Raw genomic sequence first — 72089 nt, forward strand, 5'->3', positions numbered from 1 at the left:
GAGTAGACAAAGGAGAGAGACTGAAGGATTTGGCCTGAGCCATGGACTGGAAAGGAGGACTCAAAGAGGAAAACCAACTAGGAAGTTATTATAATGGTGTACCGTATTTTCCCATGTATAAGATGCACTTCAATTTTGGGGCCCGAAATTTGAAAAAAAAACGTATTACGTAAAGTTATTGAATTCAAGTCTTATTCATCTGCTCATAGCTTTCAGGTATCTTTTGGGCAAGTCTGGTGTGTTTACGCATGCTGAGTCCATTCAGTTTCATGAACCTGAAGCACCAATTGTGTCCTCCTTGGAAATCAGTAACTTCTTTTTCATCAGCAAGTCTTCTTGCCTCATGCTGAACCATCTTTGTGGACACAGCAATTCCAATTGCCCTTTGCTCTTCAATCCATATCTTCCATTCCCTCTCTAAATCAGGCCATTTTGCTGACTTGCCTCTCATGGCCTTCTTCTGCTGTGGCATTTTCAGTAGGGTTTCTTCTTCCCATAGCCAGTCTCAGATTGTTTTCTCAGTTGGAGGAGGACCAAACTTGAGTTCAGCAGCATGATTTCCGTTCACTTTTGCAAACTGGATCACTTTTAACTTGAATTCAGCACTGTACAAAAATCTCTTCTGAGCCATTTCTGGGCAGAACATGGCAAAATGTAACCTAATATATCGATAGCAAATGTGAAACAATGAGTGCAAAGACAAGTGCCAAAAAGTGGGAAATGCAAGTAAAAACATCTACAACCACTGTATAAGACACACCCAGTTTTTAGACCCCAAATTTTTTGAAAAGGGTGCATCTTATACATGGGGAAAGTTTATAAGACTGGGACACTGAGAGAATGGTTGGTGCCAAAAAAACAAATTTAAAAGTTAGGAAGAAAATGGACCTTTAGGTTTGGGGGAGGGAGATGGGCTCAGTTTTGGATGAGTTTGAAATGCTAATGGGGAATCCTGGTGGGGACAGCCCACAGGAAGTTGGGAATACGAACTTGAAACCATGATGAGAGGTTGGGATGTGGATACATGAATTTAGGAGTCATCTGCACAGAAAAGGCATTTTGGGGTAGTGGAGAGAGCCAGACTCTGAGTCACGAAGACCTGGGTTTCAGTGTTCTCTCTGACTGGTATTGGCTGTGTAACCCTTCATGAGTCATTCAACTTCTCAGTACCCTAGGGAACAAGGCTTTAAATTGGGAGAAAGTGTCATTGGTATGAGGGAGGTTTCTGGGCAATAGTTCCCAATACCAACAAAATTACAGAATCAGACCCAATCCCTAACCTGGTAAAGGGTGATAACCAAAGTCGTAGGAGTAGATAAAGCCACTGATAAAGGAGAACTGAGAGCACAATCTTAAAGGTCATCCATGTTTGAGAAATGATAGGAGACAGGACAGTCTCCTCTCCTTCCCTTCCCTCGTTTTTCCTTTCCTCTTCTCTCCTTTCCTCCATTCTTTTCCCCTTCCTTCCTCTTCCTCCTCCTCCCCTCTCTTCTCCTTTTCTCTCATCTCCTGTCCCTTTCCATCTCTCCCTTCCCTTCCCCTTCCCTCCCCCCCCTCCATTTCCCTTTCTACCCCCTCTCATCTCCTCTCCTCTTCTCTCCTTTCCTCCATTCTTTTCCCCTTCCTTCCTCTTCCTCCTCCTCCCCTCTCTTCTCCTTTTCTTTCCTCTCCTCTTCTCCTGTCCCTTTCCATCTCCTCTCCTCCCCTTCCCTTCCCCCCCCTCCCCTTCCCCTTCTATTCCCTCTCATCTTCTCTCCTCTTATCTCCTTTCCTCTCCTCCTTTCTCTTCCCCTCTCCTCAGCAAAGACTTGAAGTTTGCATAGGGAAGTGGCTGTAACAAAGGTTGTAGCTTGTGAGGGATTGTGAAGTAATGTGTTTTTTCTGCGTTCTCATTGTTTACCAAGGAGGAAACCATGCCTAAGCAAACTTGAAATTCAAGCTATGCTCAAATTGTTTCCTAATCTATGGATCACATTGGATCAAGTTTGAGTTTTCAAAGCAGCACTGCTTGTATGAAATAAGATTGAAAGAGAGGTTGGAGCTAGATTGTCCAGGGCCTCAAATACCAGGCTAATGAGTGAATATCTTATCCCAGGAATCCAATGAAGGTTGTTGTGCAGGGAAGTGACAAGATCAGACATTTGCATTATGAAGATTTCTTTTGGCAAAAGTATGAAAGGTGGATTTTAGACGGAAGCAACTGGAGGCAGAGAGGCCGCTTGGAGGCTTATTACAAGGGGGGTGGAGGGGGGAAGTGGCAAGGCCTGGGGCTACTGCAAGAAAGTAGCAAGCATTCCCAATGAAATGGCAGGGTAAGCTCTTCTTTATCACCATCTTGTTTTAAATTCAATAACCTTTCAACATATAACATATTCCCTTCTGTACAATTTAGCAGATGGCCTATATTCCCAGTCTTGGATGGTTTTTCACTTATCTCCATCTGAGATTTCATGTTGTCATTTCAGTCGTGTCTGACTCTTCAATGACCCCATTTGGAGTTTTCTTGGCAAGAATACTGGCTGGCCATTTTCTTCTCCAGCTCATTTTACAGAGGAGGAAACTGAGGCAAACAGGGTGAAGTAACTTGTCCCCAGTCACATAACTAATAAGTGTCTGAAGCTAGGTTTGAACTCATGAAGATGAGTCTTCCTGGTTCCGAGCCTAGTGCTCTATCCACTTCACCACCTAGCTGCCCCAGATGTTACATAAGGAAGGTCAATTATACTGAGTAGCTGGCTACCCAGCAACACATTTTAAAAACTAGAAAGCTCTTCACTTACCTTGTTGTACAGTCTAGTCTCCGTAGAATATACCTTTGACGAAGGGAAACTGGTCCAGCTAGTTATACGGCAGCTCCTGAATCTGTTGATGTAATAGCTTTGCTACAAAAAAAAGTCAGAGCCCTTTGATTTTTTTTCTTCCCACAAGACACTTAAGATTAAATAGCTCAAAGAAAACTATTTCAACAAGCACTGTATTTAACAAGCCAACTACTTCCAAGAGGGAGGACATGTTATTTTTTAAGAGGAAAGGAATAACATCACTTCATACCACACCTTGACATTTACATCTCTCCTAGATTTAATTTCAGGGGCAGCTAGGTGGCACAGTGGATAAGGCACTAGGCCTGGAATCAGGAAGCCCTAAGTTCAAATCCAGCCTCAGGCACTTACTAGCTGTATGACCCTAGGCAAGTCACTTAACCCTGTTTGCTTCAGTTTTGTCATCTGTAAAATGAGCTGGAGAAGGATACAACGAATCCCTCCTTTATCTTCCCCAACAAAACCCCAAAAGGAGTCACAAAGAGTCAGAAGCAACTGAAAATGAGATTTAATTTCAGTGATAAAAATCTTATTTCTACCTCAGATAGCTTTCTTGGGCTTCCCCCCCCATTCACTTTTAAAACTAAAACTGCTTGAAGTACTCCCCTTTGCAGTCAGGGAATTCCTGATTGGTATATTAAGAAAAACAAAGAAGCCTGTGGGCAAGATATTAGTTCCCTGAACACTCTAGAAAGGGAAGGAAACAAGCATTTAGTAAGTGCCTTCTTTATCCCTGGCACTGTGCCGAGCTCTTCACAAATATTAGCTCATTTGTCCTCACAACGCTTCTGTAAGGTAGGTGGTATTATCAGCTCCATTTTTTACTTAAGGAAACTGAGGCTGACAGAAGTTAAGTGATTTGCCCAAGGTCACACAACTGAAAAGTGTCTTAGAACAGATTTGAACTCAGGTTTTCCCAACTCCAGGTCCAGTGCTCTATCCAATGCACCATTCAGCTGGAGTAAAAAAAGTGACTGATCTCAGGAATTGCACTGCCACATTATAATGATAGATAGGTGATTGATAAATAAATGAATAGACGATAGATAGATAGATAGATCTTACAGCATTTATTAAGCATTTACTATGTGCCTGCATCTGGGTTAAGCCTCAGTGATACGGAGCCAAGCAAATCACACAAGCTCTGCATTACAGGACCTTACATTCTAATGAGGAAAGACAACACATAAAAGGGTGCTAGGAAGCAAGTGGGGCCTCTCCACAGGAGGGGATGGTTAGGAGTTAGCCAAGAAGTGATGAGGAGGCTAAGGCTCTGACAAGATAAAGCAAAAGCTTTCAGAGCCAAGAGAAACAGGCGTGGAGTTCAAGATTCCTTTAGGGAGGAGGTATAAATGGTCCTTCCAGGACAGAAAGCATATGTAGTGAGAACTATCTGACCTCATTTTCTGAGATTTGGGCCAGATACATCTCCTTTTTGGGATTCTAGGGGTAATGGATCTTTTTTTCTTTTTCTTTAGTGGCAATGGGGGTTGAGCGACTTGCCCGGGTCACACAGCTATTAAGTGTCTGAGGCTGGATTTGAACTCAGGTCCTCCTGACTCCAGGACCAGTGTTCTATCCACCTAGCTGCCGCCCAGGAGTCTAAGGGTAACAGGTCTATTTTTCTAATGCCATTAACTCAAGCCCTCCCTCTGGGTATGTTTACTGAACTGTTAGCTACCAGTTACTAATGCCCCAGTTCCATTTAATTAATTAACATATTAAATTTTATGAAGGGATATTTACTATGAAGATATTATAAGAATAGAAGTACAAACATCTTCCCCACAATTCTTCGGGGCACACTCATATTTATACCACCTTAGTCTCTGGGTATAGTGGGCTCAGACTGAATGCCGTTTCTACGCAGCATGAGTCACACCAAATTCAATTCAAACACAATATTGCTAAATAAGCCTTTTCCCAGTTTCCTCTGGGCTGGGTCCGCAAAGCTAGATTGGCTTGTTTCAAGATCTGGTGTGGACTCAACTCCCAAACTTCAGGTAACTCACTCTCCTGATCCCTTACAGATCACAAGGTCATAATTATCCTTAGTCTAATAGTTGCTCTTGTTGAGTTATTTCAGTCTTGTCCAACCCTTTGTGACTAGGGTGGTTTGCCACTTCCTTCTCCAGATCATTTTACAGATGAGGAAACTGAGGCAGAGTTAAGCAACTTGCCCAGGGTCACAAAGCTAGTAAGTGGCTGAGGCCAGATATGACTCCCAGCAAAAGTCATATTCATGCACGCCCAGTTTGGCTGTATCGGGTAAGACTCAAGGCCTCTCCCCTTAAAGGACTGTCTCTTTCCTGGGCTCTACCAGGCTGAAAGAAGTCAAATCAAGAGAAGTCAATCTGCAACTAGTGCCTTTTCAATGCTCCTCCCGTCCTCCAGTTCTACCTACACAGTCATAACCAAAAGGGTGTATGGGGCATTCAAGGAGGACTAGCGCCTCTGGTATGGGGGCTTGCCAAGCCCTTTTCAGGGCTGCTCGACCACCTTTGGTATCTAGCTGTCACTCAACTCTCACCTGTGGCTCCAAGAAGCTGTAGAATGCACAGCAGTAACACTCTAGTAAACCGTCTTGGCAGACAAACTAAATCAGAGTTTGAAAGTAAGTTAGGGCTATGTCTACCCCAAGCACATGAAGACTTTCTGGTGAAATGGGTGGATGAGAGCAATTTCTTCCCAGGGCCATACAAGTGGCTGAAGCAGGTGCTTTTGAGGGCTTAGAGTTGGGTTAGACATCAAACAAGCCAAGGTCATCCACTGCATTCCAGGTCATTACCCATCATCTTGGCTTTTGTCTTGCCACTAGACTTCAATGACTGAAGAGAGAGTGAGGCTGACAGCTTTGTCCAACTCTGCCTTATTTAAATCCAGTTCATGCTGGAGTCAAGATGTCATTGGTCCTCTTTGAAAACAAAGGACAAATAACAATAATATAACCAGTCAAAGAGAGTGTGTGGCTAACAAATCAAAATAGGTTACTGAACAGCTACACATGCTCCAGATTGCTTCAAGATTCTCCCATGATGCTCCTGGAAGCAGGATCCCATCCTCTCCCACAAAATTAATTGTATCAGCCACACTCTGAACATATTTATAAGTACTGGACTCAGGGCAGGTCCTCCATTACACGATGTATAAATACAAAGAAGAGAGGGTAGGAGACACATCTGCCTTTTGAATGCAGGAAAACGGATGTTTCTTCTTTGCATCGATTATCCTTTTCCTTCCAGGTCTTTATTTTCTAGTTTCTACTCTCTGTTTCTTCCAGGGAAGGATTCATTTTCCTAAGTCCAAAGTATCCTGAACATAAATTAAGAAGCATGACTTCTATTTTCCCTCCATTCTTCTTTATCTACATAATCTTTGAAAACACTTGTAATGCTTAGATGAAACAGGAAAGCATGAATTCAATTATGCCGACATTTCCAGTGGGCAAAACATAAGCTTGGTATTTTTCTATCGTTTATTACTTATTGGTAGAAAAGCTCATCATCGAAAAGTGTTTCAACAGCCTCATTACAAAATGGTCACTAGATGTCAATGAGGAGGAAATGTAATTTGTCCTATTAGCTAATGGTCATATTTGGGATTAACTGGTGTTATTTTGGCAAGTTTAGAGCTGACATTTTGGAGGACTTTAGTTATCTAGTTTAAATTATTCATGCAAGGAACTGGAATTTCTACCTACATCAGATCCTTAGAAACAGTGTTATTTTGTTTTTTTGAGATGATTCATTTTAGAATTTTATGGACATATGATCTTGTGTTTTCAACCAAATTGTGTTTATCGCTTCAAACAAAAATCAAACCATTTGGTTTAAGTGGCTCTATACAGTATGCTGGGGGCATCTAGGGGATGTAGTGGATAGAGCACTGGGTCTGGAGACAGGAATACCTAAGTTCAAATGTGACCTCGGACACTAGCTGTGTAACCCTGAGCAAGTCACTTCTCCCTGTTTGCTTCAGTTTCTTCCTCTGTAAAATGAACTGAAGAGGGAAATAGCAAACCACTCCAGTATCTTTGCCAAGAAAACCCCAAATGGGGTCACAAAGAGACAGACAAAACTGAAATAATGTGCTATAACAGATCAGTGAGGAAACTTATGAGAAGAAAGTCTTAAAAGCCCAAATGACTTATTGATCCACAATAAACCTTCCTCTGGACGTGTAGGTGGAATCCACCTACCTGTCTGAAGGTGTTTCTGAGGGTTTTGTCAGCTTTGCTTTAGGGTCTACTGTTTTATCTGACCTGCCCGTCAGCGTCAGAGCCCTCGGTGTCAGACATGGCCATTGGGAGTTCCCATAATTAGGAAGCCGGAACAATTGACCAGTGGGGCTTAAAAGCTGAAGCCAGTGACCCAAGTGAGGGCACCAGTCTCTTTCCTATTCTAATACTACCTGTGTACAGCAGATAAAATCAGAAGAAATATGGGCTTGCATTTCACATGTTAATGTGGTGACAGGTTTTGGAAGAAGGGAGGGTAAGATAACTATGTGAGATGGCCTTATGGTACAGCAGTGTCACATTGGGAGCACATTTCTCTAGAGAGCTTCCCTCAACGTTTCTATGTTAATGTTACCTGGTGCCACGTGTGTCCTTGGAGAAAAGCTTGAATAAGCCATTTGAGGCCTTTTGTTATTGTTCAGTCTTTCAGTTGTGTCTGAGTCTTTGTGATCCTGTGGACCATACTGTCCATGGTGTTTTCTTGGCAAAGATCCTGGAGTGGTTTGCCATTTCCTTCTCTAGTGGATTAAGGCAAGCAGAGATGACTTACCTGGGCTTACACAGCTAATAAGTGTCTGAGGCTGAATTTGAATATAGATCTTCCTGACTCCAGGTCCAGCACTCTAACCACTGAACCACCTAGCTGCCTCCAGCTAGCTACTTGAGATATTTAGCACAGAGCAAACCAAACGGCAAGGCAATGATGACTTGGCATCAAGAGTTCATTGGTAGCCATCTCCTTACCACCTCCTCTGAGCCCTCCCCACTTCATTCCGGTGTGCCTGTGTCAGAGATCATGGATCCAGAGACTGTTAATTCTTCTCCCCAATAAGAGCCAATAATCCCTTTGTCTTCTTCTTGTTCTTGTTGCTATCGCTTTGTTTTTAATGTACCCAAAGCCTTTAACTTGACTCCACTCCACTTTCTTTCCCTCCCTTCTCCTTCTCTGATTTTTTTTTTGCTACTTCTAATGATTCCTAACCTGACTCTGGCTTGCATAGACACCCTGGATCTCAGACTTGGCTAGGGTCTTTACCAATGGAACTCATTTCTTATCTGCCCTTTTCTTCATGGATTGATCTCCCAATTTGGGATCTTCTTCAAAATCATTCCCCCAAATACCCATCCCTAGACTAACTCCCTCCAAACTTTGTTCCCATGTTCAGATACCCAGCCTTTAAATAACCCTCTGGGCCTGCCTGGACCCTTGATCCTCTATTCCTGGAATCTGGCTCCTTCTCTTGCCACCTGAGCCCAATTATGGCACTGTCCTCAAATATCTCAGGCCATGACTAGAAGCACCAACAAACTCAGGGCTTGTTCCTGGGGAACAAGGCCTACCCTGTCACCAGAATAAAGACAAACCTAGGAGTGGGGAAGGAAACCCAGGAGCCAACAGTTCCCTGTTCCCATTCCAGAAATGATTTCTGCACTGGCCGCTTCTCTACCTAAAGCTGTGGGACAAATTCTAGTTGTCATCCCCTTACATTTTAAAGCCTATATAAATGCCAGCTATCATTGGTATTATTAAACTTCATAAATAGGTCTGGCTATCCCAGTCCAGAAAATAATAGGTGACATTTATCAAAAGCTTCAAGGTTTTCAAAATGTTTCACATGCATTTTCTCATTGGAGGCTCACAACAACCCTGTGAAGTCAATAATTCAGGTATCCAATGAAATTATCTTCACTTTAGAGATGGGGAAATTGCAGATCATAGGAGTTGGGTGACTTGCCCATGGTCACACAGCTACATGTCAGAGGCAGGATTTGAACCAGTGTCTACAGATCCAGCATTCTACCCACCAGATAGGTCTTGAACCCCAGAAGCTTTCCCAGAGCAAAAGGAAAATGCCTATATTATTCTTATCAATAATAACAGTTAACATTTATACAGTACCTAGTATGTGGCAGACACTGTGCTTTACAAGTGTTATCTCGTCTGACCCTCACAACAACCCTAGGAAGTAGGTGCCGTTATCGTACCCATTTTACAGATGGGGAAACTGAGTCAAACAGAAATTCAGTAACTTGCCCAAGGTCACACAGCTAGTGAGTGTGTGAGTCTGGATTGTAACTCAGGTCTTCCTGACTCCAGGCCCACTGTTCTATCCACTAGACGACCTAGATGGTCCTTATAAAAACTGCTGGAGTAATGTGTGGAGACCACTCTAAAATCTTTATGAGAGCAGTATTTCCTTCAAATGGAAACTATGCGTTCTTAAATTCAATGCAACAGACTACTTTATGGAAGTGTTTTAACAATCCGGTTAGCAGCTTCTGTGGGGGTGTAAGATCCACCCACAGCCAGCACCCAGAAAGCTGCTGGCACACCGGGAAAGCACAGGTTCTTTTGATCTGCTTAACCAAGGAAAGCAAGGTGAAGGGGTTGACAAGCTTACTTTAATCCAGCATACAGACAGCATTCAGTTAGTTCAGGGGAAAAAACCAGCACCCTGAACTTCAGAACAAAATACAAACAAATTACAAACAGCAACAGACAGACCCAATACAATTCATAGTTACCAATGTCTAGGTTCAGCCCAAGAGCTCGGAACAAGGGCTGGCCCAGAGTCACACGCTCGCCGCTGCTTCCACTGCTCCTCCAACCGAAAAGAGGATCTTCAAGCTGTCTTCTCCCCTCTTATAGAGTTTTTGACATCATCAAGCACCGCCTGAATGACCAGGGCCGATTGGTTCTTGAGTTGGCCCCTCCCCCTAGGACCCTGGGAGGTTCACATCCACGTAGACTAGGTTAACACCTGATAGGGCATGGCTCTGGAGTTAACACCTCCCCTTAGCCAGCCCCAGGAATCATCACAAAGAGGCAGACCTAAACCCACGTGGTCCACAAGCCTCTGCTGTCCCAGACATGTAAACTAGGCCCTGCCCGGAGTTATCCCTACCTTGGGCCCCACCAAGGTTCCACACCTAACAGGGCTCTGGGCCTGGGGCCCAGCATCCAGCAAGGCTCAATGAGATAAACTGAGTCACTCAAAGAAAACAAAGGTTGTTCTGCTTACAGGAAGGTAGATGGCATGGTAGATAGAAAGAAGGCCTGAGTCCAAATCTTACTAGACATGTAGCCCTGGACCGTCACTTACCTTCTATGAACCTCAGTTTCCTCACTTCTAAAATGGAGGGACTAACAGCACTTACCTCTCAGGGCTGTTATGAGGCTAAAATAAGATACTACTTGTAAATCTCTTTGTCAACCTTAAAGTGATACAGAAATGCTAGCTATTATCATTATTATCTCTATGTGTCTTTTAAAAATATTCAATTACAGTTTTATTTAAAATTTCCTTTCCTTTACTTATAGTGTGGGGGGAAAAGGTGACTCTTTTTATAAAAGAGACATTTCAACAATGGTGAATGCTTATTATTTCCATAAAATGCAATGTAGGCCTGTCACCTGTCTCCTCGATGAAAGAAACACTTAAAAGACATGATATAGTGACAGTACGAAGAAATAAATACTTCCCTGCTCATGTCTGATATCTCCATGTTGGCTGATAGCAGTAATTAGAAATGTTACCTATGAAATGGAGAGTTTTAAAAACAAACAGTGCAACACAACACAAAGATTTCCTACCGGATGCAATTCATTCTTCATATTTCTGGGGATGACTACTTTGTAAAGCAAACTGTGACTTCATGAAATCCAAATTTGTCATCATTGTGAGGTCATATTAGAAATTCATACATTTAAAAAAAGAAATTCACACATAAACAAGAGGTTAAGATTCTTAGACATCATAAGATGTAAAGCTGAAACCTTAAAGAACATCTAATCCAACCGAGGCCCCCCAAAAGTTAAGTGACTTGGCAAGGGTCACACAGGTAGCAAAAGGTCAGACAGGTAGTAACACATCTAGAACTTCACCTGGGCTCCTCCTATGCTAAAGTGGAGGACTTTTTCCACTGCCTTTAACTCCTGGGTAGGAAGTAGAATTCAAGGAATGCTAGAGCTAAAAGGCTTCCTAAGAATCAGCTAATCCAATCACTTTAATTTACCCAGGAGGAGACTGAAATCCAGAGATGTAAGGTGAATTGCCCCCAGTTCACAGGCTAGTTAGTGGTTGAGTCTGGCCTGAAATCCAGATCTTTACTCTTGGCCCTTTTTTCCATTAGAGCACACTGCCCCTCTGTTATCTTTACTCCTAAAGACTGACCTTCAAGGCTTTGCCGCAGCCTATCCTTTGGCCCCCAAATGGCAAGAAAATATCTATATCTATACAAATATTTGTATATTTATATATCTATATCTATATTATTTATGTTATTACAGAAAAAATTTTTTTCAATTCTATTCATCTTTTTACTGCAAAACCAAAATCCCTTTGATCATTTAATGAAAGCATAAAATATAGGCTGCATTTGTACTTATAAAAAATAGAAACATATACCTCAGAAATACTTATTTGGCTTTTTTATAATCTTAGATTTTTTTTCTTTTTCTTTTTGCTTTAGGACTTATCTTCCTAGGGGCTTGGAAACTATGATCCAGTATCTAGGAAACATAGATTACTTATTTTTAAAATGGAGTTTCTTATTAGAACAATGCAAAATTTTAGGAAAACTAGATCATAGGCTATAAATTTGGAAGGAAACTTAGAGATCTCTGGTCCAATTCCCTCATTTTACAAACAAGGAAATTGAGGCCTGTAGCCATAATGGCTTTTGTTTTCTTTGAATGGCTCAGCTTGCCTCATTGAGCCTCTGGACACTGTGGCTTGCTCTTCCGGGGCAGGAGGCCCGGGGAGCATGCCGGGAAGCAGACAGCTTCCTGTGTGAGGAGTCATGGGGCTGGCTGAGGGGAGGTGTTAATGTCTATGCTAGGGGGAGGGGCCAACTCAGGAACCAATCGGCCCTGGTCATTCGGGCGGAGCTTGATGATGTCAGAGACCCTATAAGAGGGGAGAGGACAGCTCGAAGAGATTCTTCTCTTTCCTTTTCCGGTTGGAGCCAGCGACAGTTACAACGACCGTTACAGAGGCAGTTACGACAGTTACATCGTCAGTTTCAGTTGCAGCTTCAGTTGCAGACACAGACACAGCTGAGGCAGGAGCTGCCAGTAGCAGAGCTGATCTACGGGAGGAAGCTGAACAAAGACTTCAGTCCAGTGGGTAATCTTATTACCATAAAAGGGGGAAACATGATTTAGGCCCTAGAACAGAGAGACAACCTGGCCAAGATCACAGAGCCAGGATTAGAACTCAGGTCTTCTACTCTCAGTCCAGAGTGCTCTTTCTACTACATCATTGTTAAAACCGCTTTAGAATAACTGACTCTGTGTATGTGTTTGCGTTTGTGTATTCCTCTTATTAACCACAAGGTTCAACATCTTTAACTAAGAACTTGATTATCATTCCTTATTTTGGAAACTAAGTTTTGGCCTGTAGCATTTAGAGTTTTTCTTTATGCTCTCTCCCTCTTCCTTGAAATGTATCTGTACTTGTGCTCTCTAGTGCCCAACATTACTTTTTAAGCAACCTGCAATTACAAAGCCTTCTATTTAAAGCCATTATGCATATTGGAATTTCTTAATTCTACATTTTTGTGCATGCACCTAGGTGGCACAGTGGATAGAGCTCTGGGCCTGCAGTCAGGAAGACAAGTCTTCCTGAGTTCAAATCTGGCCTCAGACACTTACTAGCTGTGTGACCCTGGGCAAGTCACGTCACCCTGTTTGCCTCAGTTTTCACATCTGTAAAATGAACTGAGAGGGAAATGCCAAACACACACACACACACGCACACACACACACACAAATGGGATCACAAAGAGTTGATCACAATGGAAAAACAACTAAATTGTTCTTTCATACTAGTTATGTTTTCAACCTCCTAGAGAAACTTTTTAATGTTTCTAAACAATTTAAATTTAAATGTTTTAAAATAGTTTTTTAAAGTATTTGTTTCACACCCACGTAATAACCTTAAAGAGGCAAATTTTAATATGTGACAGGAAAGTGATGGTTTGGAGACTGTAATCTCCCTAGGCCTACCTTCTTCATTTAACTCCTAAGCCTAGACTTTTGCCTCCCACCCACCAAAAACTCCTATTTCTTAGATCCAGTTATTAGAAGAAAACTACATAGACTTTTTATAAATAAATGAGTGGATGAATGAATGAAAATGAATGAGTATAGCATTTATTAAGTGCTTACTTAAGGATATTGTGGATGAAAATAGAAGAATAACACTATCTCTGCCCTCAAGGAGCTCACATTCTAATGGGGAAAAGGTTTCAGTACAATTCAGAAGGAAAGGGCCCATGGTCCTTAGGGCTCAGCAGCAAAGCCTATCCTAATGCTTCTTCATTGACATCATTTCCACTCATAAAATGATAATCAGTTTCTGATTTTGAACCATTTAACAGTGGCTAGAAATTTGGTGATAAGAACTTTCTTTTAGGGGTCTTCAAAAAATTTAGCTGTGGTATCTGCAGGAGTACTTGGCAGACTCCATTTCCACCAAGTTTGCTTCCTAGGATGCTGGCTGCAGGGACTGGGCCAGATGCACTGCTATTCCAAAGACTCTTGTGTTCAGTCCTGGGATGCTTCTATCAGGGTCTGAGTGGAGGCTGAGATCAAGCTGGTGGTGGTGGTTTGACTTGACTAGCACCTTTGCTGCCTCCTGTCTCTCCTTCAGAATGTCCTGCTGGATTAGGAAAAGCATGATGACTATAAGTGGTAGTAGCAAGGAACTCCTAGCATAAACATTTCAAACACAGATAGCCAAAAAGAGCATCATGTTCCCAAAGTACCATCACCAATCCATGTTCCATATTCCTGATTCTTCTTTCTAGACAAGCTAATGAGGGCTTCCTGGATATCAGGGGACCCTGAGAGGCCATTCCACTCTAGATCTATGATGCTATGATCTTATTGGCAAAGGTATAAAACTTGCCACAGGGCAATACAAAAGAGGGTTGCGTCCTGATTTCTAAATTGCTATGACGTTCTCCTCCTGGATCACTGAGAAAGATCACAACCTTCTCTCCCTCCCTTCCAGCCCCAGTCATGTGATTCTCAAAACAGGTGGTGTTGTAAGGAGAGGGTAACAACACCCTCCTTCAGCTTGACAAGCCACTTCAGCGTGAGGAGCCAAGGCTATCAGGAATCTCCTAAACTAGAGGTAAGTGGGTGTCACAGTGGATAGAGCATAGAGTCAAGAAGTTGTTGTTGAGTCGTTTTTCAGTCACATCCAATTTTTCATGACCTTATTTGGAGTTTTCTTGGCAAAGATGGTGGAGTGGTTTGACATTTCCTTTTCCTGCCCATTTTTACAGATGAGGAAACTGAGGCAAACAGGTGAAGTGACTTGCCCAGGGTCACACAGCTAGTAAGTGTCTGAGGCCATTTGAACTCAGGAAGATGAGTCTTCCTGATTCGTGGCCTGGCATTCTATCCCTTGGCCACCTAATTCCCCTAAGGTCTTTATTTAGAGACAGAGATGAGGAATGGACTTGTGATCTTACTGATATAGTATAGATTTTATTGTATAATATAGATTTATTGGTCTATTGGTTATTGGTTTATTGGCGTTGTTGGTATAGCTAAACATTCCCTAGTGAGGAAACTCTATCAATGTATGTGGGCACTCTTTCTGCAATCTACAATCTTAAGAGTTGCCTAGAGCACTAAGAGGTTAAATGACTTACCCAGAGTCATACAGGCAGTATGTGTCAAAGCCTGGACATGAACTCAAATAAGAAAGGGTCAGATTCAGGGGTGTGCTAGTAACTGTTTCACAACCAGTTTTTAGAAAACCCCATACGCACTTTTAAGTTTAACGTGCATTATTAACATTTTCTCCAACACTTTCTTAATACCACCGATAGAGGTCAAATATTCATCAGATTTCATCACAAACAAACCTCTTTTAGAAAAGCATGATGGTGATATCTTCCTGAAACAGGGTATCTTTGGGAGAGGATTTCATTACAAATGAAAATGCTTTGTTTAGTTTGGTTTGCTGGCTAATAAGATCAAATCATATATCATTGCCTTATCAAAGAAAGAAGAAAGCACAAGGCTGCTACACATAATTCTTCAGTCTTTCTGAATAATTATCTTCTGAATTCACATTCTATTTTTCTCACTGATCAGAAAGGGGAATTTAATTTTTTTCCATTTCATATTGTTAACTTTTGGGGGAAAATTATGTAATATATACTATATATCTTTTTCAAAACTACCCTACTTTTCTGTTCTTCCTTCCAAGTTTTCTTTTTTTCTCTGCTATGTACTTTTTATTTCTCCCTCCCTCCCTACTCTGCACTAGAGAAGGCCACCATTAAACAGAGATATGTGTGTGTGTATATATATATGTATATATGTAAAACCATACTATACATTCTTCTATTTCTCAATTTTTTTTTCTGCAGGTGAATAGCATCTTCCTTCATGGGTCTTTTGTAGTTGATTTGAGTATTTATAATCCTCAAAATAACTCAGTGATTCACAATTCTTCAAAAAATATTGCTATTACTTACAACATTCTCTTAGTTGTGCTCATTTCACTCTTTGTTCCATGCAAGTCTTTCCATGTTCTTCTAAAATCAGCCAGCTTGGGCAGCTAGATGGCACAGTGAGTAGAGCACTGGCCCTGGAGTCAGGAGGACCTGAGTTCAAATTTGACCTCAGTCATTTGACACATGTACTAGCTGCATGACTTTGGGCAAGTCACTTAACCCCAATTGCCCTGCCAAAAAATTAAATTAAATTAAATTGGCCAGCTCATCACTTCTTATAGCACAGTAGTACTTTATCACATCGGTATTCTTTTTTTCTTAAAGTGTGAGAGCAAACACTAAGAATTCTCTTTTACTGTCCTGTCCTTGGAAGTGCATCTGCAGAAATCAGCATCCATGTGCCCTGTTTCCCTGTGATTTCAGAAAAGCATTCCATTTCCAAATTGCTCCCTAAGAAAGAGCAATCAGGAACTATAGCAGACAAAGGATAGCTTGGGTTGTTATCAGTGCCAGGAACGCTTTTTGATTTTTAACATTTTACATGTTAAAAGAAGGGGCTTCCTTTCTCTCCACTCTCATTTTCTTGTTGTCTGTTTTTAAAAATTAAAAAACAATTGAAAAGCAACCCATGTCCCAAGTGGATCTGGGAGCTGCTCATCTCTCTATCCAGCTAAGCCTTCAGAGAGGTAGAAGCCAACAAACAGCTGGTTTAAGACGAAATTTGTATTTTTTTTTAAAGTGGCAACTAGTAAGATTGGTCTGATGATGGAGTTGAGCAAACCTGGGGAACAAAACTCATGAGCGGTGTTACTGTTTCACTGGACAATCTATTGATAAACCCTGGAAGTGATTAAGGTGATGGGAAATTAACACGATTATCTTATATTCCCTTAATCCCACAAGCTTGAGCAGATTTCTTTACAGTCAATACTGGTAGCACCCCAGCCCCCTCCCATACAAAGAAAAGCACAATAAACACACAAATGCCAAAGCACAATCACTAAAAAGGAAAAAAAAGGAGGGGGGCGGGGAGTGGAATGAGACAGCCAGATTAATGGTTTTCCAAAATTGCAGATACTTTAGCTCCAGCAATAAGTGGAAAAATGAAGATTGTTGTTGGCAGAACATGGAGGACCTTGGTTATTATCTCAGGAAGAAAGGGTTAGATGTCAGATATTTGCCAGTCTTTAGCACAAGAGAATTGCATTTAGAAAAAACAAGATGCTAAAATCGTCCTGTGGTGAGTTATCTTTTAAGCTAAATTATGAGTATAACCCAACTGCTCTCTTACCTCCGGATGTTTTTCTGTAAGGACCTACCATCCTCCCATGATTCTCTTCTCTAAACCCCTGATTTTTTGAGTCTTTCCTCATTAGGCTTCCTCTAGTAGACATCTGAGAGATGAGAAAAATACTTACAAAGACAATTGGTTGTTCTTGTGAAGAACAGTCAATCCTTCTGCTTACAATATTTCTGATAATTTTCCATAGATGATGTATATTTTTGGTGAAAGATAATGTTAATTGGCTTTACAAGACTGGCTAACATTTAAATCATCTTGAGAGATTTGGCGCAAACCCCAAAGCCAGTGCTGCTTCTGGCTTTAAAGCATTGCCTCCCTTTGCCTTTTTCTGGGGCTTTAGTTTCAGAATGAAAAGTAAATCAGATTTGTGAGTTCTAGTTGTCTCTGATGTGGCTAGGGATGGATCTTTTCCCACGGTGAAGGAGTTTTCCCATCATAGGAGGTTTGACCCAGGTACTATTGAAACCCACCGAGAGGCTCACAGGATGGAAGCAAATGAGTTCTGAGGCTTCTCTTTCCACACACAGAAAAGAACATCCAACTAAAGAAAGGTAACAAAGGGTTTTAAGATGAAAGACTATATGGGGTATCTGAATTCCAGGGAGGGAAGAGCTTTTTATAATCTAGCAATATAGAATAAAATTCATCAAAATCTGAATTTCTCAGGAGTAATCATTAACAATGAAATAGCAGGTTACGAAAAAAACATTGACAAAGCTATTTCCTTTTTTTAAAAATTCAGCTAATTGTATTGATTTCTATAGTTTTTACGTCGTATTCATTTCTGAATATATCCCTCCCTCCCTCCCTGTCCCTTGCAACCAGAATTTCAAATGAAAAAAATTTTTGAAAGGGAGGTGGAGTGGTATAATTGAAAAGAGAATTAGTTCTACAAACAGAATCTTAGTTGTGTGACCCTGGACAAATCTCTCAGCTTCCCTGGGCCCCAAGTTCCCCAATGGTAAAAACAAAGGGGTTGGGCTGGATGGGCTCTAAGTTCACAGTCCTATGACGTACAATTCCAGAGCCAAAAGCATTTCATCAACATTTACCAACACATGCACTGCACCTGACAGTAAATGTCATATTCCACATCCATTGTCCACTCCTTTTGCAACAAGAGGAGAGAAGTTCATTTTCCCAACCCTTCTCCAGGGAGGCCAAGGTTGTCTATCAGTTACTCATTGCTCAAGCTTTGTTGTTTTTTCTGTTTACCATGTTGTCATGTTGTGCCTTGTTTTCCTGTTTCTGCTCTTTCCATAATCCTTCTCAAGCTCTCTGAACTTTTCATGTTCATGGTTTCTCATGTGATAGTAATATTCATTACTTCTACTCACCACAATTTTTTTTACCTAGGCAGAGCAGTGGATAAAGTGCTGGAGCTGGAGTCAGGAAGACCTGAGTTCAAATGTGACTTCAGATTTTTATCAGTCCTGTGAGCCTAGGCAAATCACTTAATCTGGCTACCTCAATTTCTTCATCTTTCAAAGTAAGATATGTTTATGATATGTTTCTTTTTCTTTTATTATTGTGTATCAAAGTTTTAGCATTTAAGTTGAAAATAAATTAATTAAAATTCCCCAAGTGCTGAAAGTCATCATTAAATTTATCTTTTTCTCAAGCAAAAAGAAATTAAGATAATAATAACACCTTAATATTGAGGATAAAATTAAGTAATGTTTATAAAGTTCTATATAAAAGCTAGCTATTGGCATTTATTATTGTTATGCAATTATTATGCAATTCCCCAGTCAGTGAATACTTACTCTGTTTCTAATTCTTTGCTACCAAAAAAGTGCTGCTATGACTCTTTTGGAATCCATGGGGCCTTTCATTCTGTCTTAGATTTCCTTGGGATACATGCCTAGCAGTGAGAAATAAAACTATTTTCAACCACACAAACTTTGGTGACATGAAAATGGTCCTTTTGCCCCATTCCCGTGCTGAGTCCAGGAACCAAAGGCTGAGGCCAGATTTTGGGTGTTGAGTCCCTGAAAGGATGAGCACTTCTACTCCACTCAGTTCTCCCAGATGGAAAGAAGAGTTCTGACTTCTGCCTGGATATTTATCCAGAACATATTAGGAAACTCTGCTACAACAGTCAGTGAGCATGCCCAACCATAGAACCTAACACACTGAGAAAACACAAGGTGGAAATACCTTCCTTTCATTAATACACAGCACATACTTGTGATCTGCCCAAACCTGCTGCCTGAAAGACTCATCATGTCTCTCGTTCCCACTTAGTGAGTAACCTCTGGAATGGTTTAATTTTATTCACTTAGCATTGGAAAGGAGCAGCCTAAAAGCTGAGATGTTAATAGGCCAGGCTTATAGTTCCCTACATACACCAGCTGAATAAGCTTAGATACTTTAATTGAAGGAGGACTTAGCTAGTGTCCAGAATGATTCAAAACAAAAAATATACAGACTGGCAAAGTCAACCAACAAGTCAACAAGCATTTATTAAAGGCCTACTATGTGCCAGGCACTGTGCTAAGACCTACAATTCCAGATGACTGAGTGGGTTTTTTTGGCCATGGTGTTCCAGTGACCTCGAATTTTAAGGACTGAGGAATTCATTTTGGGTAGACCATTGGACTTGAAGCCAGGAAGACCTGGATTTGAATTTTATCTCAGACACTTGCTGCTTGCTTGACTCTGGGCAAATCCCTTTACTTGCCTGTCATGGTGTGTTTCCTTAAAATAGAGATAATAAAAGCACCAACCTCACAGGCTTGTTGTAAGGACCAAAGGTACATAAAATGCATCGTAGCTATTAAGGTTCACAATAAATGTGAGCTATGGGTGTTATAATTTGTGTGGTGTCTTTAGGGAAAAGGACCTAGAAGGAGAGATAAGGATCAGCAATTTACCCACTATTTTCTGTTCTTTCCCTCCTTTTCCTCTAGGGCACTGATGCTACCCACCTTAACATCATCCTACCCTCCTTACCATGACCTTCTCCTCCACCGATAATCTGAAAAGAAAACAAAATTGCCTGCAGGCTTCAAAACAAATACATGAATACCTTCTGCCATTATCCCTCCTACAATAAATATTCTAATTCCTAAAAAGCTGGGTAGTCTTCCTTAAGATTTTATATCTCTTTTTCCAATTGGTTAACTTTCTTTTCATAATTTTCTTGGATTGCTTTTATTTTTTTCCTTATTTGTCCTCGATGTTTCTTATTTGATTTTTGAATTCTTTTTCAAGTTCTTCCAAGAAAACTGTTCCAAGAAAACAACATTATTTAAGAACAACTTTGAGGGATTGAGTCATTTTTACTATTATAAAGACATAAATGAAAAATAAAGGCCATATGAAGAAAGACACTATCTGCATCCAGAGAAAGAACTGATAAATAAAAGTGTATATGGAATAATTTTACATACATACATACATACATACACATATATATATATATATATATATATATATACCTATTTGTGTGTAATGGTAACCATCTCCAGAGTGGAGCAAGGGGGGAGGGAAGAAAAATGGGAAAAAAGAAATTTACATGAGAACTTTATTATATATTTTAAAAGAATAGCAACTTGTACATAATAGATTTGCAATGTCATGTGCAATCATCTTTTTCATTATACTATATTATGGAAATGCACATTTTATTCCCTAAGTTAAAAATAAAATAAATTTTTTAAAATGTTGAGTAGTCTTCCTTCAATTTTATTATGGAATAAATAGAATAGGAATGGTAAATAAGAAATATGCAAATACACAGACACAGAATCGATCAACCAACAAATATTTATGAGCCTACTATGCACCAAGCAGTACACAAGAGGTATATAAGGTCAAAAATGAGTCTCATGTTCTACCAGAAGAAACAACATGTAAACATATATTAAGTGTGTGTATGAGTGTGTGTGAGAATACAAAGCATTATTTACTAGGGATAGATCAGGAAAGGCCTTATGTGGGAGGAAGCACTTGGGTTGAACTTGGAAAGAATCTGGGCCTGTGGAGAGGCAGAGGAGGGAGTGAATTCTAGGCATAGGGGACAGACAACTTGCACAAAGTGACAGAAACAGGAGATGGTGTTTTGTGTGAGGAATAGCAAGAACTGTTTGGTTGAACTATATGGTATGGAAAGACGGGTAATATGTAATAAGTAGGCTGGAGCCAGGTTGTGAAGGACTTTAAAAGCCAAAGAGGAGTGGAGATTTGATCCTTACAGCACCACAGCTTCCATTAAACTTCTTAAGCAGGGATAGTTACACGGCTAGACCAGCACTTTAGACACATCACTTTGGCAGCTGTTTGGAGGATTGAATAAAGATCAAGAAGATGAAGAGAGAGCAATTAGGAGGCTAGAGCAATAATCCAGTCATGGTCTGCTGAGGACCTGCCCTAGGGTGGTGACTGTGAGGTCAGAGCAGTGGAAAGGAACAGAGGCAAGAGATGCTATTAAGAACACTTGGTAATTGATTGGATATGTGAAATGAAGGAAAGATAGGATAGAAAATGATTCCAAGGTTGAGAACCTGGCTGACTGGGAGGATGGTGGTACCCTTAACAGAAATCAGGAAGTTTGGGGAAAGGGTGAATGGGTGTGTGTGTGTGTGTGTGTGTGTGTGTGTGTGTGTATTCGTACGCGTATGCGCAGGCGCACTCAGACACTTACTAGCTGTGTGACTCTGAGCAAGTCATTTAACCCTGTTCGAAGAAAGAGAGATAGAAGGAAGGAAAGAAAGAAAGGGAAGGAAGGAAGAAGAAAGGAAGAAAGAAAAAGAAAGAAAGAAAAGGAAAGATAATGAGTTCTGTTTCAGACATGTTGAATTTGAGATGCCTACAAAACATGTAGATGGAAATGTTCAATTGGCAGTTGGTAATGCAGAATTGGAGCTTAGGAGAGAGATTTGGACAAAAGAAGAAAAGGTTTTGTTGATGATATTCATCAGCTGTTTTAAATAATTAGGAAAGATTTTAACAACAGCAAAAATGTCTTACATTGATATATTCCCTGTGGCACAGGGATCCTCAGAATAGGAGGAAAGGTACACCACCAACAGATGGGTTGTCCCATACAGTGGTGTCAAACTCAAACAGTAACTAATCTGTGCAAGCTGTATATTGACTTAGAAAATTGCAAATTAACATTATTTATGCTATATTGTATTTTTATTTATTTTTGTTAAACATTCCAATTACATTTTAATCTGGTTCCAAGGGAACTGGGGAGTTTTGTGGGCCTCTACTGTGTAAGATTCCTTGGATCTGTGTGTATCTTAAGTCTGTTCATGCGCCACACTAGAGAGACCTCTGCCTAATGGAGCAGCAGCAGAATAGGCAATTCTATGGCCAGGGTTGAGGTATGTCTAACTAGTCCCCCACTTTTGATGTAGTAGGCAGGGAGACACCAACCAGCAAGGTTGAGTGCAGGTGGGGTATGATCATTTCCTACTTGGAAAGTGCCGGATAAGAAGGCCAGAAAAGAGGCAGGTTAGGAGGAATACATCTAGACCTGAGGTAACCTATCATAATAAAGGCTTCACATAAAAAAAAAGAAATGAGAGATTTTTTGGACTACTGTAACAAGCAACTAAAAACCACCCAGAACCTCAATTTCCACATCCGTAAAATGAGTGAGTTAGACTAGCTAGCCTTTGACATCTCTTCTAGATCTAGGTCTGTGATGTGATGAGCTTTTGTTGCTGTTGCTTAGTCTGACTCTTTGTGACCCCATGTGGGGTGTTCTTGGCTAAGATACTTGAGTGATTTGCCATTTCCCTCTCCAGCTCATTTTACAGATGAGGAAACTGAGGCAAACAGGTTTAAGTGACTTGCCTAGAGTCACACAGCCAGTAAGTGTCTGAGACCAGAATTGAATTCAGGAAGATGAGTCTTCCTAATTGCAGGCCTGGTGCTGTATCCACTGCACCGCCTAGCTGCCCGCTCTGATGAGCCTTTAGTCTTGGGCTGATGTCTCAGAGTTCCAAGGGAATGACCTTGGGTTCTCAAAGGCTATGCGAGTGAAAAGAGAGCTCAGGTAGGTCCTACTCCCACCAATGAGACTAGGAATCCTTGAAATATTGAAGTGTTTACAACATTAGTCATCAAAACCAAAGAGGAGCTTAAGCAGACTAAGCAAGGCCCAAATGAGAGACCTCCTATAGTGTATAGGACCTATATATTTCAGGGAATGAGAGAGGAAAAACATAACTAAGGGGCCATAAAGGTGGATCTCATGGAAGGGAGGGCTATCCAGCTTCCTAGCCTTGAAACCCTTGAATGTGTGAGGCCTTAGGGGCCATTTAAGTCCTTCTCCTCGAAAGGAAAAGGCCTGCTGCCAGTGGCTAAGCAGGACAAGGCTATCAGAATGCTTACATAATAATGTGGAAGAGCCAGCACTAATCTGTGCTCCTGGGGACATCACCTAACTGGATTACTAAAATCAATCAGGGCAGTGAAAAGTAACACTAAGCCTTGTCTTGGCTGCCTCAAACAGTCTGTTGGATAATAACAATAACTGCTGTACATTTAGCATCATCTATCCATCCTTTTTCAAGAAGCCATGCCTGATTTTCCCCTTCCCCTTCCTAAGCACTTCCAGTAAAGAAAGGCCTTTTCCTTGAGTCTTTAAGGGCACTTTGTTTTGTTCACGTCTGATGAACTTAAAGGATAAAGATTGTATCTGTGATTTCACTGATACAGGGAACTATTAGATCCTCTACCAGTGCAGGTTAGTACCTTCTCTTTAATTTACAATCTTAGAGCATTGCCTGGAGCATTGATTGGTAAATGACTCACCCAGGGTCATATGGATAGTATATGTCAGAGGTAAGCCTTGCACCCAGCTCTTAGCTTGGGGGCTAGCTCTATTGTATTACAGAGGTCGCCATGCTGCGCCCCATGGTCTAAATCTGGCCCGCTGCCCATATTTAAAAATGGAAAAATCATTCTTAATTTGTGGCTATCTCTTGCACAACCCCATAATGTCTCCCGCATGCTTTTTGCCATGTATTATGGTCAATAATAATTATGTGAGCAAGTGCCTTCTCTCCCAATCCAATGTGTTTCCTGAAGGCAAGGGACTGTGTCTTATCTGTACTGTTTCTCCCTTCCACAACTCTGATTATAAAGAGGTGCTTAAAATGTTTGTCAGATTGGGTTGAACTATCTCAGATCTTCAAAAGGGCACTGGGAGATAGGTAATGCAAGGATTGCTCCTATTTTACAGATAAGGAAATTGAATCAAGGAAATTAAATGAATAATCCAAGATCACACAACGTAGGCAAATGGTGAAGTCAGGATGCAAACCTAAGTTTTATGATTTTAACTCAGGAACATCTGGGGGAATTTTTAGCTTGGATTCGAATTGGGATGGGTGACTTCAAAAGTAAAGTTTTTGAAGGGCTATTACATAAATGAGAGATTAGGCTCTCTCTTCTTGGCCCCAAAGGACAGAATTAAGAAGAATGAGTAGAAGCTAAAGTAAATTGAATTAACCTAAATTTAAGCCAAAACAGGTGGGTTTTTTTTTTGTTTTTTGTTTTGTTTTTTTACTATTTAAGCCATTATAGAAGAGGGTGTTTGGAGAGTTAATTGCTCCCCCCTCTCAGGAGGTCTCCGTGTAGAGTTTGGCTGATCCTTTACACTGTAGGACAGGGGTAAGGAAGTGATTCTTATGCAGATAAGAGTTTCAACCGCCCAGGTTTCTTCCAGCTCTAATGAGGTGATTCTGTGAATCTGTGACAAGACCATGGATGGATCTTGAAGGCAGAAGTTCTGAAAATAATAAACCAAAATGGCCATCAAATTTATCCGACCAGGAAAGTCAATGAAGGCTTTGTTGACTCAGCTCTGTTAACTGTACGCCTGTTGGCTGACTTCTTGACTGGTCATTTAGAAAAATCCTCAGGAACTAACTAGAGAATTGAATATGCCAAGATTGTGGAACACTACAGACTTGGACTTTTACCAAGTTAGTAATGTCAAAGTAAGATAAACAAGTTTTTGCTTTAGCCGAACTCCTGCTGGAGACTTAACATTGGTCATTCAAAAGAATGAAAAAATGTAACCTTTTGGGGTAGCTTTGCAAAAACATAATAAAAACTGGGCACGCAAATATTGGCTTATTTTCTTGGAGAATTAGATTGAGAATGCTTATGATTTTTAATGAGTAGAGCACCAAAGTCACACAGATATATCCCCTGATATGAACAAGCTTTCCAGAGCCAAGAGAAGCTATTGCATTTCTGCAAATATAAGGAAGTCATTGATTCACCCGTCCCTGGATAGCTGGCTATAAATCAGACAACCTCCTGTTCTTGAAAGGTGGCCATTCAGATACCATCAAGCTTATAAAGCAGAAACTTCTCTGAAACATTTGCTTTTTTTTCCCTTCAGACACTTGGCAGACCAACTTTCCTTTAATAGTTTTTCCATATGCCCAGATAATTTGACTTGGTGTTCCATTGCCCAGTTCAATGAAAAAGGAGTATGACAAATTTTAAAGATTTATCCAGATTGTGGAGAGCCCTTTGGAGAAGCAGTGATTGGAACCAAGTGGGCACAGCTGGTATTTCAGCATTAAGTGAATGTTCGCCTGAAGTATTGCAGGAAGCAGCGTGAAAAGCACTCTGGCCCAAAAGTCAGGAGATCTATGTTCTTGTCCCAGCTCTGCTGCCTGTGTTGTCTTGGCCATGAGATTCAACCTCTCTCAACCTTAGTTTTATCATGCGCAAAGTGAGGGGTTTGGACTCGTAGATTCCAAAAGTCCCTTCTTGCTTTCACTCCTACGGTCCTAGGCCTCTCATTGTTTATCCAAATGTCACTAATTAGCTGCCTGAGCTGCGGCAAGTCACATCAGTCCTCTGGACCTCTGTTTCCACATCTATAAAATTAGGGAATTGATAGGTAATTTCTAAGGTCTGTTTTAGCTCTAAATCTGCCAACCCTAAGATAGATATGTTGCTAATTATCTCAGCTCTAATGAGGGAGACATATATATACAAGATCCATAAAGAGTAGTCAGAAGGTAACCTTACAGATGACTTTTCTACCATATTTGTCCAGATGTTTGTTTCTGAAAGTACACAGCAGGTAGATAGGTGACCTTGAGTAGGTTCCTTGGCCACTCCGAGCCTGTTTCTTCATTGATAAAAATGAATATAATAATACATGCCCTGCCTATTTCACAGGGCTACTCTAAGACTCAAGCAGGAAAACACTTTTGAAACTAAGAAGTTCATATTATTATTATTAATATTATTTTATAATAATATATAATTTAATATAATAATATTAATTATTAAAATTAGCATTATCATTTCTGATATTAAGTAGTGATTCCATGCAGGAGGCTTTTGCTTAAGGAGGCTTTACCAATCAAGCAATCAACAAGCAATTATTTAGTGCCTTCTGTGTGCCAGGTACCGCATTAGACACTGAGAATTCAAAGACAATCGTTAAGCTGTCCCTGAGCTCAAAGACCTGTTCTATCCAGGAGAGATACAGGCAGCTACTCTAACTGCATAGGCCTTTCTAGGATGATACCCCGCCCCCTCCCCCAACCAAGAGGACAATTTCCTTACAAATTTATTGTACAATCTGACACTACTATTCATAATTAGCTTCTCTTTTGGTTTACTAATTGTTCTACCCTGGACAAGTCACTTAACCCCATTTGCCTCAGTTTCCTCAAGGAAACTGGAGAAGGAAATGGCAAACCACTCCAAGATCTTTGCCAAGAAAACCCCAAATGGGATCAAAAAGAGTTGGGCGGGCTTGAAATGACTGAAAACAACAAAAAGTACACAAAATGTGGGAGGATAAGGTTGCCCTGAGTTATACTTTGATATTTGGTTGCATCTGTTTTCTAACCAATGTGGGTACTCCCTCCAACAGTGCAGATTGCAACCCATCCATGCCTTTGCACCTTGTTCATACTCTACAGTAAATTCTCCACAAGGGGTTCGTGTTGGGATCCTCACTCTAGATCTCTTTGTAGCATCCCCTCTGGGATTACTTGCCCAATTCCCACTGACTTTGGGGAACTGGGTCTTTTGAAGGTAATTACTACTATTCTCTCATGTTCTTAAATAACCCTAAAAACTCTACTATTGCCACTCATGAGCCCCCAAAAGTGTATTTCCCATTGATCATCAGCTCAATTAACTTTTAGCAAAGACATTTTTTAATCCATAGCTCGTATTCTTTTCTGTTTAAGGAGTCAGGTACCCTGTAGCTGCTAACTCCCTCGGGTGATTATCTTGCTGCGTTCATATACATCAGCGCTTGTACTTGCTAAGTATCTCTCTTCTCTGGTGAATACATTTTTTCATACTAGTCTAGTCTCTTTGATGAAATGGTCAATTGGATAGGGAGTGTAAGCCCTCTGGGCTCACTCCCCTCCCTCTGCTACATTTTGTTAGGGATGCAAGAGTCGACCTCCTCAAGGTGTTCCTGAGCTTGGAAACTCCCAGAGCTTGACTACTTCTCTGATAGACTAAATACTAAAATTCTACTGCTATTTTCAGCCACCAGAGGCAGGGTCAGTTTGTTGGGTTAATTCATCACACTAGTCTCTTCTTGACCTAACCAAAATAATTCACAATTCCTCAGGGACCACAGGGTATAATGATGATAGTTAATATTTGTATGGTGCTTACTATGTGCCAAACACTGTGCTAAGTGCTTTACAATTATCTCATTTGATCCTCACAACAATTTGGAAGGTATTGGTCAGTTGTTTTCAGTCACATCCAACTCTTTGTAACCCCATTTGGGATTGTCTGGGCAAAGATCCTGGAGCAGTTTGACATTTCCTTCTCCAGATCATTCTTCAGATGGAAACCTAAGGCAAACAGAGTTAAGTGACTTGCCCAGGGTCACACAACCTGTCCACCTTGCTGTCCCAACTAAACTATTGTATTCATACATCTAAATCTTTGTCACCGGCCCGTGTACTCATTATAGCAAACCAAGTGGAAACCTAGAGTCACATCTAAATATTGAATTGACGCCAGTAGAGCACCATGGATGCCTTTGGGCTCTCCCTCACTCTTATTACATGACTGGCTACCTCTTTCTTGGTCTAAAGGGCTTCGATAATATCTTTCATGCAGACTCTCCCTCATATTTCTTCATTGATAATATGCTATACCTTATTCATGCTGACTGTGTACCTCTTCTTTGTCCTTCGGGTGATCTTCAACTTTAATTTTTCAAAGATTGTGGTCATCCATGCTTCACAATCATATAGTGTCACCAAAAGGATGTTGTTGCTAAAATGGAGTTTTGTTCAAGGGAAAAGCTTCTGGTCATTAAAAGAACTGTGCAGTTTTGCAAAGGTAATCCAACTCACTCTATGCCTCCTACTCATAGGATCATAGTTTGTGAGTTGAAAAGGACCTCAGAGGCTTTCTGGTCATAGGATCAGTCTTTCTACTATACCATGCTACATTTCAGAGATGAGGATACTGAGGACCACAGAGGTATTTCATTCTAGATCTATTTCATTGTCTATCTATGCTATCAATACAGAATATTTGTTATTGTTTAATCATTTCAGTTGTGCCCTACTTTGTGACCGCATTTTGGGGTTCTCTTGGCAAAGATACTGAAGTGGTTTGCCACGTCCTTCCCCAGTTCATTTTATAGATGAGGAAACTAAATCAAGCAGGGTGAAGTGATTCACTCAGGGTCACAAAGCAGGCCAAATTTGAACTTAGATCTTCCTCACTCTAGGCCTGGTACTCCATTCACTGCACCACCTAGCTGCCCCTATCCGGAATATATATTGTATAGTACAGAGTAGTTCTATGGGCTATCACTCTACTTGTATGTTATCATCTTTTTCCTCCACTTAGTTTTTCCTGTGTGGATAGTTAGGTCAAACTCTTTTTTAGTGATGATAGATTTCATTTAGGAGGCTTCACGATTTCCCCAAGATTGATCCACTGTCCTCTGTAAATAGGTGAATCTGAAAAACCACACTATCTGTGAGAAATCCTTCTTCTATTAAACTCTGCGGATATAAATGAAACATGGAAGCTGTCCATCGATGATCACTCACTCTCACTACAAAAAGAGGCCATCTCCTCATTCAGTCACACAACTCTCTGATAGCATCTTTTATGCTATTTCTGTGCGGTTCTTCATCAGTAATATGCTACAGCCTACTCCCAACCACCATGCGCCGCTCCTATGACCTTCTGATGACCTGACACTTAAATTCTTTGAAGATAATGGTACTCTATTAGTCACAGACATAAAGCATCACCAGATTACTGATGTTGAAAGATAGGTTTTTGTTTCAAAGAGAAGCTTGGTTAGAGTCATTAAGAGAGATGGAAAATTTCCCAAAGGCAACCCACTCAGCTCTTCTCCTCCTGGTCAGTTTTGGGATTGTATGTAATATCGAGAAGATTGGACTGGTGATCTCTAAGGCCCCTGTGAGTCTATAGTAAATGACTGCCAGGGTAGAGGTACTGGTGTTTGAAAACATTAATATAGCTTCCAAATGTGTACAACATTTCCAGATAATAGCTTACACACTCATCAAAGAATCTGCTTCATCAAAAACCATGTAATTCAGCCTTCCAGCCAAGTCACTTGGCATTATTTCACATCTACTTGATGTGAATCAGTGGACCATGGAAAGACTACCATGGGAAGAATACCAAAGAAAGAGAAAATTACTCCTGGTGGAATTAGCAACTCAGGTCAGATTTCATGTGCATAACTAAAATGATTGGAATCAACTTTGCATATTAACATGTCAAAAAAAAGGGATTTAAAAATTTATATATGCTGAATTCTCGATAGCTTATTTTTAGAGGCAGTTAGGTATGCAGTGGATGGAGTACAGGGCCTAGAGTTGGAAAGATTTAAGTTCAAACCTGGCCTCAGCTATTTACAGGGTATGTGACCCTGAGCAAGTCTCTTAACCTCTGTCTCTGTTTCTTCAACTGCGAAATGAGAATAGCGATAGTATCTATTGCCCAGAATTTCCCAGAGGATCATATGAGAAATTTGTGAAGTGCCTAGCGTGGAACCAGGCACATAGTAGGTGCTTAATAAATGCTTGTTCCCTTCCCCTCTGCTTTTCAAATGGATCTTCCTTTTATAATAATTACAGCTTATACTTGTTGATAGGCAGCGGCTAGGTGGCTCAGTGGATAAAGTGCTAGGTCTGGAGTCATGAAGACCTGAATTCAAATCTGACCACAGACACCTACTAACTGTATGGCCCTGGGCAACTCATTTAACCTTGGTTTACCTTATTCCACTGGCGAAGGAAATGGTAAATCTCTCCGGTATCTTTGCCAAGAAAACCCCATGGCTGGTATGGCCCACAGGGCCATGAAGAGTCAGACATGACTGAACCGCAACATAATTATTCATGCAGCACTTTGTGTTTATGGATTTGTTTTAAAACATTCTCACTGAATTTCCACAGCAAATCTGAGACAGGAATAAAGGTGTTATCCCCATTTTTCAGAGAAGAAAACCGAGGCTCAGAAAAGCTAAATGTCACAGCTAGTAAGCAGAAGGGTGCAGATTAGAACCCAGTTCTTCTGACTCCAACTCCCACACTCTTTTCTCTCCATCACGCCCTGCTGGCATGCTTTTGGAAATTGGAATCATGCTTTTTCTCTTGATCAACACACACACCACACACAAAAGAGTGATGGTAATTACCTCCTGTGTTTTACCTCCAATGCAATCATTTGGTTTAAAATCACTGAAAAGATCTTGAATAAGGTTTCTTGGAAAGAGCAGCTACCTTAGTGATGCCTCCAAAAATGTGTTGAGAGCCGATACAACCTCTTGAGCAGGAGGTTAAAAGATGAAAAGGACCTTGGAAGTCAACTAACCCAACTTCTCCATCTTACAAATTAGGAAACCAAAGAAAAGAGATGGGACTTTGTGACAACAATGTTGCTAGCAGCTGTTGTGCAGGTGAAGGACCAACCACAAGAGCACGCAGAAGGGCCGCTAGCACAGGTTCTTTGATCTGCTTTTCTAAGGAAAGCAATTTTAAGGGGTTAACAATCTCGTTTTAATCAAACATACATATATCATTCACTTAGTTCAGGGGGAAATGCCAGCACCCTGAACTTCAGAGCAAATACAAACAGAAATTACAAATAAAGACAATATAAACAGAGCAAACACACACAATCATCAACAGACAGGCCTCTAGCTGTCTGACCAAAGAATTACATAGTTACCAGAGATAGAGGCACCAACATTTGGGTTTTCAAAGCTGGAGGGCTCCAGCGGCTACCCCGAGTCTCCTCTGGTCAAATCACAGGACAGTCTTCCAGTGAGTGAGAGCCCCAAAGCAAAATGGTAACCTCCAAGTATATATGCCCTTCTTAGGGCCCAAAGGCTTCAAACCTAATCAGCAAAAGAATGTGGGCCTGGGGCTTCACACCTAGCAAGACTTAATCAAAGGTATTTGATTACTTTAGCATTCTAAAAGAGAAAATAGTAAAAAAAAAAAAAAAAAGGTCCCACCCTAATTACCATGGCAGACTTGCAAAAGTCATCAGGAAATTATAGTAATGACTTGTCTTCTATTCATTCCCCTCTGTGCCTTGGATCCAAGATGCTGCTAAGCATACCTTACAGATGGTATTTACCCTTACTTTTTTAGCCTTTTGTTGTTCAGTCATTTCAGTAGTGTTTAAGTCTTCATGACTCCATTTGGGATTTTCTTGGCAAGGCTACCCGGAATGGTTTGCCATTTCCTCATCCAGCTCATTTTACAGATGAGGAAACTGAGGCAAACAGGATGAAGTGCCTTGCCTGGGGTCACACAGCTAGAAAGTGTCTGAGACCAGATTTGAACTGAGGAATATGAGTCTTCCAGATTCTAAGCCCAGTGCTCTATCCACTGAGCCATATAACTACTCATTCATTCAACCCTCCTCCTCCCATCAAACACCCAATTACTTCAAAAGTTAAGAAGGCTCCTTATGCCTAAGAAGACAACCTGGAGATTTAGAAGAAAGGAAGGGGTTAAATAACTCTTAATGCCTTATTAGCCTCCTTGCAGTCCCTGGAAAGACATGGTGCTGCCATGCTGAGCTACTGCCATCTAGTGGCTGCTTTTTCAGTGGGGTTCACATATAAATAGTCAGATGGCCCAAACAGTTTTATTTCATAAGAGGGTAGTTTTATCTGACTGCTCTCAGACAAAGTCATCTTCTAGAAATGTCCCAGTCATAGATATAAAGGAAAATACTCCAGGCAGATGTTTCTATTCCCAATAACCTTTATTTGACCATTATTTCCGCAAGGAACTAGAAAGGTTTTGCTAAAGCTCTGGGTAACATTTTGCTTATAAGAAATGACCCAAATCCCAAGATTAAAATGTTATGTTGACTGCTTGGAATAATGTAAGCTCTCACAGAAGGATTTCGCTGCTTCCTACAGAGTTGCCAGGGCATTTAAAATGTTGCTGCTCTAAGCTCATATTTGCAAATAGGTTATTTGAATTGAATTTTGCAAGCCTTGAGTCTCCTAATGAAATTATTCTAATAATAGCTCACATTTTCCAGTACTCTACAGTTTGGGAAATGCTTGCTTCACGATAGCCCAGGAGGTAAAATGATCTATTCCAGGGTCACAGGCCCAGTAAGTGATGGAGCTGAGACTTAAAGCCAAGACTTTGGGATTAGAAGTCTGACTTTCTTTCTACTAGATTGCCTTGCATTTATGGCTTTATTCACTTTTCCCTACCTAGACTGATACCTATTATCCTCACTAACTGATACTTGGCACCTCTAGCGTCCTTTATGAAACTGCGATTGGCCGTATCACATTAAAAATCTTGGAGAGTTCCCAAATACAGCATCAAGTAGAAAAGTTCTCAGTTAAACTATACATGCTTAACCAGGCTTGGCCCTACAAACAGGACTGAGATTTGGAGGTATGGGATAGAGTGAAAAGAACATTGAACTTGGAATCAGTTCAATTCTGGCACTGCTATTTGCTAGCTATGTAACCCAAGAAAAATCATTTAACCTGCTCTTATGAAGAATGCTCCTTCTCTAGCTGTTGTTGGAAATTGTGTGATTTCCCTATGTAAATGTATTATTTTCCTCTGGTATAATTGGGACAACAGATTCCGAGAAACAATCCTCTAAAGGAACCTCAGAAGCAGGTGTTCTGAACCCGGGGTCCAGGGATACCCAAGGGATCTGTGGATAGATTTCAGGGGGTCCAGAGACTTGGATGGGAAAAAAAATTACATCCTTATTTTAAATACCTTTAGCTGAAATTTAGCATTTCCTTCCATTATTTAAAAACATTATATAAAAGAGGTCCATAAACTTTGCCAGACTGCTCAAAGGGTCCATGACCCAAAAAAATGTTAAGAACCTTTGTTCTAAAGAACATTGCTAAAGCAGATAGATACAGAGACAACAACCTGAGCTCAAGAAGAAATAATTATATAATTAGCTCAGCACCAGTCAGTCATCTCTGCTCTGAAAATTAACAAGAAACTAAAAGTGTTCTTCAAATTAAAAGCAAAATTCACAGGGATTTTGGAATTACAATCAACTAGGCCACATGGTTATTAAGACATAAGGTCATTAAAAGATAGATATTGTCTTCGTCTGAAAAGGGAGGTATCTTTCACTATCTCTCATGCCCTGCCTGGACAGACCAGTATGTAATAATTATTATTTTATTTATTTATATTTTGTTGCTATTCCAATACTTATGGAAACCTACTCCAAATGAAAGAGGAGGGAGAGAAAGGCAGAGAGAGAGAGAGAGTATATAGGCAGTAGAAAAGACCTCAATTTGGAAGTAGAAGAAATATCAAAAATTAAGAGCCATATGACAACGGACAAGTCATTTAACCTTTGTAAACATCAGGTTTCTGGTCTGTGAAATGGGGATAATAATACTTTGCTGTAGTATTGAAATAATGAGTAGGAAGTATTCAGCAAACCTTAAAGCATCCTGTAACTTTCAACTATTATTTTTAATTAAGGGTAATCCTCAGCTGAGGCAGGCAGAGGAAATGACTAAGTGTGGAGAACAGCAGCCAAAATTTGAAAAAGAAGAGAAAAAAACAGTCTAGGTTGGTTACCAGGGTATACCACCAACTGGTAAGTAAGTTGCCAATCAGAGAATTCAAAGTCAAGTGAATCCATAGGGGATTGTAAAACAAAAATGAAAAAAAAATATTTGTCACTTCTCCTAACTCAACTTGATTACCTGAAGCTCAGGCCTTTTTTTCCTTAAGTTGGGCCCATTCCAAAGTGGTGCTGACAAGCCCAGAGGAGGGGCCCATCATGCCTCCTAATCAAACCACCCTCACTAAGCCATTCACCCCATAGATTACCTCTTATCCAGGGTTTTTTGTTTTTGCCTTTGGTGTAAAGGTAGATAATATAAATTTAGAGACAGAAAGATCTGACTTTGAATCCTGCTTCAGTTTACCAGCTATGTAAGCCTGGGCAAGTCACTTAATCAGTTTCAGCCTCAACTACCTCAACTGTAAAATGAAAGGATGAATTCAGTGGCCTTTAAGATGCTTTCTAGCTCTCAGTCTTAGATTCTTTGAAAAGAGCTATAGGATGTAAATGAGGTAGGGTTTTTTTTTACCATTATTATTGTGTATCTCATTCTCATTTATTATGATGGAGTTCAGATAGAAATGGTCTTGGGACAAGCCTTTTACATTTAACTTATATTTGCAATTTATAATTTAATTTAATATTTAATGTTTTAAGGACTCTGGTACAGGTGAATAGAAAGCACTGCTGTCTGTAATTGAGAAAGAGTAAAATAGGTACCCATCAATTGGGCAGTGACTGAACAAATTGTGGTATGTTGTTCCATAAGAGGCAATTAATAGGAGGAATTCAGAGAAATAAGGAAAGACTTACAGTAATTGATGGAGAATGAAAGGGGCAGCACCAGGAGAATAGTTTATGTGACAACCATAATAAAAGGAAGCAACTTTGAAAGACCCCAGAACTGGATAAGCTAGATGCATCCCCAATAAGATCAGGGGTGAAACAAGGATGTCCATTATCACCCCTGCTATTCAATTTGGTACTAGAAACATTAGCTGTAGCAATAAGAGAAGAAAAAGAAATTGAAGGAATTAGAATATGCAAAGAAGAAACTAAATTGTCACCTTTTGCAGATGATATGATGATTTACTTAGAGAATCCTAGAGAATCAAGTAAAAAACTACTTGAAATAATAAATGACTTTAGCAAAGTTGCAGGATATAAAATAAACCCACGTAAATCCTCAGCATTCCTATACGTTGAGATAGAAAGAGATATTCCATTCAAAGTTACTGGAGACACTATAAAATATTTGGGAGTCTATCTGCCAAGACAAACCCAGGGACTATATGAACATAATTATGAAACACTTTTCACACAAATAAAGTCAGATCTAAATAAATGGAAAAATATCAGTTGCTCATGGTTAGGCCAAGCTAATATAATAAAAATGACAATTTTACCTAAATTAATTTATTTATTCAGCACCATACCAATTGAACTACCAAAAAATTATTTTACATTACTGGATAAAATAATAACAAAATTCATCTGGAAGAACAAGAGGTCTAGAATATCTAGGGTATTAATGAAAAGAAATGCTAGGGAAGGTGGCCTAGCCATACCAGATATTAAACTGTACTATAAAGCAGCAGTCATCAAAAATACCTGGTACTGCCTAAGAAACAGAGTTGTGGATCAGTGGAATAGGATAGGTACACAAGATGGAGAAGTCAACAACTATAGCAATCTACTCTTTGATAAACCCAAAGAGGCCAGCTTCTGGGCCAAGAATTCACTATTTCACACAAACTGTTGGGGAAATTGGAAAATGGTAGGGCAGAAACTGGGCATAGACCAATATCTTATGCCATATACCAAAATAAAGTCAAAATGGGTTCATGATTTAGGAATAAAGGCTGATACTATAAGTAATTTGGGAGAGCAAGGAATAATTTACCTATCAGATTTATGGAAAAGAAAAGAATTCCTGACACAACAAGAGATAGAGAGCATTACAAAATGCAAAATGGATAATTTTGATTATGTTAAATTGAAATGTTTTTGTATAAAAATGCCAATGCAACAAAGATTAGGAGGGAAGCAGAAAATTGGGAGAAAATCTTTACAACTAGTGTCTCTGATAAAGGCCTCATCTCTAAAATATACAGGAAACTGAGTCAAATTTATAGGAATACAAGTCATTCCCCAACTGAGAAATGATAAAAGGATATAAACAAGCAGTTTTCAGAGGAAGAAATTAAAGATATCTATAGGCATATGACAAAATGCTCAAAATCACTATTGATTAGAGAAATGCAAATCAAAACAACTTTTAGGTACCACATCTCTCCTGTCAGATTGGCTAAAATTACAAAACAGGAAAATGATAAATGCTGGAGAGGATGTGGGAAAATTAGAACATTGTTACATTGCTGGTGGAGTTGTGAACTGATCCAGCCATTCTGGAGAGCAATTTGGAACTATGCCCAAAGGGCTATAAAAATATGCATACCCTTTGACTCAGCAATACCACTTCTAGGGTTGTATCCCAAAGAGATCACACAAGTGGCAAAAGGACCCATATATACAAAAATATTTATAGTGGCTCTTTTTTGTAGTAGCTAAGAACTGGAAATCAAGGGGATGCCCATCTATTGGGGAATGGCTGAACAAGTTGTGGTATATGAAGGTAATGGAATACTATTGTGCTATAAGAAATGGGGAAGATATGGACTTCATAACAACCTGGAAAAACCTACATGATATAATGCTAAGTGAGTAGAGCAGAACCATTATACACAACCACAGATAAATGGATTCTGTGAGGACTAACCGTGATAGACTTTGCTCTTCTCAGCAATACAAGGTGCAAAGACAACTCCAAAGGACTCACGATGGAGAATGCTATCTACATCCAGACAAAGAACTATGCATTATGAATGCATATTGAGGCACACTTTATGCTCACCATTTTTTCCCTTTTTTTTCTCTTTTTGTTTTTGGGGTATTTTTTTGGTTCTGTTTCTTCTTTCTCATGATTCATTCCATTGGTCATAATTCTTCACAACTTGATTAGTATGTAAATAAGTTCAATGCAAAGTTATATATAGCAGATATATCAGATTCCATGCTGTCTTGGGGAGGGGGGGGGGGGAGAAAATCTGGAACTCAAAATTTTGTAGAACTGAGTGTTGTAAACTAAAAATTAAAAAAATTAAAAAAAGAAAGACCCCAGAACTATGACCAAAGCCACCACCAGTTATAACTTGAAAAGACTAATGATGAAATATACCTACCACTTCTTCGCAGACAAAAGGTATAGAATGAAACATATGCCTTCTCAGAAATAGACAATGTGATCATTTTACATTTACCCATACATATTTGTTACAAGGAAGGACTTCTATTAGGGGACAATGGGGAATGGAAGTGGGATAGTGGGTAGTGATAGAAGTGAAAAAAGAACATCAAGAAACCATTGTTTTAAATGTTGTTCTGTCATTTTTCAGTTGTGTTTAACTCTTTGTGACCATTTTCTTCTCCAGCTCATTTTACCGATGAGGAAAGTGAGGCAAACAGGGTTAAGTGACTTGCCCAGGGTCACACAGCTGTTAAATGTTTGAAGCCACATTTGAACTCAGGTCTTCCTGACTCTAGGCCTGGCACTATCCACTGTGCCACCTAGCTGGCTCACCTATTTAAAATACAACAAAGAAGACAAAAAATCACAGGTGAAGACACAAAGAGAACAATTTTATGAATTACATATATATATAGAGAGAGAGAGAGATGTCTATAGAAATACATATCTATATGTCTATGTGTGTGTACATATTTTAAATATCATAGGTAGTAGAAAACTGTCAATTAAAGGTATTGGGATATAAACTTAATTTCTGTAGGCTTACTGAAAGCATCCTCAAGACAATAGCAGCAGTGAATGCAGGTCTTAAATTTTTTTCCACTCAAGAACCCTTCAGTGCGTCTTAAACCATGAGTCATGATCTCCTATGGGGATGATATGTACTTCATTGCTTCAGAATGTCTGGAAGAAGTCCCTGTTCTCTGAGAAGATGACCAAGCACCACGATTTACTTTACCTTTGTGTAACACAGGTGAGGGAAGACTATTGTCAAAAACAATTGTGTCTCACTTTTGGCTATAGTGTAATGGATGTGTCTAGGAGGGAAGGGAATTGGTAGATAGACAAAATAAAGCAAACACATGAAACGATCATTTTTTAGAAACTCTTGTTCAAAACTATGAGTGGCATAGTGTACCCTATTAGTCACTATGGTTACAAGTATAGGGAGGTAGCGATTTGGCTCCTAGGGGGGAGTTGAGGCAATTTACATGAATACAGGGGAGGACAGGACTTGATATTGGTTGAAAGTAATCTCACTTCTCCACCTAGCTGCTTTATTTACAATTTCACTAAGTGGATTTCTAGAATGATTTGCAGGGACAAATGCTCGCAAACAGGAGCAGAACTAAAATAAAAAGAGATATTTTTACCACACCTTAAATAAAAGTTTAGACCCTTCCCTTTGTGTCTTGGACATCTTTTGGCAGACTGGTGAAATCCTTGGACCCCTTCCCAGAATAATTCTTTTTAAATCTCTAAAATAAAATATATAAAATTACAAAGAAAACCAACTATATCGAAATACAGTTATCAAAATATTTTTAAAAACAATTTCAAGGGCCTCAGGTTAAGAACCCCTGGTTTAAAGTGGAGAGATTATGTCAGAGACCACAGGAGATCAGTTCAAAAGCAGGCTTTAAGGTCTAAGAGCTTCCCTAGGTAGCTGTGTGTAATTGACTAGGGTCTCAAATCATTAAAGATCTGAAATACCCCTTGGGCTATGACTAAAAGAGATGAGATTCTTACAGCTCTAGCTTTAAATCAGAGGATATATCAGCAGGTATTAGAACAGAGATCAGTGAAGATTCCCACAGGCAAGAGAAGAGAAGATCAACAGAGACATACAGCCTCCACGTCCAATGACTCAAAGCTCAAAGTCCAGTGGTGCCATCAGAAGACATAGAGGAAGCATCAGAGGTGCTGGCAGCGGGTGTACTACCACCACCTAAGGCGAGTCAGTTGACCTAACTATAAATACTTCCTAAGCACACATTCCTTATGCTTTTCCATGTATGTTTTTGAACCACAGATAGGTCCATCCATGTGAATTCTCTGATTGCATATGCTTCCTAGCCATGCAAGTTCCCTGTGTGTGTGGTGTAACTGTACCCTTGCATGTGAAGGAAATCCTTCTGGTCACTTATTTTGCCGTGGTGTTTAAATAAGTGTCTTTTGCAATAATAGATACATCCTTTAGGGTATCTAAGTGGTGTAGTAGTTAGAGTGCTAGATTTGAAATCAAGAAGAGTCATTTTCCTAAGTTCAAATCTGACCTCAGATACTGTGTGACCCTGGGTAAGTCACTTAACCTTGTTTGCCTCATTTTTCTTATCTATAAAATGAGCTGGAGAAGGACATGGCAAACCAATATCTTTGCCAAGAAAATTCCAAATGAGGTCACAAAGAGTTAGACACAACGGATGCAACTAAACATCATCAATGCATCCTTTGGTTGGCTGGCAAATGAAGTGCATCCATGGGGGCTCCTGAGATATGGATTTTGGTAAATACTGCCTCCTGATATACTGCAAACCTTGGCTAGATTTCAGGAGACCCACATTAGGAAAGAGTAGGCAAAGCACTACAGAAGAATGCACCAAAAAGAAAAATCTAGCTAGGTGTGCCTAAGGCATGTTTTTGAAAATTCAAACAATTTGGTAATGCACCATTGAACATGCTTTGTTCTATGCCCCGTGTTGACCTTCCTCTGCTTTTCCTGGGGGATTTCTTTTCTCCTGTCCTGAATACCAGACTGTGACAGTGCCTAATACTACAGTATATATATATAAACAAACCACAAACAAAAATTAAACTTTTACTCAGTTCAGCCTTTTCCCAGATTCCATTTGATCAGATAGCTAGCAAGGATGCAGTCATGGGCTCTCCTCATTTTTGCCTGGGGATGTGTGATGGCTCCATTGGAGGAAAGGGACAAAGGACAGAACTCAGCACAAAGCAGAAAAATGGGATGTTTCGCAACAGGAGAAAAATGGAAGGCAGAGATTGCATTGGCAAGTGTATCATAGAGCCGAGGTAACACAATATGCTATTGAGAACCAAGGGAAAAGGTGATAATTCATAGCAGTCTGCACAGCATGGAGGGACTGTTAAATTATATACCACCGAGTTCCCACACCCTCCTCTTTTCAAATGAAGTTGAGTTAATCCTTTAACTTAGTCCTGAAAATGACAGCATGTGCAATCATCCAAATTTCCCATTAGGGAAGCAGGAACTCTTCATTAAAGAAGGTCAGGTAGGTAAGAGAAACAAGATATGAATTTGGCCTTATGTAAATTCATAAAATCAGAACAATAAAAAAGATCAAATTTTGGTCCTACCAAATGTTTAAGCTACACGCAAGTCTGGACTATACCTTTAAAATTGTTGATTTTTGTGAAGTCATACTCAGTATGACTTTTGTTCAATTATTTTATTACTTTTCTTTTTAATTCAGCATTCATGCACATTATCACAAAGGGGGAAAAAGCTATAAAAACAAACACCGAGGTCCCCTGTTGTGCACAGGAAATGGAGGGGCAAAAATGCAATAAGAAAACCAATTTCAGTTTTTGGAATCCAAGGGGTTTCATATACCCTATATATTTGGAAATGAGAAAACTATCTTTTAAAATGATGAAACCATCAATGTGTGAGAGAATGCTAACAGTCCACCAGCTTATTGGAAACCTGGAGAAATGTGCATAATAGTAATATAACGGCCACTGTGAGTGTGATTAATGAGCTAATATTTGTAAAATACTTGGAACTTGTAAGGTCACTGCATAACTAAATGCTATTGTCAAAGGTGTTGTATTTTTTTCCCTCCTTTTCTAGCCTCAGGCAACAAAAACATGTCCTTTGATGGCAGTGAGGGAAGAAGAGACTCCTTCCAGCTCTTTTCTTGACTCTCAGAGGCAACCACACTTTGATCAGTTGCTTAAAGTAGAGTGAGAAGTCAGACTCAATGTAGGCCATGTCCTCCTCACCCACACCATAGACAGGACTATGGTTCTTACTGAACCTATATTTCAATGATTTCATGTCAAGAAGGAGCATTTGATTGGGCGAGCAGAACACAGATGGAAATACTGAAGAAGTAATGGTGATAGTAACACAATTAAATTCTACAGATGTATTAAACATCTACTATGTACAAGGCACTATGTTAAGAAACTGCTTCAGTAAATAAATGATGACCAGACATTTGCCTTTGTAGCATACTACCCTCTCCCTACTCCACCCCTTTCCTTCCCAAGGCTATTTCCAAGGACAGGCAGGTTGGGTCCCTAGAGGACAACAGCTCTCATTTCCTTCAGCATTCTAGGTACAAGCCTGACAAGTTAGGGATTTTTCTAGAACTGCTTTTATGAGCCCCTATCTGATGTGTCACACTGTGTTGGTAAGCAAAATGGGCTCTTAACACTTAGTTCGACCAAGTGCCCTTGAAGAGTTTGGCTTTTGTTTCCTTTGAGTAATTCAGTGTATTTTATTGAGTCTTACTAGGTGCTAAGCCCCAGGCCCAAACCCCTATTAGGTGCTAAGCCTATGTGGGTGTGAAGCTCCCAGGGTACCAAGGGGTGGTGCTAACTCAAGAGCCAATCATAGCAGCCTAAGTTCTGGTCATTCAGATGACCTTTGATGACGTCTGAAACCCTACAGAGCTGTTTGCGCAGGGCTCTCACTCTTGGTGGTGTTTGGAGACTCCCAGGCAGCTGTAGCTAAGAAGCCCACCAGTTCGTAAACCCAGATGTTGTGATTTTGTTAAACTCTGGTAACTATGTATTGGGATTTGAATCAGACAAGGTCTGTCTGTTGATGTTTGTACTCTGTATTTTGCTCTGAAGTTCAGTGTGCTGGTCTTTTCCCCTGAACTAAGTGAATGATATTTGTATGCTGAATTAAAGTAAGCTTGTCAACCCCTTAACCTTGCTTTCCTTAGTTAAGCAGATCAAAAGAACCTGTGCTTTTGCAACGTGCTGGTAGCATTCTTGTTGTTGGGCTTGGGTTGGTCTTACACCCCCACAACAGCTGCTAGCTGGATTGTTGAAACACACACATGCAATTAAATTTGAAAAAGAGAATTTACTAATGTGCTAGAATAAAGTTAACAAGGATTCATTAAGTTCTTACTGCGTACCAGTCACTGTGCTAAGTGTTGGGGATACAAAGACAGGGGAAAAAATGTTCCTGTCTTCCAGGAGCTCACAATCTAATGGGGGAGACAACATACAAAAAAGTATGTGCAAACAAGATATATACATGATAAATTAGAGGTGAGCTCAGAAAAAAGACACAAGCGTTAAGAAGAACCAAGAAAGGCTCCTTGTAGAAGATGGGATTTTAGGGGCAGCTAGGTGGCACAGTGAGTAGAGCACCAGCCCTGGAGTCAGGAGGACCTGAGTTCAAATCCGGCCTCAGACACTTGACACATGCACTAGCTGTGTGACCTTGGGCAAATCACTTAGCCCCAATTGCCCTGGCAAAAAAAAAAAAAAGATGGGAGGGAAGCCAGGAAGCTGAATAAAGGAGGAAAAGAATTCCAAAAATAAGGGCAAGAACAAAACCTCCCCAAACAAGGGATATATTTTCCCCTTTTACATCCAAACTCCCTGGGGAAAGTAGGATCAAACTTAGAAAGTACATATGGCCAAAGGATAGACTCACAACTCAAGGTTCCTGAAAGTTCTTTTCTCCCTTTGGGGAGTCCTCATGAAGATCCTCTCAGAAGTAGTTTTCTTCTGGGCTCAAAGTCAATGCCTTTGTAGAGTCCTGAAGCTGTATTTCCTCACCTTGCCTAGCAGATCCTCAGTGTTTCTCAGCTCCTAATGTAGATGCTGTAGTTGGTCACCACTGTTAGGGGACATGACTATTGGCGTAGGACCTCTGTCTCTTCTGACCTTTCCAAGTTCCATGGCCAATGGTGGTAGGTGAGGGGAGAAAAAAAGGATCCTCCCCACCACCCAGCTACTTCCTGAGGTCCTTTTCTACTCAGGAGTCTTTTACCATTGGATTCAAAAACCGCTTAACTCATTGCTGCTGGAATTCCGGGTGCTGGATTGACTTGCTGTAATGTACACAGGCCCAGAAGTGTCAGCTACTTATGACATTTCCTGTGTGGTATCATTCAATTATCAAACTGATAGACTTCTTCCACCCTACTTTATAGCATTGATTAATTGATTGTTTCAGTTCAGCTGTCTGGACATTCTATGATTTATTGGAATGGAATGGACTCCCATCCTTACATTTTTATACAGACAGGATAGACAACTTTCTTTACTTCCAAATTTTTCCCTTTCAAATTTGGAGGGTTTTGAGGGGCTCCTTGGTTCTTGTATCCCTGGTGAAGCTTCTGGAACTTATCAGTTGACTCCACTCACCTTGGAAACCTACCACCTGGGGGACAGACCTTTGACTGCTTCAATGCAGGACTTTTCTTAAAACAGATACTCCTGCCAATCTAGTCAATATGTGTGCATTTCTGACCTCTTTGTGCCTCTCTTTATTCATCCTCTAATCTTCTCTCCCCATTTTCAGTTCTTACCCTCTTCCCTAGACTTACTACTCAAGTCAATTTTGGAGTTTCAGATTCATCCCCTCTGCCCCATCCTTAGACCATGACCAGTCAGTCAATGAACATTTATTAAGCACCTACTATGCGCCAGGTACCATGATAAGCACAATGGCCCAAACCAGATGATTAGTTTTCAGTTCTTCCTTTTCTTCTGCTTCTTATGTAGGAAATAATACTGCCAAATGGGTCCTGTCCTCGCAGAGCTGGAAGTCTGCCTTAATGACTTATTTCCTGCCCCTGTCTTGTCTTGGTATTGTTTTTCAACTGGGTACTGAAGTGATAGTATAAGAGAGGAAAGGGTCTTAGGATAAATACTATTTGCAGCATAATATGTGGGAAAGTTTAAATGCATCACAGTTAATAAAGTCTTACTAAATGAGATATACTCTGTGAACTTCTAGGTGACTAGCTCCTGCTGACTATATTTATGATTAGCATAGGAAAGAGGAAATAAAATCCCTTTAAACATCCATGATACCTGTTGGGTTAAATATCCTTTTGAAATCCATATTACTTGTGACTCCTCAAATAATCACTTAAGCTAGCTGTTCAGATTAGTGGAAATAATGACAAAGAATAAAAAAGGATGCCACCTCTGAGGTCTGATGACCTCCTGTGTAAATTTTGTGTGATGTATAAAAAGCAATTTTAACCCAATAGCCATGGAAGTCTTTTCTTCCTTTCTTCCTAGAGTTGGGAGAGTTCCAAGGTTACGTGAGTAGAATGTTTTCATTGTCCTTTAATACAGGAGAAAGGAAAGAGGACAAATTGTTGTTCAGTGCCATATTTCTATGGAAGGCAAACTCAGCCACAGCTGACATAGTGATTAAGTGAAGCTTTGCTAAAATCGAATCTAGCCCATGTGATAATGGGGTGTGGAGGTGCCATACACACCTCAGGACAGAGACTGTAGGTTTATATCTCAGTAATCAATTTAAATGTCTTTAGTGGATCAAGTAGAAATAGCAGAGTGATTCATGAAACACCGTGATCTCCAAAGAATTTAAATTGAGGATCATTGCAAGGGTGATGGAGAGAAGGAAGAAAGGAAGGAAGGAAGGAAACAAGCATTCATTAAGAGCCTACTACTTGTCAGGGGTTTTCTTGGCAAAAGTACTGGAGTGATTTGCCATTTCCTTCTCCAGCTCATTTTACAGATGAGGAAACTGAGGCAAGCAGGGTTAAGTGACTTGCCCAGGGTCACATGGCTAGGAAGTGTCTGAGGCCAGATTTGAAATCAGGAAGATGAGTCTTTCTGACTCCAGGCCTGGCTCTCTATCCACTGTGCCACCTAGCTGCCCCTCTGCACTAAGTGCTTTATGAATACTATTTCATTTGATGCTCACAACAGCCCCGGGAAGTCGATGTTACTATTATCCCCATTTTACAAATATTACCTTCTTCACAAATCTTGGTTCACAGTTATGATCTCATTTGGCCTTTATGATAATCCTGGGAAGTCAATGCTATTATTATTCTTATTTGACAGTTAAGAAAACTGAAGCAGGCAAAGGTTAAGTGACTTGCCTAGGGTCTCACAGCTAGTCTTTATGGCTGGATTTGAACTCAGGTCTCCTTATTCCAGGACCGGTGCTCTACCCACTATGCCATCCTACTAGCTCTGAAATTCCTTGAAAACAAGGAATTATGAAAGAGAAGTGATATGAACAATATCATCAAAAGAATGTGTGACTTTTTTTAAAAAAAAAGATGGGGTAGTCATGCGAGGAGAGTAAGGATTAAATGATGAATAGGATTTGTGCTCCACTGGTACGTCAAGAGAAAGGTCCCCAAAACACTGACCAGACAACCCTACAGCAAACTTAAAACAAGACTCAGCCATTGAACAGGATTAGAGGCATAGATGGGGGGTGGTCTGCTCAATCTTTTTTTCCTCAGAATAAAATATTAGAGGGTAAGTCAGGCCAGGAGGGATCAATCAAGTGATATTTAAGCACCAGCTATATGCCAAGTACTGTGCTTGGTGCTTTAGATATGCTCAAGAAGGAAAGTCTGAGAACATAAAGGGCAAAATATTCCAATGAGGAAGAAAAAATAGATTTGTCTGAATAGATCTGTGTGTATGTAGAGGGAAGTCAGCAACAGACTTAGATTTTTTTTTTTAATGTACAGAACATGAAAGCAGAACTAGGTAACAGAGAATGAATTTTAAAGTATGGCACTGTCTTGTAAAAAGTCATTTCAGGAACGCAAAAGGTCATGCTAAAGAATGTACCAATGGGTTCAAGAAAACAAAAAGGGTGGAAAGTGGCATTGACTATATTTAGAGAAAAAGGATGGAAAAAGAAAGGATCCTTTACTTTGTGGTACAGGTTGATAAGCAACAACAAATAGAGGGGACGATTGCCCATTTTTTATTTTCCTTCTCTATTCTCTGCCAAAGAGGATGATCCTGCAATAGAAACGACAGAATAAAAATGGGTAACAAAGAGGGGTCAGCCATGACAAATGTTGTTTAGTCGTGTTCTACTATTTGTGACCCCATTTGGGGTTTTCGTGTCAAAGATATTGGAGTGGTTTGCCATTTCTTTCTCCAACTCATTTTACAGATGAGAAAACTGAGCCAACCAGGGTTAAATGACTTGTCCAGGGTCACACAGCTAGTAAGCATCTGAGGCCAGATTTGAACTCAGGAAGATGAGTCTTCCTGACTCCTGGTCCAGCACTCTATACACTATGGCACCACCTAGCTGCCCATGACAAAGAAGGAGATAGTAAAAGCAGACCTAATTGCTCTGGAGGAATTCAAGTCACCTTGTACAGATGAACTACATTCTCAGGTACTAAAAGAACTCACTAGTGTTACTATTTAGCCACTGTCAGTGACATTTGGCAGATCAACTGTGTGAACTGATACAGTGTGAGCTGAGAATGGCCAGGAGACCATTGTGCACAGTGGAAGCAATGTTGTGATGATGAGCAATCACGAAAGACTTGGCTGCTCTGGTCAGTGCAGTGGATCAGGACAGTTCCAAAGGACTCATGATAAGAAGGTGCTATCCACCTCCAGAAAGAGAGTCAGTGTATGCTAAGTACATGTTGAAGTGTGGTTTTCTTGGCTTTTCTTTCTTTCTTTCTTTCTTTCTTTCTTTCTTTCTTTCTTTCTTTCTTTCTTTCTTTCTTTCTTTCTTTCTTCCTTCCTTCCTTCCTTCCTTCCTTCCTTCCTTCCTTCCTTCCTTTCTTTCTTTCTTTTTCTTTCTTTCTTTCTTCCTTTCTTTTTCTTTCTTTCTTTCTTTCTTTCTTTCTTTCTTTCTTTCTTTCTTTCTTTCTTTCTTTCTTTCTTTCTTTCTTTCTTCCTTCCTTCCTTCCTTCCATCCTTCCTTCCATCCTTCCTCTTTTTTTTGCTTTATGGCTGATATGGAAATGTATTTTGCAAAATTTCACATGCATAGTTGATATAATTTTCCTTGCCTTCTCAGTGGGTGATGGGAGGGGTGGGAGAGGAGAGGGAAAGTATTTGGAACTCAAAATTTGAAAAGAAAGGAATGTTGAAAATAATAAAATTTAAATAAATCATAAATAAATTATAAATAAAATTTGGCAGATCAGGGGAAAACAAGATCAGAGTATGGTGAGTAAGGTGAATGTCCCTGATTTTCAAGAGAATGCTTGCAGACTATCAGCCAATGACTTTGGTTTTGATTTCTGGGGATATTCATAAACAAATAAGTAAATAGGTGGTTGAAGAACATCCTGGAAGGGCACCAGCAATTATAAAGAGCCAACAGAGCTTCATGAAGAGCAAGTCTTGTTAGACTATCCTCATTTCCTCTTTTTGAGGTGATTACTACTTCAGTAGATGCAGGAAATGCTGTGGTTAGAGTAAAACTAGATTTTATCATGCTAGATGAGTGATAAAGATGGAGAGAAACGAATTAGTGAAGAACCTAATGAAAGAGATTCAGACCTGGTTGGATGGCCAGATTCAAAGAGTATTTGTCAATGCTTCAGTGTGAATGCGGCAGGAGGTCTCCACTGGAACACCAGCAAGGAGCTATGGTTGGCCCTTTACTATTTAATGCTATTTTCCAAGATAAATGCTTTGCTATTTAATGCTATTTTCCAAGACGAATGCTTAGACAGCATGCTTATTAAATCTTCAGATGATATGCGCATCTGGTGATAGCTACCACATTGTATGACAGAGTTTAAGATCCAAAGAGACCTTGACAGTCGAGATTGAACATTCATCTGGTTCTAACAGGATAATGGAAATTCAATAGAATAAATGTAAAGTCTTAACCAGGGTATAAGATCTCTACTTCACAAGAATTAGAAGGGGAAGACCAGGATAGAGAGCAATGATTCTGAAAAAGTTCTGGGTTTTAGTGTACTGCAAGCTCAGTATGAGTCAGCCATGTGGCAACCAAAAAAAAAAAGCTAATATAATTTCGGGCTGCATTAAGAAAAGCATGAATTCCAGGAGTAGGGAGGCTACTATCCCATGGGACTATGCCCTTATTATACCTCATCTGGAGAATTCTCTTAGGTTCTTTTGTTTTTGTTCAATTGTTTTTCAGTCAAGTCTGACTCTTTGTGATCCTATTTGGGATTTTCTTGGCAAAGATACTGCGGTAGTTTGCCATTTCCTTGTCCAGCTCATTTTACAGATGAGGAAACTGAGGCAAGCAAGGTTAAGTGACTTGCCCAAGATCACACAGCTAGTAAGTGTCTGAGGCCAGATTTGAATTCAGGAAGATGAGTCTTCCTTGACTCCAGGCCTTGCATTCTGTCCACTGCGCCACCTAGCTACCCTTCTTAGGTTCTAGGGGTCACTATTTAAGAAAGACATTGATAAACTAAATAGAATCCAGAGGAAGGTAACCAACAGGATGAAGAGCCAAGACTCTCCCATATTAAGTGAGGATCAATTGAAAGAACAGGGTATTGTTAACCTGGAAAAGAGAAGACTCGGGCACAGGGTAGTTGTCTTCAAGTATCTCAAAGGCTGGGGCAGCTAGATGGCACAGTGGATAGAGTGCCAGGCTTGGAGTCAGGAAGATTCATCTTTATGAGTTCAAACTTGTCTCGGACACTTCCTCGCTATGTGACCCTGGGCACGTCGCTTTACCCTGTTTGCCTCAGTTTCCTCATCTGTGAAATGATCTGGAGAAGGAAATGGCAAACCACTTCAGTGTCTTTGCCAAGAAAACCATCAGGAAGAGTTCAATACAACTCTCCTAAAAAGCTATTAAACCGACCCAGCAAAATCACTATTAGGTACATACTTCAAAGAGATCAAAGAAAGAGGAAATGAACCCATATCTTCAAAAATATATGTAGCAGCTCATTTTCATGGTGGCAAAGAATTGGAAACTGAGTGGGGGGGGGACCATCAATTAGGAAATAGCTGAGCAAGTGATGGTATATGGGTGTGATAGAATGTTATACAGAATGGTAATGTGCTATAAGAAATGATGAAAGGGATGGTTTCAGAGGAAGCTAGAAAGATTTGTATGAACTGATGCAAAGTGAAGTGAGCAGAACCAGGAGAACAATTTATACGATGACAACAATATTGTAAAGACAAGCAGTTATAAAAGACTCAATAACTCTATCAATGCAATATCCAACCACAATTCCAGAGGACTCGTGATGAAAGATGCTTGCCACCTTCAGACAGAGATGAGATGGACTCAGAGTGCAAATTGAGACATGTATATATTTGAACATGACCAATATGGGAATTTTTTTTCTCCTTGATTATATATGTTTAAGAGGGTTTGTTTTTCTCATTTTCTGGATAAGGAGGGGGAGGTAGGAAGGAGAGAATTCAGACCTGAAAATAAAATTGAATTTTTAAAAATAAATACTTCCATAAGAAAAAAAATACCTGGAAATAAATTAAATTAAAAAAAATACTTCTGAGAGAGAGGGAGAGAGAGAGAGAGAGAGAGAGAGAGAGAGAGAGAGAGAGTTTCCTTTCCTTGGAGGTTTTTAGGTAGAGGATTCCTTTAATGTAAAGGGTGGGCTAGGTGTCTGCAACTGTCCCTTTCACCTCTCAAATTCTGTGACTCTGTCTTCATTGGAGGAAATGCCCACATCAATGAAATCATAGGTCCATTGACCTATAGAGAAAACCTTGGAAAAAATAATCAATAATTCTGGCCCATGGAAACCTGGAATTTACAAGGATTTGTTCAGCATAAATACAAATCAATCCTAATCAGTTAATTCCCTAATCTGCTATTAACTTTGTGGACCCGGGCTTTCAAAACAAGAAGTTGTTTCCTGCAAGACATTCAACAGTCACTTACTAAGATATCTCTTTGCCCGCACAATTGCAAACAGCACTTGTGAGCCCATAGTGGGGTGCTCAGTGACTTGTTTGTGTTAACAGGGCCGGGTTTTCTGTCACCATGATGAGTTCACATCTCCAGGTCCACTTTTTAGTCCATAGCCTCACTTTTCAGTACATGACTTCAATTATACCTCTTCTGAAAATCAATAAGAAGGAGTTATCGGCCTCTCTTTTTGAAACAGTACACAAATTAGTAAGACAATTCTCTTTCCTAAATTCATATTTTGCTTTCCAGCATTATTGATTGTTCCATTTTCTCACTTCTCTCTGAAGCCCAGTCCATGTGGTTCACTTTTTGAGAGGGGGTGGGCTCTCCTGTATGTGAACGTGACTTCCTTTTCTTTCTAGAGGCCTTTTTTTCTGTCAGCAAGCCATTATTTAGTAGCAAAGAGATACAACCCCAGGTAATGTGCCTTAGAAAGAGATTTCCACAGACCAAGAATAACTGCAAACAATTACAGATGGCATGCAGCCTGGTCTGTGAAATGGTTTGTTCTCAAGGTTGCCTACTGTCCATAGACATAATCCTCAGAAGGAGATTTTAAAAAACTCTGTTAAACGAAAAGGCATTTATAATTTCTCTTTTTAGTAAAATCCTTTAATACTTACCCATCTCTAAGAAACCCTAATAGCCCTTAGACCTTTTCTTCCTGGACAATTTATTTGAATAATTGTATAATTGTCTGGCATGAAGATATAATCTTCCACAACACACAAAAGGAAGTATTCCAGACTTATGCATCTTTGTGAGTTGGAGGGAAAAAAGTGATTTTTTTTTAATGAAGTAGCTAGGTGGTATCATGAATAATGTTCTGGGCCTGGAGTCAGGAAGACCTGAGTTCAAGTCCTGCTTCTAACACTTACTAGCTGTCTGACCCTAGGCAAGTCATTTAACCTCTAATGCACTGTTGGTGGAGTTGTGACCTGGTCCAACCATCCTGAAGAACAATTTGGAACTATGCCTGAAGAGCTATTAAACTGTGCATATCCTTTGATGCAGCAATATGATTACTAGATCTATATCCTAAAGAGCTCTGCCTCAGTTTCCTCATCTATAAAACAGAGATAATAATAGTACTTACCTCCCACGTTTGTTGGGAATATAAAATAATATTTGTAAAATGCTTCGCAAACATTAAACTATTAATAATAATATATAAATGCTAGCTGTTATTATCATTATTATTAATGTTCTCAAAACAGTCATCTGCTCAGGAATACCTCCCTTTTCCCCTTTTCCCCTTTTCCCATAAAGACCCTTCTGCATGATGTGATTTTTACAGTATCTACTGGGGGAGGGGAGAAGAAGGGAAAGAGAAAAGGTAAAGGGGAGAGACTTACTATTGTAATGTCCTAAATCTTCTCCCCATTTTGACAGTACCCAAAGGACACGTACTGAAAAGAAGGCTGCATTGGAGATTGCAAGACAATAGAAATTGTCTGGCATGAAGGCGCAATCTTACCTGTCTTGGTAAGATTACATCCTCATGCCAGACAGTTTCTATAGCTACCAATGAACAGTGTGACATAAAATGAGTCATTTGAAAAGCACTTAGCACAGCACCTGACACATAGTGGGTGCTTAATAAATGCTGATTCTCTTTCCTTCCCCCTTTCCTGCGTAAGTTTCCATTTCCTCATCAGCAAAGTGAGAGGCATGGGCAAAATTAGCTCTGAGGTACCTTGCGCTTCCAGGGTCAAAAAGAGATCATTCCTAACAAGTATCTGAAAAAATGGCTCCCAAATCACTAATGATCAGATAAATTCAGATTAAAATTATTCTGAGATGACCTCATATATCAGATTAGCAGAGATAGCAGAAGATGAAAGAATTCAATCCTAGAGGGGCTCTGGGAATCCTAGAGGGGCCTGCAATTTGATAATAGTAGAGCTGTGAATTGGTTAAACCATTCAGGGGAATTTTTTAAAGTTATTATTCCAATCTACTACTGGGTTTGTACCCCAAGGAGGTCAATGACAGAAACAGTATTAGTGGTGGCATTATTTGTCATAGCAAAAAGCTAGAAGCCAGGTATGTGCCCAGCATTTGTGAAACAGATAAACAAATTGTGGTTTTGAATACACAAGAAGACTTATATGAAGTACTGCAGAGTAAAAAAAGCAAAACCAAAAAATCAAAATATATAATACCTAAAACAATATAGATGAAGAGGGTACTAAAAGGCCACAAAGGTCAGATCAAATACAATAAAGGGACCCTTAGAAATCACTCTGTCCAACCCCTCATTTGACAGTGGAAGAAAATAAAGTGAAGAGAATCTGAGATGTCACCTCACACCTGTCAGATTGGCTAACATGACAGCAGATGAAAATGACAAATATTGGAAAGGCTGTAAGAGAATAGGGACACTAATGCATTGTTGATGGAGTTGTGACCTGGTCCAGCCATCCTGGAGAACAATTTGGAATTACTCCTAAAGAACTATAAAATTGTACATATCCTTTGACCCAGCAATACAATTACTAGGTCTGTATCCCAAAGAGATCAAAGATAAAGGAAAAGGACCCACATATGCAAAAATATTTATAGCAGTTTTTGTGGTGACAAAGTACTGGACTAGGGGAGGACTATCAATTGGGGAATGGCTGAACAAGTTGTGATCTATTGCAATGGGGATACTATTATGCTATAAGAAATGAAGAGCAGGATGGTTTCAGAAAAACCTGGGAAGACTTATATGAACTGATGCAAAGTAAAGTGAGCAGAACCAGGAGAACATAGTACATAGTAACAGCAATATTGTAATGATAATAAATTGTGAGACTTAGCTACTCTATTCAATAAAATGATCAATGACAATTCCAAAGGACTCATGATGAAAAGTACTATCCACTACCAGACAGAGAACTAGTAGACTAGAAGTGCAGATGGAAGCATATTTTTCCCCCTTTTTTATTTTTCTTGCTTTTTTATTCTAATATGGCTAACATGGAAATGTTTTTGCATGAGTTCATATGTATAATTGATTTGTATTACTTGCCTTCTCAGTGGGTGGAGGAGTGGGGGTAGGGGAGGAGAGAGGGTGAGAATTTGGAACTGAAAATAAAAATTCAAAAATTCAAAAAAAGAAAGATATGGAGAAAATGTAATGCAGATTACACTTAAAAGGGGAAAACATTATTGATGGATTTCTTTGGCCAAAAAAAAAAGGCTTTTCCTGCTATATTTCTCTTTAGTAATATAATTCAATTCAATTCAACCAATATTTATTGAACCACATGCAAGGCAAATAATATAACTGATGCTTTTAGTCTTTAGAATACCCTAGGACTAAGGTCAAGAAGAAGAAGGAAGGAGGTCATTAAATGGTCCAGACTGAGTCTTTGCTATCGATCAAGTTATCATCTTAAAAAGAAATACTGACATATGAACTGGACCAGACAGAAGCATATCTAATATTGTTGGTACCAAACACCCAGTAGCATTAGGACACCATATCAATAGTCTTAGTTCTCTAGGACATGCCATTTGCATATGTTTGAGGTAAGAGGAAAGGTACCCTCTCCTCTACCCCTTTGCCTCGTCCCCAGTGCCATTGTCTAAAGCGACTAGTCCCCCTCCCACCTCTGACTCCTGCATCACTGGATAGCAGTGCACCAGTTTAGCCATATGAGTTCAATTGGTGATAGCACAGTGCTTATGAAGCTCTGGTTGTACGTGTTTCCCCTACTTGTGTCTCTTGTAGACCACCAAACATCTTGAAAATTCTTGCCATTTCATCACAAAAGTAATTGAGCAAAACATCATGGAAATGGCTTACCATATATTCATCACCATATTAGAAAGATAGCTCAATCATATGTGCTTTGCTAATATAGGGTCCGAATCATCAAATTTGCAAGCAAAACATGATGTCTAAATGGTATCAGTCCTTCTATATGTCCTAAACAATATCAACAAGCCTTAAACAACCCTAAAATGCTCCAAGTAAGTTCTCTCTGCAGCATCAAACTTTTGCCTCTTACCCATTCGCAACAACTGAGGCATTGGTTGGCCTATTTATGAACTCCTTTTGAAATAAGATCTCAGGAACAGAGATTTAGAGCTGGAAGGGCTGTTAGAACCCTTCTGGTCCAGCCTCTTTATTTTTCTCAGTAACTGAGGGACTGAAGGTTTAAATGACTTGCTTGCCCAAGGTTTCACAGCCAATAAACATCTGAGGAGGGTCTGAACCCATATGCCTGACTTCCAAGTCCACATCTTCACATATCAACATTAAGTGAAATGAAACCCAAGATAATTCCACCAATGTAAATGTGAATAATTTAGTTTACTAAAACTGTACTTTCATATACAATCACCTCATTAGAATTTGGGTGTCCCATGATATTTTTCAGGTATTTACTGCATATTGTCTATATCATTAAATAGCATTATTCTTCACAAACAAGTTGAGCTAGATGATTCCAATCTATACAGAAAAAAGTAGCAGAACAGTATAATCAGTTGAAAAAGCCATATTTTCCTTAAAAATTTGTGATCATTTTTACAAAGTAAATTCACATCATGACCACTGTTGATAATGGCAAAAATCCTTCTAAATATACTGAAAAAGAGTTAAAAACAATAACAGCAGCAAAAGGAAAGGAAAGGATTCTAAATTCAAGTTCATGTCATTGAAGGTTATAACATCTTAAACTTGAGAATGACTTTGCCTCTATTTATGTGTGCACTCTAAAGAAAAAAAGATGCCGTTAATTATTAACTTATTTGAAATGCCCTATGTGTCTGGGATTCTTGATCTTCTTGCCATTAGGAGGAATTTATCTTGAACACACATAACATTAAGAACTGAGCATTTTCTTCAAAAATGTGCAAAGAGGCTTCACTGAACTACAAATCTGAAAATGTCAATTTGGTGTCATAAAATGCCAAAGATTCATATCGGAGAGGGGAAAGCAAAGATCAGAGAAAAAGACATCATTTTCTCAGACAGATAAATATTTCATAAACTTGTATTTCTGTAACCTCACTTTCTCGGCTCTAATAGGTAAGTAGCAATGGGGGAAATGTGGCATTTGGAGACAGAGGATGCAGGATCTGATGTCATCTTGGTTATTTATTACCCTGGGTGACCATGGACAAGTCACAACCTCTCTGTGCCCCTGTTTCCTCATCCGTAAAATTAGGTGGCTCAATTAGATGATCTGTAAGGTTGCTTCCAGCCCCAAATATATGTGATCCTATGATCTGTGTGCATAAATTCTGGCTAAAGACTGTGACTAATTACATAACCAGGACAAAATGATTAGCACATTCGTTAATGGGGGTCATGCTTGGACTTTTGTCATCAAGTAAAATTATCTGTTGTCTTAAAATGAGGTCTAGGTCTGTTCTAATCAGTTCTGTCTTTAATCAGGTGAACAATGATTAGCTATGACCTTTGGTGAGTCAGTTAACAGTAACACATTGGCCTCAGTTTCCTCATGTGTAAAATGAAAGGGATGGATTAGCTAAAGTACAAATCCTTCCAATGTGAATCTTAGTCATCCTGCCAGCATTCTACCTCTCACTTGAATTTCACAAATGCGTGAAGTGCATGAGTCATATTTTCCTGACCCTCAGCCCATATTTTCAAGAAATCATAGTTCTCAATGAGACCCAGGGTCATGAGATTACTATACTTTACATAATAGATCTACAAACAGGAACTTTACATAAATGATTCGAGACATACCGTATTTCCCCATGTATAAGACGCACCCTTTTTTGAAAAATTTGGGGTCTAAAACTGGGTGAGTCTTATACAATGGTTGTATATTTTTTTTTACTTGCATTTCCTGCTTTTTCGCGCTTGTTGTCTTTGCGCTCATTGTTTCACATTTGTTACCAGTATATTAGGTTACATTTTGCCACATTCTGCCCAGAAATGTCTCAGAAAAGATTTTCGTACAGTGCTGAATTCAAGTTAAAAGTGATCCAGTTTGCAAAAGTGAATGGAAATCGTGGTGCTGAACTTAAGTTTGGTCCTCCTCCAACTGAGAAAACAATCCAAGACTGGCTACAGGAAGAAGAAACCCTACTGAAAATGCCATGGCAGAAGAAGGCCATGAGAGGCAAGTCGGCAAAATGGCCTGATTTAGAGAGGAAATTGAAGAGCAAAGGGCAGTTGGAATTTCTTTATCCACAAAGATGGTTCAGCATAAGGCAAGAAGAATTGCTGATGAAAAAGAAGTTACTGATTTCAAAGGAGGACACGATTGGTGCTTCAGGTTCATGAAACGGAATGGACTAAGCATGCATACATGCACCAGACTTGCCCAAAAGATGCCCTGAAAGCTAGGAGCAGACAAATAAAACTTGAGTTCAATAACTTTATGTAATACATTTGTTTTTCAAATTTTGGGCCCCAAAATTGAGGTGCATCTTATACATGGGGAATTAGCTATTCTCTGGGGTCTGAAAATTAACCCAAGTTCAGTCTTGACCTTGGTCTGCATGCCTCCTTGCTTATACTACTTCTACCACTCCTTTCAAAAGACCCTGACGTTGGGAAAGACTGAAGACAAAAGGAGAAAGGGATGGCAGCGGATGAGATGGATAGATAGTGTCGTGGAAGCAACAAACCTGAGCTTGGACAGATTTTGGGAGAGGCTAGAAGGCATGTCATGGTCCATGGGGTCCCAAAGAGTTGGACAGGAATGAACAAATGAACAACTACTACTAACAATAATAATAATTAACATTTTTATAGCACTTATCACGCACCAGGCACTGCGGTCAGCACTCTACAAATATTATCTTATTTGATCCTTACAACAACCCTGGGGGGTATGGGCTTCATTATCCCCACTTTACAGATGAGGAAACTGAGGCAGACAGAGATCAACAGACTTGCCCAGGGTCACATAGCTAGCAAGTGTCTGAGGCAGAATTTGAATTCAAGACTACCCAGAATCCAACTCTAGCACTCTATCCATTGCCCCACGTAGCTTTCATGGAACAAAAAATAATCCGTGTCCCATTTCTTAGGCATTATCACCTGTGAAGTGTGTCCCAGCCCTATAAAGTGAATGTAGGATATTGGTTTAGAGAAAAACACACTTGTATTGTAACAGGGACTCCTATGCGCTAAACTAAAAAAGTGGAGACTGGTGCACCCTGGCAAACAAGAAAGAAATAAAGGAAAGGGAAGGAAGGCTCCCTTTGGCTGACCTCAAATCACACCAGGCACATCGGTGCCAGACCTGGCTGAGAAGCTATACATGTACACATAAATATATTTGATTCCTGCAGAGGTTCTTAACTTGGAGTCCATGACCTTGGGTTGTTTTTTCCCTTAATATTTTGATAACTGTTTCAAAATAATTGGTTTCATAGTTCTATGTATTTTATTTTATGCATTTAAAAAACATTGCTCTGAAGTAGGATTCATAGACTTCACCAGACACACAAAAAAGGTGAAGAACTCATGTTACAAGGAAATTTTTCCTGTTAAAATACCAATAAGATGAGAAAATCTCCACAGAGAACGAGAGTTATACAGAAGCATATCCCTAAAGAAATAAATTAAGCTTATAGCTTAAAAAAATTTTTTTTAAGAACCTAATTAGAAAGTAAAGCTACAGATTTTCCTTGGACTTCTATTCTCACTAAGTCTTATTGATCAGTTATTGACTGGTCTTCTGCTGCCTTTTCTTGGCTCCTTTGGGGATCGCTGGAGCAGTCCAGTTTGTAGCCTACAGCAGTGTAGTGAAGTGGATGGGGCAACTTGAGGAGAAAATATTTAAAATGCAATTTTAATTCTAGGATATCTTGTTTGCATAATCAGAACAAAAGGCCCAGAAGCAACTGTTCCCCTTGGAAGCCTTAAGCAGAGCACCTGTGTCTGCCCAGTTCTAGCTAATCCAATTGTACATGAGCACAAGGGACCCAAAGCAGGGTAGAGGTCTGGAGGAGTGGAATTGGCAGCTTGGGAACCATAATCCTGTAGCTTATCAAAATGGTGGGTGAATGGACATTGGCCTGTGGCCTTCTGTTTTTTCCTCTGAAACAGCAATCTCTACAATTCCAATGGCTGCTCATTAGACTATCCACCAGAAGCTAACTCAAATTGTCTCCACTCTGCCAAATATGCAAACTATTTAGGCATCATTCAGCTGATCATCCTGTGGATAGCTTCCTCTGGTGGCTGGATTGTTGTACCTGGCATAATATACTGTTTAATTCAGTATCTTTGCTCAGGGGAATGTCAACTTTGTGAAGGAGGCTAAACACTGATGAGATTGAATTAGTTTCTACTGAAGAGAGTCAATTTCTGGGTAATTTGTTCAGGCATTTATATACCACTTGGATTAATTTCCCTAGTTATGTTAGGTAGATTCACTGGTGTTTAGGGGATTGTGTTTTGGATCCACCCTTTTCTAATGATGCCATCCCAGAGTTTATGTACCCTTACAAAGGAAATGCTGTTTCAGCAGGGTCTTGGCTGAACTGGTTCTAGTCACAAAGTTTCAAATCTTGGGTGGAAGTTTTTTAATATTCTATATAGCTTGCTAATTGGTCTCCCTGCTTTCAGTCCCACTTCTTTTTAAACCCTCTTCCATGTAGCTGCCAAAAACATCTTTCTAAGGCACAGGTCTGCCCAGGTCAGTCCTCTGCTTATTTAAAAAAAAAAAAGAGCCTTCAATGACTGCCCATTGTCTGCAGGATAAAATACAGCTTCTTAGTCTGGTATTTAAGGCCTTCCATAATGTGGCTCCTACCCATCTTTTCAGCCTTACTTTACATTAATCTTGTGGTGATTAAAAGATTTGATATGGTTTCTGCGTAATTTAATAATTTTATGAATAAGGCCAGCACATTATTAATAAAAGGACAGTCATTTGGCTGTCTCTTTCTTACACCAAAGACAATCATGCTGGCTGGGTTCAGGGCTCATATGTTCTTTTGGAAGAGGAGGAGCAATCATCTCTGATTGGTTAACACAGTGGGAAGTGGGCTATGTTAAAATGAGGGGCTGAGAGTGACATTATGTCACCCTTGGACAGAGAGTCTTATTTCTATACCCAGACCACCCTCAGCTTTGGGCAATCTAATCAAAGAATTTTTCCCCACCCAAATGGAAGTAGAACACAATGGGCTATCCCACCTTAGATTAAATTCCTTGTAAAGTTGGGTGCAGTCTGACCAAGACTGAGAAGAGTTAATTCAATCTTATTATCGATAATGTCCTTCAAGAGACTGAGCTTTTTACTTTTTGAAATCAGGACTTTAAAAGAAGAGGAGAACTCTCAATCTCCCCAAATTATTGATTATTAATAATCATTTTTCTCATTTCCTCAACACACAATATCCCAAGCAAACTAAACTAGTCATTTCCCAACCTCTATATGCTGTTTCCTGCTTCTGTTCATTCACACAGTGTTTCTGAACCTCTACCTACTTACCTCTACCTTTCAAAATCCTTCGAGGCTCAGCTCAAGTGCTACCTTTGTATATAAAGACTTCCCTGATCTCCTCGCTCTTAGAGGCTTCTTCCTCCTCTGCTTTCTTTGGACTATACCTACTTGTGTTGTATCCCTGTGGCAGAATGTAGTGAGGAAGCAGGACATTAGGCTTTTCTTAATTGCATTTCTAGGGAAAATGACATCACTGTTTAATTTTTTAATCATGTTGGAGTCTGTGACCCTATTGGGGGTTTTCTTGGCAAAGAGACTGAAAAAGTTTGCCATTTCCTTCTTCAGCTCATTTTTATAGATGAGGAAACCGAGGCAAACAAGGTTAAATGACTTGCCCAGAGTCACAAAGCTGGTAAGGCTGTCTAAGGCTGGATTTGAACTCAGGAAGAGGAGTCTTCCTGACTCCAGGCCCAGAACTCTATTCACTGTACCATCTAGCTACCCCTAAAAGGAGACTGAGTATTCCTAACAAGAAGAAGCTATGTAGGGAATGAGGAGGAGAAATTGTTCTTTGTGGGAAAGAATGCTGTCTCTAGGCAAGACAATGGAAAGTATGCTTCATTTTCATTTGCCATCATACTATAACTGCCTTCTCTTTCTGCCCCTGAAGCCTCTTTCTCCAACTGGTGAATTCCTCCCAGAACCACCAATGTGAGGAAGGACCTCTCTCATGTCTTTGGTTTCTATTAGAATTTAAGCTCTTTAAGGGTGGGAGCTATCTTTCTGTTTGCTTATATTTGCACAGTTCCTGGCACAGAGTAAGTCCTTAATAAATGCTTGTTGACTGGATTTGTCTTGATTAATTTTCAACACTTCTACCTAGAATGTTCCAACCACAACTTGAACATCTCCATTAATCTCCTAACTCTGTACTCCCCACTCCTACCATTGTACTACACAGCCCCTCCTACCCCATTCATCTTTCACCTCTCCCATGCCTAATTTATGCATTGTCTCCTGAACCCAGCTGTAAATTGACCAGCCATATTCCCCTTCAGGGGAGAACACGGGTGTGGGACTTAATCTGATTCTCTCCTTGTGTACAGAAGTAACAAAAATGCCTTGGCTAAACCAAGAAAACTCCAAACTCTGAATTAATTCTTCAACAGTAAGCTTCCTGAGGACAAGGATTGTTTTTTTTTTCTTGTATTTATTGTATCCCCAGTGCCTAGGCCAGTGCCTTGCATATGGCACATCCATATTTGTTGAACAGAATATGAAAGATCTCTGTGATATGTAATCAATATATATTTCTAGAGGCAGCTAGGTGGCGTAGTGAGTAGAGCACCAGTCTGAGGTCAAATCCCACCTCAGACACTTGACACACTTACTAGTTGCATGACTTTGGGCAAGTCACTTAACCCCAATTGCCCTGCCTTCCCCCTCCAAAATGTACATGTATATGTATGCGTATGTGTATGTATGTATATGTATACATATGTGTCTATGTACGTGTGTATACATACATACACACACACACACATTTCTAGCTTATAACCCAATAGTCAGCAATTTGGGTGATTCCTCAAGATATTTCTAGATATTTCATAAGATCATAAATTATAGATCCCTACTCCAAACTCCTTATTTTACAGATGAGGAAACTGAGACCAAATAAGGTGAAATGGGCAAGTAGGTGATACAGGTGACAGAACCATGCTCTTGTAGCCAAGAGACTTGAAGTCAAATCCAGCCTCAGATCCTTACTAGTTTCATGACCTTGAGTGATTCACAACCTCTTTATGCCTCAGTTTCCTCACCTGTAAGTGGAAATAACAATAACACCTACCTTACAGGGTTGTTGAAATGATCAAATGAGATAATATAAAGCATTAATTATATTATATATATTAACATATTATATCTAATATATAATATTAATTACAAAACATTTTGTAGACCTTAAGATGCTATATAAATACTAGCACATTATTATTATGTGATTTGTGCAGGATCACAAAGGGATCAGTAATTCTTTCCTACACACAACTGGAAGCAGCCAGAGAGTTCATCTCCAGAGTCCCAAACCCTGAGCTAGCACATATGAACAGCCAGAAGCTATTCTGGCCACCATGTGCACCCCTTGTTACATAGACATACACATTTGAAGGGGATGGCTCCTTGCTGCGCTCTTTGGCAAGACTGGTCTGGATTCCTCTAGCTACTCAGCTCTCAGAGTCACCACATTTAGTCCTGGGTTGGACTTGGAAGCATCCACATAAATGATGTGCATATGATGGTGGGGGAAGGAGTTAAGAAGAAGAGAGATGGACTGATTTTCTGGACAAGAGCAGAGTGGAGAATGGACAGGGTTTTAGGTTGATAGAGCATGCCAAAAAAAAAAAAGTTGATAAAGGTGAAGATCAGAGGTGATCCAGGAACTAGGGAGTGATGTGCTTTGGCAGAAGAAGAGCACACATTGTCAGCCCATAAACTGGAGAGATAAGATAGGAAGCAATTTCCAGAATCAGGAAGCTGCTTTTTCATACACATCCCACCCCCCTTTCTTCCTGTGGTCAGGGGCAGTTTCCCTATTGTCTTCCTTCTCACACCAAGCCTTCTCTTAGGGCGATGAGTATCAGAGAGGGAAGAAGAGGAGAGGGACGGTAACAAAGCTTGGTTCACTCAATACACAGCTTTGTGCTTCAACTATCAAGCCATGTTGGAAATTCTGTAAATCTCCATAATACCCTTGAAACAAATTCTCCATTCCTGCTGGTTTCAGCTCCCCATTAACACAGACACAAAGCACATGTAATCACCAAACGGCTGCTGTGAGTTCTAAAGGTGTCGCCTCCACAAAGCCTTAGGATTTTACCACTCAGACTCTCCTGGGAATCCCACTCTTCAGTGTGAAAAACACCATTCTTTATCAGTCTCCAAGGGTAGCCACACCTCTTTTCTCCAGGAAACCACATTTAGCCTTATGATAAATCAAGAGACTGTCTTGGAAGTACTAAACTCAACAGCCTTTTCTCAGTCCTTATTCTAATAGACATCTATCTCTGCAGCTTTTTGACACTGTCAATCCTGTGTTCTGCCCCTGGCTTTGGTGATACTGTAATAACACTCTCTCTTTCCTCCCTCCAACCTAGAGGTGTGCTGCAGCAAAGAGGGAGGAAGGAAGGAAAGAAGGAAGGAAGGAAGAGAGAAAGAAAAAAAGAAAAAAGGGGGGAGAAAAGGAGGGAGGGAGGACAAGAGAAAAGAATGAAAAAGTCAACAAGGCATCTTTTTCAAAAATACAGAGAGGAAAAAAAAAGACCATAAAGAATCACAGACAAGCGGATATCTCTTAAATAAGATTTGACACATGCAATAAGTATTTTGCAACTATAACATCATTTCTAGCAACACAGATCAAGAAACAGCTACAACTATGGGGGAGCAATTCTGCATTTTGATAAGCACTCTCTGGCTACGTTCAGTGCTAGGCAGCCTTGTGTCCACAATTTACCCAGTTCTCATTTATGGTCTCTCTAGATTGACTACATAGTTTTCTGCTTCAAGGAAGCACCCAATTTAGTATCCTAGAAGGCACAGATCATCAACAGTCTGGAAAGAAGTATACCTATGGGATCTGAAATGGGCAAAGATAAGATAAGGAGCTTCAGCATTTGTTCAGCGTAGTATTACTTGTCCTCCTAAAACCTTGATTTTAGCTAGACTTCCCTGAGTCCTATTTGAAATAAGATAATTTTGAACTGTTGAACCACTAAGAATTGCATAAAGAGATTGACGACATATTACTTCCCTCACTTATGCAAAGGACACAGGGATAGGGGAAGGAGGAATGCAGTTTCTTCACAGTGCTATGGCTCTATACAGCAGACAAATCAACAAAATATTATGAAACTCTGCTAAAGACATTTGGTTAGTGCTCTGTTCTATAATCGACTTTTATACACCAGAGGAAACCTTGACAAGGCTAGAGCCAAAGAAAATCTCACCTAAGCTTGTCTCAGGTGTATGTATATGGATAAGCAGCGTACTCCAAGTCTGACTCAAGATAAGTCAATCTATAATAGCCATATACCTGGCATCCTTGGATTTGCTGTAATATCAGAATTGACTGTTACAAGGATGATCCAGATGGCATAACTGTCAGGCTGACAAACAGGTTATAGAGGAAAATCAAGTTAGAGAATGGTCTGAGATCACTCATAAACACTAACCACAGAAGACAACAGTAGTAATGATGATAATAACTGATGTTTACATATTTTTAAAGTCTGAAAATGCATATACACATATGTGTACATGCACACATGTGTATATATACATGTGTATATATGTGTATGTATGTGTATATATACATGTGTGTATGGGTGTGTGTACGAATGTACATACACAGACATATACATACATAGATATGTGTGTATATACATATATAAATTTAAATATATATGAATACAAATATTATATATGTGTATATATATAAAATGATAATCCTAAAACACTGGACTAATCAGGTACCTCCCCCTTAAGGAGCTTCACTGGTTCCCTATGGCCTATGGGATAAAATATAAACTCTCTTGTTTGGTATTTCAGACACTTCATAATATGGTTCCAATATACTGCTTCATACCTGTTCTATACTGCTCTCATGGTCTAGATGTTATGGTTTGGCTAAACCAACTTTCCTCCTATTCCCTATACACTACACACTCATTTACTCATTTTCTCTCTCTCTCTCTCTCTCTCTCTCTCTCTCTCTCTCTCTTTCTCTTTCTCTCTTCTCTCTCTCTCTCTCTGTCTGTCTCTGTCTCTCTTTCTCTCTCTCTCTCTCTCTCTCTCTCTCTCTCTCTCTCTCTCTCTCTCTCTGTCTCTCTGTCTCTCTCTCTCTCTGTCTCTCTCTCTGTCTCTCTGTCTCTCTCTGTCTCTCTGTCTCTCTCTGTCTCTCTCTCTATCAAGAATGAAGGACAACAACTGTGTTTATCTATAGACCTGTTGATCCTAGTACAATACTAGCTCCTTGGAGGTAGGGACCTCTTTATATTTGTTATTCCCCTTTTGAAGTATGAACACCTTTTTCTGATTGAATCGAGAAGGGGAATGCTACATTAAAAATTATAAGCACTGAATTATCTAAGCCTGGAGTTAGTCTATGAGGAGACTAAGTACAAGGATAATACTAAATATGAAGATAAGAGTATTCAAGGCAGTTTGAGTAGGAGCTAGCAATTGAGGGAGAGCCTGGCCTCTCAGATGAATCTACATTTGGAGTGAGGGGCAATTTTCATATGTCCCTTCCCCTCTTCCCCCCACCTTGGGCATTGAATTAATGATATTCAGTTAGTAAAAGAAACTGAATCCAGCAGGGACACCCCTGAAGCAAGAAGAGAGTTGCCTAGGGGCTCAATAGAGACCTATCCCTGGGAATCAAGAGGGGAAGCTCCAGGAGGAGAGAAAAGACACTGAGGCCCTTTAATTCTGGAGTTGTGACTTGCCTTGGCCACACTGATTCCCTACAAGTGTCCCTCACTATTGTTGTACTCCAAGTCTGTGCCTGCTCTTCCCACAAATACTGGTATGTGTTTTGTGGGAACATGCTCCTCAAATTTATGGGGAGAATATTTTAAAGCTACTGTACTTATTATGCCTTTTGTATGAGCAATGGACCCCCAACCTTTTAAATCTCAGTTGGAATAGAATCCACTTATTATGCCATCTTAGTGAGAATTCTTGCTTTGAGTTAACTGTGTCTACAATTAAGGGGAAATACACTGCTGAGGGCTTGTGAGTTGTAGATTTAGAAAAGCTGCCTAACAACCTTTCTCTAGCAAGAATCCAAAATGGCTTTAAGGACCTGACCAGGAGGTAAATGCAGAGATCTTGATGCTTGAGACTGACATGGTCTCAGAACTAGACCATACAGTCCTAACTGGAACTGGAGAAGCTTTCGTGTCTACAGTATATAACCACATCAATATCCTTATGTGACTAGAGAAAAATTCCTGATAATAGTGGCAGGAGTGGAATGGTTGTTGTCCTTCATTCTTGAAGAGGACCAAAATGACATCACTATGTTGGAGTCAAGTTACAAGACCTCCAATTGTGGCTGATCAGACCACTATGGGCTTGGAATGCCCTACCACAGATCACTCACAAATAGTGCATGTGAACGTTTGGGGTGGATTCTCTAAATCTGCGCATCTCACATTTCCTTTAAGCTTCTTCAATTCTGCTTTGCTCATAGAGCACACCCCCTCCTCTGATGAGGGTCCTGTGGCAGTGTCTCCCATGTCATACAATCAATTCCAAAATTCTTGAGAGAAAATTTGAGGGTGTTCTTGTATTGCTTCTTCTGACCACCAGGTGAGCACTTGCACTGTGGGAGGTCCCCATAAAATAGTCTTTTAGGCAAGTATACATTTGACATTTGAACAACACAACCAGCCTGTTAGAGCTACACTTTTTGCAGTAGAATTTGAATGCTTAGAAGCTTAGTTTGCAAAAGGGTCTCAGTGTCTGGTATCTTATCCTGCCCGGTGATCTTCAGAATCTTCCTAAGACAATTCAAATGGAAGCGATTCAGTTTCCTGGCATGGCGCTGGTACACTGTCCCCATTTCACAGGCATACAACAATAAGTCAAGAAAATGCACCCCCAATTTAATGAAGTTAATTAATTAATGGACTCCTTCACATTTCCTCTTTCTCTCCTCTTTCTTCCTTTTATATTTCTCTCTTCTCCTTCCATCTTCCTTTTCCCTTCTTCCTCTATTTCTTCCTTCTCTCTACCTCTCCTCCCACTCCCAAAATGCCTATTACTTTAGATACAAGGCACTTATAATTTACTTATAATAAAAACCGAGTAGTGAAAGAAAGCATATAACAATTTATTAGTCGTCATTTTTTCATAACAGATGTGATTGACTGTTCCAAACAAAAGAGCCAAGATTGAACCTCTGTTGGCTTTTAAATTGCTGTCTTAAAATCATCCAGATGGAACATTGCTCTTATGATAGAGAGCCTTTTAGGATATAAACCCATCTCTGGGGCTGCCAATATATTTGGCATAAATAATATTGAATTCACAAGTAGACCTGACAAGGGTTAGTGCATTTACCCTGCTCTTTTAAAAGCTCCTCTTTATTTGTTAAAAGGTTTGGGGAACAGATCATCTGTCTTTGCTCTGTCTTTATCAATGTTTTGCCTGCCTTGAAATAAGATTGAATGCTTCAATTTAAAAAAAAACAACATGGTGATTAATTGCTTAACTTCATTACCTCAAAACACCTTTTAAAACATTTTATTTGTGAAATTTGCTTCCTGGCTTGAAGAAATTCCAAATGAGAAAAACAATTCTTTACCTGATCTGTTAAGTGATCAAGAAGACTAAAAATATTTTTTTCATTAATAAATCTATATCCTTTCTGAGCTAAGAAGAGGTTATAGGAAAAATTCAGATGTTCTCCTAACTATCTTAATCAATATATTCTGCAGAGGGATACAGTTCTTTTGCAAATACACATTTTATAAACAATGCTTAATCATAAAGTATTAAAACTCTGGAATATCCTTTTTTTTTGCAGGAGGGAAGGCAAGGCAATTGGGGCTAAGTGACTTGCCCAAGGTGAAGTAGGCCAAGTGTCTGAGGCTGGATTTAAACTCAGGTCCTCCTGACCCTATGGCCGGTGCTCTACTCACCGCACCACCTAGCTGCTCCTGGAATATCCTTTAACTAATGATGATTCAATAGCATGCTTTTGAAGTAGGATTCTCTGACGAGCAGCGGATTGAACTGACAATTTGGTTTTATCTCCAGCTCTGACACTGACTAATGAATCATTGAACAAAGTGAGTCACTTAAAACCTGTGCCCAGGATGATATAGAGTTATCAGGAGATTAGGTATGACACACATCATTCCAACTCCTCCCACCCCACTGCTCCCAACATAACTGAAGAATCCCAGTTATGCCCTGATGACAACTCTGTTCTGACAGGTCTTGACAAGTTCCCAGATATGGCCATGTAGCTTCAAATAATAATGATGAGGATGAGGATGAGGAAGATGTTGATAATGATGATAATAATAACTTCCATTTCTATAGTGCTTTCAGATTTCCAAAGTGCTTTCCTCACAACCTTGTGAGGTCAGTAGTCAGTTCAGACTCAAATGGGCCTAACAATTATCTCCTTATTCTTCCTGTTTACTGTGGTATTAATGTGATCGAAGATCTTCCCCACCCATGCAATAGGCCTCAGGTGGGGCTAGGTGGGAAAGCTTGATTATATCTCTGTTTGAAGTAGGCCTAAAGCCTCTACTTACTAGATATTAAGCTGATTTGTGAAGCCCTCAGGGCCCTAAGGGGAGTTGCTAAGAGCAGAGCCAATGGTATGTGCACTGAGTTCTAGTTAATCATGAATTCAACCAATCAGATGCCAGCTGGAACTATATATAAGGAGAGCCCAGAGAATGAGGGAACCAGAATTGAAGAAGGACATAATTGAAGAGGAACAGAACTGAAGAGAAGCAGAATTGAAAAGCAGACATCAAGAAGACATTGAGACAACAGACATCAAGAGGGTACTGAAGAGCAGACATCGAGAGAGCTAGCGTCAACAGAGCTGCAGAAGAGAGTGCTGAGAGGAGAGTTAGGATTCGTGAGTGATTATTTACAGGAAGGCCCTAGTAGAGGGGAAGGTTACAGGATGACTTGGTTCCTTGCTATAATACTGTGTTATAATTTCCTTGTTGCTACATTGAGGTGGGCTTACTGATTTTGGAATATATTGAATTGGAATTACTGGTCCTGTGTTTGGATTCTCTGGTGTTTAAATAAATGTTATACTTCTTCTGCCTTCTACCTAGAGAATTTCTTATACTTTGCAATTCTGAACCATACAGGTATGTTCGTGGTCATCCTCGAGGTCATGAATCTTGCCTTACTGATACATTTACTGCATTAGAAAAGTCTGTTTAATGGGTACACGTGACCCAGGCTAATATCCTATTAGTTTAGTTTTGATGTTAGGATGAAGTTAAATGCTCAAACATCATTCAACAGTTAACAAAAAGACTTACTTGACTAAGGCATAGACAGGATGTCCCACAAGGCCACTGCAGCATTTACCTTTGTTAAAGTCCCTTACCATCCCCCTCAAAAAAAATGGAAATAAGTCTGTTCAATAAGCAGAGTGCGGTGACTCAAAAGGACACTTCAGGACATTTGCCAAGTCTCAAGTGTTTTCTGCCCTTAAGTGACCAGGAAACCACATAAATATAGCCAGAGGTCACCAGAAAGCTGCTTCAATGGATGTATGAATTGATTCTTATCCCTTCTTGGTCAATCAAATCTTGGGGACAATTTCCTTATGTTTTAGGGAAAGATCCAGCCTAACCTAGATGGGAGTGACACCTCTGGTAGGTAGCACTCCTATCACAACCTGTAAAGGTGCTTCATGTACCCTTATGCTGCTCTTCTCTCAAGGAGCAAACAATGAAAAAAAGATTTTGTAAAGAGGCAGAGTAAAATTCTTATCACTGTCAGAAAGCTGGAGGGTTATAGAATGTGATGCTGAGAAGAAAGGTAAGAAGAAGGCCCATTTGAACATTTTGTTATATAATAGATATGCGACTTCTTAAAGAAAGGAGCCAGCCCATCTCTGGAGAAAATATCTTCTTGTGCTCCAAGGAATGATGATTTAATTCCACCCAAGGATGCCATCGGGTGTGAGGTCATCAACTCATAGCCAGGGAAAGAAGGTAAGAATAGTGGTAATTAAAGAATCTCTGCCAAGGGGCACTAAAATAATTAGATGTTGACCCAAGAGCAACAGAATGGTGTGTTATCTTCCTAGGGATATGAAAAAGAGCCTCTCAAGAATTGTTGAACTCCCGATGACCACCACCCACTTCTGATGGCTCATCTGGTAACAAATGATATTTCTAGAAGCAATCTAGAAAACATTGTGGAAGATCGTGAAGTCCTGGTTAAAGACAAATGAAGCCTATGTAGACATAAGTGGGATTTTTATCCCCATCGGTTATTAAAGGTATGGGATTCAGAAGAGAAAGGCAAATTTGAAAAACAAATAGCTGGCTAAAAAGATCATGCCTGAGAATGGAATTTGGATTTCTTGATCACAGTTCAAAATAGAGGATTAATGAACTCTAGGCAAAATAGGGAAAGTGCCTAACAAGGGCCAAGAAAAATATATTTAATTAGAATTTTGTGAATGTAGCCAATAGGGCTTTATAAGGACAAGTAAAGGCTATGGGTCCAGGAAACTGTAGCATGTGCAGTGGTCATACTCAGGTAAAACCATCTTGGCAAACAGGCTAAACCAGAATGAGGTCATCAATGGGCCTCAAGCCTGTCAGCAAGTGAGAGGGATGTCTCCTCCAAGCATGTGAAGACTTCCGCACAGAATGGGCACAAGTTGTCCCAATGGCCTTGAAGGCAGCTGAAGAAGGCACTGTGGAGCACCTAGGCATACGTTCCCAAAGTGGGCAATATTGGCCCTTGTGGGGCACTGGAGTGATCCAGAGGGACGGGAGTAGGCTTGGGTGCAATTGGGAGGTGTTGAATAAAAATAAGGTGCAGTATAAACATAAGGAAAGAAGAGAAGAGAATTTGGAAAAACCATTCATACATGTTTCGTCTGTTGTGTGACAGTTAAAGTCATAGTGATTACATTATTTTCCAAATAAACACACAAAATACAAGTTATAATCGATCAGTCAAGTCTTCCAACAGGTCTTAAAAAGCAAATGTTGGCAGGTGAGCATGTCACACATTGTCAGGAAGTCCAGCATGCATTGGCAGGAATATGTATGTGCAATGATTTGTTTATAATATGATACTATATGGTTACATGACACAATGTTGTGTCATAAAAATTTCAATGCAGGAAGAAACCCACAAATTTACAATAAATTATTAAATTTAAGATTTATCATTTTTTAAAAAAAATTTAAATTATGCAAATTAAAAAAAACCATTAAAGGGTTAAAGAAAGTAGATTTCCAAGGGGATGCTGAGTAATTTTTTTTTTTTTGAAAAGGAGGTGGCAGGCCAAATAAGTTTGGGAACTTCTGACTTAGAGTTTGGTCAGACATTGAAATTGCCAAGGTCATCCACTGCATCCCAGGCCATCACCAGTCATCTTAACTTTTGTCTTGCCACTAGACTTTCATGGCTCTGGAAAAGAGCATGAAGCTGATGACTTTGTGCAACTCTATCTTAAATCCAATTCATATGCAAGTCAAGACATCACCTCATAATCATTGGGCCTCTTTCAAAAACATAGAACAGATAACAAGAGTCTGGGTAGACAGAAAATTGTCTACATAGGCTTAAGAAACTTGTATAGGATACATTGCCCCTGTAAGGCCCTCTTCAGATAGAAATTTGGTCACCCTTAAGACTCCGAAAGTTTGAATGTTTGTCGTCTGTCTCTGAGAACTTAAACCTTCCAGCGTAAGAGAAGGTTGGAGTCAGTGAGCCAACTAGAGAAAAAAGTGGGGTCTTGACATGCCTGTGAGACATGCGCCACTACGTAGTCTTTATGACGGTATGTATATATGTGTGTGTATACACACATACACATATACATATGTATATGTACATATGTACATATATGTAGCAGCAAGTATCTAAATAGTGCTATTATATCGGTATTTATATATACATATATATTGTAGTGGGGCTTGTCTATACACATATATATGTAGTGGGACACATATACGTAGGGGGAATGTCTATGCAGTGACATTATTAGGGAATTTATATACATATACACATATATAGATATATGTGTATATCTATGTAGTGGGACATTTAGGGAGAAAGAGAGAGAGAGAGAGAGAGAGAGAGAGAGAGAGAGAGAAACATATGTAAGGGGACCTGTCTATAGAGTGACTTTATGGGGGTGTTTATATCCTGCTTCATCTACAATCCCTCTGTAACACCACATTTGCCATATTATACTTGGTAATAGAGAGTAGACCATTTAAGGAAGAATGACAGAAGAGATTAATTTACAAGAGATAATATCCAAGCAGAGAACCGGCAATACTGGCTCTGCCACTTGCTACTGTTGTGACCCTGTGCAAGTTCCTTAGTCTCTTTGTCTCTGTCTTTATCTATAAAATGAGAGATTTGGACTAGCTGGCCTTTAAGTTCCCATCCAGCTCTATAGCTATTAACACATAAACCTGTGAATAAAGCCCAGAGTTACAAATGGTCATATATAAATGCACAAAATATGGAAAATAAACCAGATAATCTGAATATCCTAATACAAAGAGGAAAATGTAACCTCATAGATATCACCAAGACTTGAAGGGGTGGAATTGATGAACTCATCTTGGTAAGGGATGGGGAACCTGTGGCCTTCTAGGTCCTTGGGTGTTGCCTTTTGACTGACTCCAAGTTTTACAGAACAAATCCTTTTATTAAGGGGATTTGTTCTGTGAAGTTTGGATTCAGTCAAAGGGCCACACTTGATTCTTGGCTCTGAAAGGTCTACCTTATTCAAAAGAAATTTTAAAAAGATAAAAAGGAATAATTTTATATTAAAATGTATACTCATGTGAGGAAGTGTGAAAAGTTGGAGGGGAAAACAGTGGAAAACAGTTGGGCAAAGAGAAAAAGAAGTGAGTTTCTACATACCATCTGAACACAGAAAAAATCAGATAAAAATTTTGAGATGAAGAATTAGATAAAAACATTGAGAAATAGATCTCAAACTTTCATGGAAACATGGTACTGTAATGATGGAGGAGTTAAACTCTGTAGACACCTTTTAGAATG

The sequence above is a fragment of the Trichosurus vulpecula genome, chromosome 1 (assembly GCF_011100635.1).
Source record: "Trichosurus vulpecula isolate mTriVul1 chromosome 1, mTriVul1.pri, whole genome shotgun sequence".
In the NCBI taxonomy this organism is placed as follows: domain Eukaryota; kingdom Metazoa; phylum Chordata; class Mammalia; order Diprotodontia; family Phalangeridae; genus Trichosurus; species Trichosurus vulpecula.